Genomic DNA, 72,089 nt, shown 5'->3' on the forward strand with positions numbered 1-72,089 from the left:
AAATCCTACGGATAGCTCAATTAACCCCTTGTGCCTAGAAAAGTGTTTATATCAAACTAATGCACAACAACCTCTCAACCTATGTTCCAAACTTACTCTAGCAAGCAATTCTATGGATGTAAAACAAGTATTGAATTGCTCAAAGTAAATACTCAAAGTAAGAGCTCAAAGTAAGTAGAGAGAGAGGAACGCGGCAATGTTTTGCCGAGGTATCGGAGAGTCGCCACTCCCTACTAGTCCTCGTTGGAGCACCCGCGCAAGGGTGTAGCTCCCCCTTGATCCGTGCAAGGATCAAGTGCTCTCTACGGGTTGATTCTTCGACACTCCGTCGCGGCGAATCACCTAAAGCCGCTCACAACTTGAGTTGGGTCACCCACAAGCTCCGCCGGGTGAACACCAAACTCCCAATCACCACCAAGCCGTCTAGGTGATGGCGATCACCAAGAGTAACAAGCACGAACTCTCACTTGACCATGCGAAGTCTAATGAGAAGATGGATGCACACTTTGCTACTCTTGATTTGCTAGTGAGGCTACTCTCTTGGATTCTCAAATCACAAACACCTCACTAGGATCTTGCTCTTCTTGGCACTCACAAACGTGTTTCTCAGCTGTTGGAATGAGCAAAGGATACTCCACTCACGAGTGGAGCTTCTATTTATAAGCCAGCCTGAAAAACGAACCGTTATGAGCTTCTGCGGGATGACCGGACGCTCCGGTCAGTTCAACCCGCGAACTAGCATTCAAGTGATGACCGGACGCTGTCAGGGTCCGGTCAGTAGCGACCGGACGCGTCCGGTCACTCTTGGATGCTTACTGTAAACGACCGGACGTAGGATACTCAGGGTCCGGTCACACTGACCGGACGCGTCCGGTCACACTTTTCTAAGTCTGGACCCTTACTGGAGTTGACCGGACGCTGGCCCTCAGCGTCCGGTCACATGACCTCCCAGCGTCCGGTCACACCAGACTTGATCTTCTCGGTCAAATGAACTGACCGGACCCTGCGGCCAGCGTCCGGTCAGTATTTGACCCTCCATTCACTTCCAACTTCCGAACATATGTGAATGAAGTTTGCTCCAAAGGATCTTAGGCATTCATAGGAGCTACCTAGAGCTAGTTTTAACAAGTGTGCACCACACCTAACTCACTAGACTCAACTAGGTCAAGCTACCCGTTCATACCCCCCCTTCATAGTACGGCCAAAGGAAAAAACAAAGTCCTAAACTACTCTAAGTGTCTCTCCAACTTCAATCGACACTTAGAACTAGTTATCCTTAACCTTATCGTCCATCCTTTGAAAACCGAAACGATTTCCATCGTAGGGGCATGACAACCTCGATTGCCCAATCGATCTCCATTACCATGACCTAACTTAATTGCCTCTGCAAAACACACGTTAGTCATAGTAATCTTGTATTGACATTAATCACCGAAATCCAACTAGGGGCCTAGATGCTTTCAATAAGTATCATTAAATTTTATAGAATATATAATTATGGTAAACCTAGGGCATGTTTAGTTCCTCCCAATTCCAGAATTTGGCACTATACAAAAAGAAGATTCCCCGTCACATCAAACTTGTGGTACATGCATGGAGTACTAAATGTTGACGAAATCAAAAACTAATTACACAATTTAGTTGTACTTTGCAAGACGAACGTTTTAAGCCTAATTAGACAACAGTCGGACAAGTATTACCAAATAAAAACAAAATGGTACTGTAGCTACAGTCCGCCTGAAAACCGACGCCCAACTAAACGTGGCCCTATTTAAAACGGAAGTACAGTGTAGTACCAGTGGAGGAAGAAGCCAGGAACTTGCCTGCGGTTGTTGTTGGGCTTAGGGGTGTCACGCACGCTGAAGAAAGAGAGAAAGCGGAATACGCCCAGTTCGCTAGGCTGATAAGTCATGGCTGAAAGTGTCGTTAGCTGATTTATTGTAAAAGAAAAATAATGTTTGTTGGCTGAAAAAATACGGCTTATAAGCCCGCGATAATCTGCAGAGCTGGTACAGCGTACGTTATCGGAACTCAGAAGTTAATGAATATGGACGACAATACTGGGCAAGCTAACAGTTCCATTAATGCTAGCATGTTAACCATTCCAGAGATGATAATTAGGAACTACAGTACCAGTAGCAGTCGAGAAAAATGAGGCGCAGAGGTTCAGAGAGAATGTGACGTGGCACCTGCTGCAAGAGCAAGGCGGAAGAGCGAGACGTAGGTTTGAGGTAACTGTCAATCATCACGCCGTGACTCCGTCACTGACATGTACATCACACATTAGTGATGAGATTAGCACAGCTTTAACGTCAAGACGCTACACGCCAGGGCGAGGATACTGAAACTGTCAAACTGGTAGTAGTCTGGTACCGTCGCCGGCCAGGTCACCTTCCGTGTGGACGAGGCGCTCGAAAGAATGACTTTACATGTTCCCGCACTTATTACACTAACTCAGAAGTAATTCTTAGCCTTGATTACCGCGTAATTTTCCAACCATTACCAAAAAAAAAAAGTGCGATGTTTGACACGATCCGCGACAGTGACACGTTTTCACTGCACGTCACCGTAAACCTTCAATGAGTGACATCGACAGATGCTTCGTTATTCATGTCTTTTGGGCTAGCCGCTCGCCTTGCCCTTCGCTCCAAGGAGACAGGAGGAAATTGGCAGACGGTTACTCATCAATCAACGACCTCGATGCATGCCTCGTTTTGCTCCCTTTTTATGCCGTCTCGGAGCGTTTGTTGTTCTAGTCGCTCGCGTCAACATTCGTGGTCGGTTGCCTGATAACGCTGCAAATCAAGATATTGCCCTGTTCGCTTGTGTTATGAGTCACTTTTTCAACGAACGAATAATATTCTTCTCTCACAATAAATCGGCCACTTCTCGGTCAAGCGAACGGAGCCATAGTCTTTGCCGTAGCCATTGAGACGGCGACTCCGTAGAACCCGGTTCTCTTTGAAAGAAGCATGCGTCCGTAGCGTGTGGATTCAGTCTCTGACAACCAGGGTGGAGCTGTGAAACTGTGAAAGCTTAAAATCAAGACTATTGGTATTTCAATCTGAAAAAATCCTAGAACTGAAACAGTACCGTCCAAGGTCTTACTATAAAAAGGTCGTAAAATTAGTCTAATGAGGTAGGAACGCTGATACGACGACCTGATGTTGTCAAATAAAAAATCATCCCGCACCTAATCCAGATTCTAACAGCCTTTTCGTTTGGTCGTATTTGGCTTATAAGTTATGGCAAGTCATGGCTTATTAGCCAACGAACAGTATTTTTCTCTCATAACAAATAAGTCAACATTACTTTCAGTCATAGCTTATAAACCAAACCAGTCCAAACAAACGTGACGGGGCGCAAGATGCCAACGAGGCCATTTGTGGATGAGACCAATAGAGACAGCCAGGCAGGAGGGAGAGGGACCATATGGCAGCCAAATCCAGGATCGGTGCAGCCTCCTGATTCGGAGCACGCGACGACTGATCCGCCATATCGAGCCGAGGCAAAGCGACGAGGAGAATCCAACGGAAACCGCACGGAGCGACGCGCGTGCCCGGACCCGGCCGTCAGGCGTCATATGACGCGCCACGCCACGGCCAGACCCAGACCCTGGTTCGGAGGGGAAGGACCGGAGCTGACTGTGGCTGCACTGAACCGAGACGGCAGTAGCGGCCCACCTGCCTATTGATCCGTGCTCTCCGGTGATCTGCAGTTGCTGCTTCTTTTTATGCGTCCTGTGAGTGTAGACGACGGCCAGGTTTCTCGAGGCCTCTCCGGTCAAACGAGTCAAACAAGCGCTAGCGTGTGTGTGAGAACCGGGGAGCACAGCTTATCATACGGAGCCTAGCAAACATCACCACCTGCCGCCTGATCTATACAGGTGTTCATATCCGCATTTCTTTCGCTACCATGCTGTTATGCTCGGGAATTTCTAGATCCTTTTTATTCGTCCACCAAATTCCTAGAGCTTTTTCTAATCCTCCAATGTCAAAGCACCCTGCCTTCTCAAGCAACCGAATTCGAACCCGTCGCCACTTCACCAGTGGTGTGGACTGATCTATCGTGCGACCTAACTTTTCTCGCGACTCCGGCTCCTCCTCCTTTTCTTTGTCGTGTCCAAGGTTCTTTTCTTTCTCGTGTACACCAGCCTACAGCAACAGCAAGCCGATGGATAAGGTCCGGTGGGAAGGACATCTTCCCCCTCGCTGTCCCGGGCCAAGCTAAGCTCCACTCCACTCTACTCCCCGGGTACTACGCAGAACGAAGCGAAGAAAATGGCGAAAAGAAGCGACGCGACACGGCGACAGCAGGCGCGCATCGAGTCTTCCATTCCATGAAGCAACGCCATGGCAGCGACGCAGCTAGAGCAACAGCACTGGGAAACAAAACTAGGCAAAACAACAACAGGATTCAATGCTGACATATGTCCATCGGCACATGCAAGACATCGGAGTACTGTAGTGGACAAGGAAATCGACGCAAGTTTTTGATAGAAGTTATTCATTTCACACAAGTTTTCATCATCATCATAAGCAGCAGGAGCAGGAGCAGCAGCATGGCCACAGCAAAAGCCAGCAAATTTTTTTGCATCCTAAAACCCCTTCTAGTTCTTCTTCTTCTTCTTCCTGCCCACCCTCTATAGCGCCGGATCTAACGGCTCGACCTTCGACTACGAGAGAGAAGAGAGGACCCTAATTAACCTGATTTTTGAGCAATATGTACAAGAGAGACGAGAGGATCCTAATTAACCATCCCCATGGATCGAACGGCTCGACCTTCGACAACGAGGACGGCGGGGACACGCGGGCGATACGGTAAGAGTCGCTTGACGAGATCGTTGCGGTTAACAAGGACGGCGAAGGAAGGATCTAGCCCAAGGAGCCCTCCTTGGCGGAGAGCCGCTTGAGGAACTCGTAGGTGGTCACCATGGTGGCCGCGGACAGCGACATGGACCCCCACCTGGGCCCGAGCCCGCGGTAGCACGCCGCCCAGCCGCCCTCCTTGAGCAGCCCGCGGACGGTGCTCGCCAGCGTGGGGCGCGCCGCCGCGTCGGCCTCCATCACCTGCAGCCGCGTCTTCACGGTGTCCAGCGGCATGGTCACCAGCGCCGAGGCGGCCCCGGCCACGGCCGCGCTCGCGCCCTGCACGGCCATCAGGGAGGTGCAGCTCTCGGAGCGCTCGTGCCCGACGGCGCGCCACAGGCACCGCTGCGCCACGGCGTAGGTCGACCACCACACCGCGTTGGACGGAGCGTACGTGAGGATGGAGAGGCCGAACCCGCGGTAGAGGCCGCGGACGCCGTCCGCGAGGAGGATCTTCCGGAAGGCGTCCGCGCCGCCGCGGTAGCGGCAGGAGGCCGCGGTCTGGACCATCAGCCGCTGGCTCATGACGTCCACGGGGGTCCACACCACCTGCGCCGCGACGGCCGCGGACACGCCCGCCGCGGCGGAGGCGACGGCCGACGCGGTGGGCTCGGACACGCCCAGCCGGACGGCGGCGGAGCCCACGGAGCTCTTGGTGGCCTCGAGCGCCGCCATGTAGAGCGCGCGCGCGGGCACCGTGCCGGCCAGCGACGCACCGAACCCGCGGTAGAACCCGCGCAGGCCGTCCCGCCGGAGGATGGCGGCGGCCGTCGCCGTGGCCGTGGCCGCCTGCGGCGGCGGCGCCACCTGCAGGTGCGTCTTGACCACCACGGCCGGGTACAGCGCCGCGGACACGCCCGAGAAGAGCGCCGCGCCCAGGACGAAGAACCGCGACTTGTCGAGCATCTCCCAGTTCACCTCGGCCGGCAGCCGCCGGATCTCCTCCGCCGCTGCGGCCGCCGCCGCGGCGCCGCTCTCCTCCTCCATGTCCACAGCACCGAAGCTCATCGTTTCCTCCAGTACTGCTTCCTTCCAATTCAGCTCCTATACTAGCCGCAGGTACCAGCAACTATCCCCTAGCAAAACCCAACCGAACCTCGCGAGGCAGCAACTCAAGCCAGCACCATCAGATGCACCACCATCTCGGCCCTGCAGATTCTACTCCGGCCACCGAAACGACAGAAGTTCCTCCTCCGACTCCGATGAGCAGAATTGCGGAAACCCCAACCGAGGGCAGAAAAGCGGAGCGCTCCGGATCCTCGAAGCGGAAAAAGGTAGTAGTGTGAAGCAGCGCGGAGTGTGCGATTCTTCGGGATCCCGAGGGTGTAAGTGAAATATTTATACGGAAGGTTGGTGGCGTGACCACACGTCCACACCCGCACTGCCTTATCGGGAGCGAGATGCCCAGGCGTGGACCGGCACGTGCCCGCGGAGGTGCGTGTCTGGGCTTATCGGTTACTGTTGCACGAGGGGCCCGGTGCGACCGGAGATCGCCGGTGGGAACGGTGGGCGTCGCCCATTGGCTGGATCTCGCGGGAGGGACGACGATTTTTAGGTAGCGTTTGCCGGTCCTGTGTTGATGGGATGGGACGGGACGGGATGACTTTTTTTTTTTTTATGAGGGACTGCATCGATCCATTTTGTGTTTGATTTAGAGATATAAAATGTGGGATGAGCTATCGATAAGTTAGATTTATTTATAAATTTTTTTTTTTCTTTCTCTTCTCCTTATCTCTTTCTCTTGACGCTCGCCCCGTGCCTCTTCCGTCCTCCGCCCCGAGCTTGGTCGCCCACCGCCATGGGCCTCCTCTGCCCTGAGCTCGACAGTGAGCCACTGAGCGCTTCCTCCATCGGCGAGCTTGTGTGGCGGCAGATTGGAGCAGAGTGGGGGCCGGCGCGAGCGCGTGCGGCGGCGGGCCAGAGCGAAGCTCGTACGACGGCGGGCTGGAGCGGAGCTCGGCCACGCGTGCGGGGCCAGATAGGAGCTGGGGTCGGGGCGAGCTCGTGCGGCGGATCGATCTCGTCCACAGGTAGGTGCTATCCTTCCTCGTTCGCGACGGCAACAGAGCACTCGTCGGCGACCCCGTCCGTGACCGGTGACCAACGCTCCTCCTCCTCTTCTTCGTACTGAGCCGCTCATCCCACCTGGGTCGCCCCCGTCCGTGGAAAATTTGGGGACGGGGTCATCCCGCATCTCACGATATATTCGCACGAGGGACATCCTCACTCCTGCTCGCCCCTCAACCAAACGTTGCTCGTCCCAGGTTCGTCCCATCCCATGCCACCTTGTCCCTCCAACCAAATGCTCGGGTTGGAGTGTTGCGCACACAGAGACAGACGAACCTCGCCCACAATAAAACGAAATCAATGCTAGGGGAGATGGGTCGCCGACACGCCGGCCCAGGCATTTCCGTGCGGCCACCTGTTCGTTTGCTCTCATTTGTCTTATAGTGTGTGAAGAGCATATCTAACAACTCATCACTTCGAGCGTTCCTTTTCTGTTGAATCCGTGACCTCGGCATCAAGCTTGTGCACTTCTGAATTTGCGCACTATACGTACTCTAATCTAGCTGCTTCCAACGATAAGCTATGGCTGAAAGTACCGTTGGCTAATTTGTCGTGAAAGAAAAATATTGTTTGTTGGTTGAAAAATTACGGCTTATAAGCTAAGGGTATGTTCGTTTGAACTTATTAGCCGGCTTATCAGCTAGAATCTACAATATTTTTTATCACAATAAAACAATTTAAATCAGTTTATTAGCCGACTTTAATAACAGCCCACGAGCCCTAACCGAACAGGCGCTTCCTCCACGGCTCCCCACGGTGGGCCCTCCTCACCGGGGCATGTATTGTACGTACCTGTTGGGTCAGCACTCAGCAGCTTTGTTCCGATCTGGGTGCAGGTGCAGGCGTGAGAGGGACGCGCTGCGGTTCGTTGGGCGCCCGTAGAGTTGGAGGATCCATGGGCTACGCGCCGATCTGGTGGGCGGGACGGGGGTGGGCCCAACGTGGCCGGCCGTTGGATTCTCGAGGGGCCACGCGCGCCGCGGCCGGCCTTGTGGGCAGGGACGGCCGCCGAGCCCTTGGGCAGGTGCCAGTTGGGCTCCACGGGACGCGCCTGTCGCAGACCAATGACGTTCTACTACGGTTTCGTCGTCGCTTGGCAGGATCCTTTCCTTCCCCCGACCCCCCTCCAATCTATGGCTCGAAATCTCTCTGTAGTCCTAAAAAAAGAATCTCTATGTAGTGTACTGCCTCCTACCATATTATTTGTCATTTTAATTTTGGATGCGGAATTAAGAGGAATAAAAAAAAAATGTATGGTGCATAGACAACAAGAATGAGAGATGATAAAAATAAAGACTGTATTAGAGCAATGCCAATAATATAGCAAAGTGTTTGAATATAATTAAGTTATAAAAGAGCCCGAATTATATGATAGTTGTCTTCTATTTGCCTACAAAAAGCTGTTATTATTATTATGCTGGTACAATGTCTCGTGTTCTCTTTCGTACCTCCTCAGAAGCACTTGCTATCTGAGTCCACCACTACACAGACTTTCAGTGTCTAGTTTGGCTGCTTGTATGAGAGCCAAAGCTCTCCTCTATTCTCTCCTCCATTACTCCACATTAGCAAAAACATTGAGTAGCTTGGCTATAATCATTAGAGAGCTCTAATAGGTGTACTAAGAAGGTGCAAGTAGAAGAGGTGCAATACGTTGGAGCAAAGGTGCCAGCTTCGAATCTAAGCATTTGTAGCTTATTTAGGCATCCGATCCAAAAGAATGGACAATTGGCCTGGCTATTGGAAGGATGAGAAGTGGGTGGAAGAAAGTTGTTTGTCATAATAATGTTTTATCATTCAATGGGACCATACTAGCAGCATGATATGAAGTTATATATTTGAGCAAATTTTGTTAGTATGTAATTTGATGACATGGCTTTCTTTATATCTTGCTATGAGAATAAACGATAATAAAGCTGTTCTTATTGTACATTCTTATAGATCAGTTTCAATGAGGAGTTTAGTGGCAGTTTCTAGTACCTAGTGCGTGCTACGAGCACATAGATTTTGGCTGAAGAAGGCGGCTGAGTGTCCCAATGCTCAGAACCAAGCCGGAAACGAGAGGAGGTAAACCGTTGTCTCATCTTCAATTATGTAAATATATAGTACATAATTGAGCACTCGAGAGCACCCAAAATTTACTAGTTACATACTGCTGATTCTACAAATCGAGTGGTCAAGGTCTGGAGATTATAACTTAATAAACGACTAAATAACATAGCAACTACATAACTGAAGGCCCTTTTTCAACGTACGAGCAAGTTAGCACTCTCTGTGTCCTTTTTAAATATGCTATGGTATTCGTGTTGGTCAACCTTTTAAAGCTTAACTATTTTTTAGAAAATATTAGCATCATTTGTATCTTTAAATAAGATTATTAAAATAGATTTAATGATCTGTCAAACGATAATAATCTCTATATATGATTCATGCACCAAAAGCGGGCACCCGATAGTGCCTCGTAACCCGCTAACCCGACAGCCGTTCGATCGACCCGTCACGCAACAATGACCGTCCGATGCGGGTCTGATCGGGCCTCTAACCCATCAACCTGCAAACCTGGTCACCCACGAATCGTCGTGAACCCGGGCCGATGCTGACCGCTTCATTTGGCTCCTGCCGATGCCGCCGCCATCCACATCCCCGCGCTGCGCCTCCACCGCCGCCGCCGGTCCCGTCACTGCCGAGCGTCGTCCCAGTCCCAGGCCGCACCGCCTCGGAGAGAGTCCCACCGTCGTCCTCTTCCCGCAGGCCCAGGCAGGTCCGTTCCTCTGCCACGGCCGCCACCCCCCGTCCCAGCCGCCGCCCAGGCCGCGCTGCCGAGCGTCAGCCCCTCCCCCACCGAGGCCACGCCACCGCCGCGCTCGCTACGAGGGGCACCGCACCGGCCCCGGCCCCTCCCAGCCCGGAGCAGTTTCCGGCCGAGCGCCGCCTCTGAGGCATCTTCCATGGTGGGGAGCACGATCAGATGGGAGGAAGGCCTGACAACTACAGATCTGGTGGGATCGGATTGGGGCTATAATTCCTCAATAAGGACTGGCTCCTCAATCATTGCACGCACGTCCCGACCGCCTGCCGCCGAGCTCTGTAGTTCACCTGCCGCCATCGGTCATCGACCCAGCACGCAACCAATCGCACAACTTGAGGCAGCAATGATAGAGGCGAAGCGCGGGATGACGCCCAACCTGAGTCCATGTAGGTGCCGCGCTCCACGCCTTTGTCGCCAAGAATCTCGTCAACTCCTACGTCTACTGCAGCCGACGGAGGTACGTCCTCAGGGTGTATGATGAAATGGCCATTCGAAATGCCATGAGTTCAAAATCCTTACTTGCCTCCATCTCCTCCATTTGCTTGAAAAGGTGGCTAACCAGCTAGCTATCGTGGCAGTGCTACCTGGACGGCGCAAGCCACCGGCAATGGTGCCTGCAACTGGCGTGGCAGACCACTTCCTCGTGTTCTTATCCTTCCACGACCCCCAATGCCGAGGACGGCAGGAAGGTCTAGGCCTTCCTTGCAAAGATGGAGAGCGCCATCAGGGACCATCTGCTCTGGGCCAACGCGGCCAACCAGGAGATCAAACACGCGCTCAAGGTGAAGCCCTGCCCCACTGATCCTTGTTTTTAAGTAAAAATGAGTTGCTATTGTTTGAAGTGCGTAATCAATTTTTTACCTGAAAATGTCCCTGTGCGAGTAGCTATCCGTGATTCTATTTTCTTTCACGCTTTTAATTTAATGGATGGTCGCAGTCTACACTTCTTTTCTTTTGTGTCTTTTGGATGATGTAGGTATTCAACTGGATAAACGTATTAGCTTATGTTTTTTTAAGTGTACATTAATTCACTGTTTGACAATATTTCTAGGGAAGTAGCATTCGGAAGTGTTCAAATAAAGATTTGATTTTTGTTCACTTTGGACTTCAACATTTGTATTTGTGTGCCTAGAATTGGAGAACCGGTGTAGAATCAATTCTCTGCTCGACAATGTTGCTCTAGTTGCAGCTGAATGCTACTAAAGTGGTGCCTGTTGGCCCCGATGAGCAAAGTCAAGCTTGCGGCTAATAAAGAGTAAGTGAACATCTTTCTGTGCTTCAGAACGTTGTGGTATTCTACTGCTGCTTGATTAATCTCTTAATTCAGCACCATACTATCCAAACTATTGTAACATAAAAAAAATTCTCTTACAGTTGTATTATTTGCTGTTAAGTGAAATCATCCAAATATGTTGAATAAACGCCAACCCATGATATGACATGGAATCATGGTAGCGACTGTTTTAATTGTGTCAAATGTTGTATGGTTTACTGCTTGGTACTGCATTTCAACCCTGCTTTCTGTGACTAGACTAGATAAAAAAAACTCTTCCTTAACCTTTCATTGCTAACAGGCAACACAATCAGCTGTGGGTCACAACAACCGCATCAACTGGCTATTAGATTTGTTTAATGCCATTTCTATTCTTTGTCTGGTACTTATCCATATCATGCTCAGGGTGTCTGCCTCAAGCCCTCAACGGAACAACGCCACCTCAAATTGCGTGCGATCCTCAGGAGTGGGGAAAGAAATCATTTCCATTTTTCTCTGAATACTTGTTTCCTAAAAAAACTCTGAAGCTTCCTTGCTTTGATCTTTTTTGCGTGTGTTTTAGAGAGGTTCTTTCTTTCTTTTGTGCCGTGGTCGTTGGCTAATTGATTTCCATTCTACGTAGGTTAGCTAGAACAGGATGCGAGCAAAATGTGTTGGAGATTAATTGTTGTTTTGTGGATTTTAGTGCGCTGATTCTGTTTTAGTTTTTTTTTGCATGTGGATTTCATCCCCATATCCTAATTTAGGTATTTGATATTTCTTCTATTTGATGGATTTTCCATGCCCTACTTGCTTGTAGCAGGCAATTGTTGATGATTGGTTTGATTATGAGAAATTGGTTTTGTGCTCCATGCCATGACTCCTACAGGGGCAGCGGTAGAGTCAGCAAAGCGGCGGCTAATGATGCAGAGCATAGGCAAGAACTCACCTTCAGCTTGCTATGTATGCCAAAGAGAACATAACAAGCGTTAAGTGGTGACCGTGATTTCTAAAGATTGACATCTGATCTCATACTAAAATTGAATTTTGTCCAATCCGTACCAGCATCTCTAGAGGAGTATTGTCAAGTGTCCATTTACCATAAGGTTGTAAAGTATCTCTGCAGCGTTTCCTGCTTTTTTATATTTGTCAAAGAGCATAAACTCACTATGGAGTTCAGAAAAGATACAATATATTTAAGTACTGCCACGTTTAATACGTCGATCCTACTTATTTTTCTTTATGTAGTAATTTTTAAGGATTCATCCTACCATGATTTAATGTGATTCTAATTATCTACAGGAAACCTCTGTCTCTTTACCTCCTTTGAAATACCTCCATTTCTAGAATATCGTTATGGTTGATATATTAATGAGAAACTGATGTAACAACGAAAAATGCATTTTGTTGTATATAAACCTTCATCAATGCCAACCGCAGTCCTTTTCTCTGAGAGTGATATATAAATGGTGTTACCACTTCCTGCTTTCAAAAATAAAAGATATGTGTTAAAAATTTATTAGTCTTGCAATCAACAATGGTTCTTTTATATTTTGCATCACTAAATAAGTAAACAGATACATTAATGTGAATGCAATCATTTCTACTCCACGTTGACATCACGGGGTAGCCTAACAGGGGCAGCTGCGTGGCAACGCCGCGCTTAGTTTCTAGTTATGTATCATAATATTAATATTTTTTGTATATATATTTGGTCAAAGTTGAGTATGTTTAATTTTTTGAAAAGTGAAAACGACAGTTAAAAAATAAACAGAGTAGGGCTCAAGTAAACCATATGTACAGGGAAAACCCGTCTGCGTCTCACCGATTGTGTGAAGCAGAGCTGTAGACTGGCATTACAGTCGGTAGCTGGGTCGTAGCTTGCGATTGCGGCGGACAGAAAGCTTTGGCGGCAGCCATATGATCTGACAACCGAGAGAGTTTTTTATTTTTTTGAGAATTGACGTCTGAGAAAGTTGTATACTTGCATCTCGTTGGAAGCCTGAGGTTGAGGGGTTAATTCCGCTCTATTGCAGTCGAAAGGCTGTCATGCTTCCTTCTCTAACCCTCACACCGTCTCACTTGGCGTGCCCTTCCACGAACCGTGGAGCCACGAGAGCGTACCATTTCATTTCTCGTCGTTACAAAAATGCAGCACAAGTAAAGCTGTCAGCGTGACGAAACAAAGAATCGAGGAAGCAAAATATCTTAACCGTTGCAACTGAAACTTAATTTAAGATCTTAGTCACCCTAATGACTCAATCAAGTCTTTATCCAGTCGAGATCAATCATAAAGAAAGATCGCATGAGTCTTTTCGTTATTTTGCTAAACGATCCGTGTGTCTTTTTTCCCCTACTATAGAGGTTGTAGAAGAAAAGAGATGGGCGCGCTACAGAATTTATCACCTTTTTTTTTGAAAAAAATAAAGAAAAAGAACCATAATCATTTGCTTGTGCCTGTGGGATATGTGTGTGTTTCTGAGATCGTTCTGCATGGCTACTTGGGCTTGGAGGTTTCGATCTTGTGTTAGTGGGCCTTCGGGATTGCCCTTGTTGGGCCGGTAGGGGAAAAGGAACCCAGAAAGCTAGGCCAGCCGACTCTCCTTTCTCCTTTTTGCTAGGCCTTGCGCTCATCTTCTCCGGTGCGGCGAACTGATTCGCTGGGGCCTGGAGCCTGAGGCCGTCCGATCAGGATCTGCCGAGAGGAGTTGCTCTTGCGGGGAGGGAACACGGCGACGGGTGCTATGTGCGGAGCTCTCCGCCTTTGTGAAGACGCCGGAGCGACGTCGCCGAGAAGAAAGGGGAAGCGGAACGGGGAGGTGGCCGTGCCGGCGTGCCCTGCCCACGCCGCCTCGGGGAGCAGCGGTGCGGGATGTTCCTATTGCAAAGGTACATAACCCGCTAATGAAGCCGACTTGCAAGTATAACTCGTACAGAGTTCGAATTTGTCAGTATGGTCAATTTGTTTTTCTTCTTCTCCAAAAGAGAGCCGGATAGCATCACAGTACCCCTAAAACGTAAATCGGAGAATAAACCTACTCTTACTTAGATGGAGAAAATTTATTCCTGTACTTCGCCCTAGCATAGTTGGGTCCATGGCGCCGCAACAGCGTGGACATCGGTGTCATGGCAGCTCGGCGCGTTGGAGTCCAGCGTAGTGGTGATGCAGAGGCGACGGTGAGGTCGGTGGTGGCTTTCCGTCGCTGACAGCACCGTCCCTTGATCGGTTAGCGTTTCACTGTGGGTGGGTTACGGCGACTCAGGTCAAAGCTCGTAGATAGAGCCCTGGTCCCCACCTCCCTTTATAGTGCTGTGTGACGGGGATCCGCCAACCATAGAGTGTTTGGACGCCCCCGATCAGGATGCTGATCCAAGGGCTCAACTGGCCTGGTGGAAATCAAACTAACATTCTCCCCCTTGATATCACCTTATTTCTAAAACTTAACTTACTTATTTTATCTTGTTCCCATTCCATCATAGATCAGTGCATAGAGCGTGCCTCATCATCACGGTCTGTTGCCATTAAATTAAACAGCTACAACGTACCTCTCTGTTTTGAAACAGATACTCAACTAGTCCCTTAGTATCTAGGAATTATAGACTTTCCCATAAAACTCATGTCGACTGTGCGTTCTCTAAACGCACTGAGTAGTTGGCCTTTGGTAAGAGAAACCCGCAAGTACTCACTCGGTACTTATGTGCTCAATGCTTTCAACATGATTATGGATTTTCTCTTTTACAACATATACCTTAGTGTTAATGTGTTTGGCAGCACACTTGACTTGTTGTCTTAGGAGTTAACTTATTTTAAATGGTTATTGCTGTTGTCTACCATTATTAAATCCGGGTATAAATTTTCCTAACCTCCTTTTGCCTATTCCTTAAGCCTCATGACAAGCTATACTATGGTATACATCACTGATAACATCACAACTATTTCTTTAGAGCTTTTTTATAATAATACTTTAACTGCGAGTGTTAGCAACTACTGTAGATTTCACTACACATCTCGTCAAGACTTAACTTTTGTACCCTCAACTATTTGAGAGTTCTTATTCTTTCTTACTCAGTATGAGGTCTATAATACTTTGCAAAACTGTAAGATATTCTTAACTCAATTCTAGTGATCTATATCTAAACTGAACTTCTGTCAAAATATTTCGGATACTTAAACTACGTCAGAGTAAGTTCTTACTTATACTTGTACACTCAGCAAGCTTCCAACAGCTGAAGCATATGGAACTATATTCTTTTGATCGATCTCATATCGGTTCCTAGAACATTTAAAGTTCTCAAATCTATTACCCTTGACTATAGGAGCAGGCGTAGTTTTACTCGTATGCATACTTTATTTTTTAAAATCTTTTCTAAGTATGTCTTTGTGATAGTCCAAATATTCTATTTTCTTCTATTTTGGTGAATTTTGATTTCTAGAACCAATGCGGCTCCACCAAGATCTTTCACATTGAAACTTGAGGACAAAACTTTTTCTCCAATGACACATTAACATCACTTCTAGTGAGTAGAATGTCATCTATTCACATGATGTGGAAAATGAATTTTTTATTCTTGAATTTCGTATAAACGCTATTATCCTTCTTATTTTCTTTAAACCCAAACTTTCTTATCGTTGTTTCATCAACTTCAAATACTACTGTCTGGAGACTTACTTTTGACCCATAAATAGATTTCTACAGGCGGCATCTCATATGTTCTTTTCTACCACAACAAAACCTTTTTGGATTGTGCCATATAATCGTTTTCATATAAATCCCTATTGAGGAATACCGTCTTTACATCCATCTGAAGTAACTCTAAATCGTAATGTGCCATTAACACTATTATGATTCTAAAAGAATCCTTATATAAGACTGTAGAGAAAACTCTCATTGTAATCTATTTATTCTCTCTGCTTGAAGCATATTGGCATAAGTCGTGCTTTATATCTTTCTATATTTTTTTGAGTCACATTTTATCTTGTAGATCTATTAACAGCATACTATTTTGACTTTATTAGAAATTACTTCTAAGTCCCAAACATCGTTGATATTCATCGAATTTATTTCAGCTTCCATAGCTTCTTGCCATTTAAATGAGTAAACGTTTCTTATGGCTTTATCAAATGAGGTGGGATCACCCTCTATAAACTTTATAGTTATTAGAAAACTGGTTTACTAATTCTTTAAGACCTTCTAGAGCCTCAGCTACTGGCACTTTCATATGGAGCTGTTGTTGCTCTTCATTGTCAAGAGACAATTGATTCTACAGGCTCCTGTATAACAAGATCCTTATTGACATAATTCATCTTCTTCGAAGAGCTAACAACAAGTGTTGTATTAGTCATACAACATTAATAGGTATTAAAAACTTGTTGCTCCTAAGTCACTAGAGTGGGCATATAGTCCCTCTTCTCTTAAAGTCTTAGATCTCTACATACCATGCTCCCCCAGATCTTTCCATCTTTTCTAAAGATAGTGTTTCTTCAAATATCTTATCTTAGGTTTAATCTGTTAAAATCTTATATGGCGTTTTAAGCACCACCTTAACATCTTTGAGGCTGACTATGCTATCTTCCTGTTGGAACTTTAAAAGGTCTAGTGAATTTAGCTACTTCTATGCTTAGGGGTATCATCGTTGTAACAGTTGTACTCCTTCAACGACCACATTCATCTTAATTAATCTTTATCTCACTCTTAATGAAGAATACCTTTCTTAATTGATCTTTATATTCTCCCCCTCGAAATATGGCATGAACTTTACTACCATAATTTCAATAACTATTCAGAAAGCCTGTAAACGAGGAGGCACTTATAACTTACTTCATTCACATGATTGTGTCATATAAACAAAGTTATTTCTTGATCCGTTTAGGAGTACACTTTTCTTAATTTTACTTCGAGAACTCAACGAGATCTTTCATTAACAGTACTTTTGTAAGTCACGCTTGCATCTTTTTCTTATCCTTTGGTTAGTATTGACCATGACAATGCATTTCTATTTTGCCATGGTCAATACTAGGATAACATAAGAGCTACCCAAACTTCTCTCGCGATGCGAAATACAAAACATTTGAATCATCAAAAAACTTCTCCTGCCATGTAGGATTGACTAGCATAAGTACTATGCCAAAACTTCTCCTCCATGTGGGATACATCTATACGAAAACTTAGTCATGACGACTAAAATTTCACTTATGCTTCATTTTCTAATTAAATCTTCCTGCTGATTCTAATTTAATCAAAAAATTAGTAAACTAACAAAAAATTGTCCTGAACTGGCTTGACTCAAGCCTTTTTATTTACATACCCCAGCATTGTAGCCCGTTGGCATATAGTCGAGTGATCTTGTCAGTTAAAAATAAAACATACAATATGGTTCTGCATCAATTCTACATCGCCGTTGGACAGAAAATAGATTTGATGCATTAAAACTCATAAATTAACTTGAAATACATATAACTACTCTTTAAAATTAAATTCTTCCGTTGGTTCAAATTTAATTAGAAGATAATCAACTTTATAGCAGCGGAAACTTAATAGTGAAATACATTCTTTTAGTTCAGGAGAATTTCTTGATCCTTATCTATTCTCTGAAAAATTTATCACGTTGGTGTAAAATTTACCAGAGATTTAATCTTCAAACTTAAATTCATTATAATATTGTCATCATCAACGTTGGTTAGAAAATGACAATACCATAATCTTACATACACAAAAAAACAGACTACTCCTCTAATTAAATTTTCCCGTTGGTTCCAATTTAATTAGAGGATCAACATAATCATAATTTTCTAAATATAACTGCTCTTCAAATTAAATTCTACCATTGGTTCGAATTTAATTAGAAGATAATCAATATTAAACTTTGCAGCGGAAACATGAAAAATTCTTTATCTACTTCTCAGAAGCATTTTACTTTACTCATCTACTCTTTGAAAAAATTATCCCGTTGGTTCAAATTTTGACAGAGATTCAAAACTTGACAAAATTCATCGAAATTTGCTTCTGAAATTGTCAAAACTACTTCTAAAAAATAAATAAAATCTTAAAACATTAGCAAGCTGTTCATTTGGCCCAACCTCTGGAAAAACAGTACGCGGCCTAGCTCTACAGCGCAGCAGCGCACGACCCAGTCCAGCAAAATCGGCCCACGCCGAACGTGTGTGTCGCCCTCCCCCGCACCTAGGCTGCAACTTGGGCCTCGGTCGGGAATTCGGCCTCCCGCTCGAGTCCGCCTAGGCCTGAATCCAGCCCGGCTACTCTCCGCCGTCCATCTTGATCCGACGGCCACGCGCGCGTTTCGCTCGAACAAAACCGACTACCTCAGCTGCTCCCGTGAAACCCTAACTCACTCTTTCCCTTCCCCATCTTTCTCACCCCTCAGCGTCGCAGCCAAGCAAGCGAGAGAGAAGAGCAACAACGGCTCGCATGGCGGTTGAAGAAGGTACGACACCGCTGTGGGGCCCCTCGCCGACGCACGCGCTCGCCTGTGTCTGAGCGCATTGCCGTCGAGCAACCTTGTGGCGACGCCCTGAGCCCTAAGCCCGCACGTCGAAGGCCGCACGATGGCGGTGGTGACAGCGGCGAGGTCTAGGTAGGTCCCTCTCTTCACGCCGTCCTCTTGCCGGTTAGACTGACTCCAACAAAGCTACCCAAACCCAAAAATAAGTCGCGCACGGTGATTTGCCTATCATATACCGGCTCCAACGGCTGACCCAACCACGAGACGCATTCTAGGTACCGACCGAAGGAAATGCAAAAAAAGCGTTGCCTCTCTCCTCGCTACGCAAATCTTCGACGGTGGAGCTTGCCCGTAGAAACAAGGAATGGCCGAGCTTCCCTTCCCTCTCGGCACACTCGGCCGCCGCCTGGGAGCACCACCTTGGCCCGCCGCTTATCGAGCAGCACAAGCTGAGCCGGCGTAGCCTTGGGCCGCTACTGCCGTCGGGGAACTCGAGCTCAAGCTCGCGCGCGCACTCGTCGAACCGGGCCGAGCGCCGCCCAACGCTTGGAGATGCACTGCTCTAGCCATAGGCGTTCGCACCGGAGCTCCGTCTTGGCCTGCTAGAGACGAAATTGCAGCCGACCCGTCGCCTGCCGCTGCCAGGCCAACAGCCGAAGCCGAGCGTCGAGGCTGCCGCCATCGCCGTGCTCTGCCCTGCTCCATCCCTTCCCCTCCGGTCTGCCTCTTCCCTTCTACCCTCCTCCTCTACTTCACATTAGTACCCAAGGAGATGAGTTCTTCTAGTACCAAGTAGTACTACTAGTTCTACTTCTACTTTAGCAGTAGGAGGCTGTTGTTTGCTGCGATTTTGATTGATTGAGGATGGGAATCGTCTGCCTCGTTGCTTCCTCCATGCTGCTCTACGAGGAGGACAGGAGCAACGCACTCGGCCTCGTCGGTTGCTGCGATGAGCTGGTGGAGGTGGAGAGCAGCCTTGATGGCTTGGACTCCGCCGCTGGCGCCGTGTTCCCTGTGGACACCGTCATTGATGAGGCCGTGTCGGCGTTGGTGGCGAAGGAGGTCCTGGCTGTTGCGTCGTCGCCATCGTGCAAGGTGCGGAGCGTGGCGTTCAACCTTGCCGTCACCGGGGACGACGCACGGCGTGGGGTGGCGAGGGTGGCAGCCGTCGTGGAGGGCCGCGACGTACCCGTGCGCCGCTTACTTCCACGAGGTGGAGGCGCCCGTGTGGGAAGTAGTGGCGTGGGTGAACGTCGAGGCCGTGGCGGGCGTGGTAGGCAGTTCGGCGATGTCCTCGGCCGTGCGGTCGTCCTCCGCTTCGGGCTCTGCTTTTTGCGTCGCTGTTGGAGAGGACTGAGTTATGGGTGCGTAACTCTTTTATGTGCATAACCCAAAGCTGGGAAATGTGTGTCGTATTTAGGTCTCCGTTGTTGAAGACAGTCTCAGGATTAGGGTTTTAGGGTTCAGGTTTGGCCGGACCCACTGTTGACCTTTCCCGCCTTTCGAGCCCACACGTCGGCGTCTCGACGACGAGCGGCGGCTCGACTACCCGCGTGGCGTCGGAACTTTCTTTCCACGCAACGGCGATGCGATAGCGATGGAGAAGCCCTGGTAGGTCCTCCCCTTTCCGTCCTTGGTTTTCTTAGGTTAGGGTTCGATCTGGGTTGATCCGAATCGGGCTCTCTTTCTTCTGTTGTTCTTCCCCTTCTAGGGTTAGGGTTAGGAACCCCCTGTTTTGATCCGAATTGGATCTCTCTCATCTGTTCTAAACTGCTACTACCCCGATCTAGATCTACTCACTAGAAAAACCTAGCTCTGATACCATTGATAACATCACAGTAGCTCTAAAACGTAGATCGGGGAATAAACCTGCTCTTACTTAGATGGAGAAACTTATTTATGTACTTCGCCCTAGTGTAGTTGGGTCCATGGCGCCGTAGCGGCGTGGACGCCGGTGTCGTGGCAGCTCGGCGTGTTGGAGTCCAGCGTAGTGGTGATGCAGAGGCGACGGTGAGGTCGGTGGCGGCTTCCCGTCGTAGGTAGCACCGTCTCTTGATCTGTTAGCGTTTCACTGTGGGTGGGTTACGGCGGCTCAGGTCAAGCTCGTAGATAGAGCCTCGGCCTCCACCTCCCTTTATAGTGCTGTGCGACGGGGGCCATGAAGTGGTTGAACGCTCCTGATCAGGACGCTGATCCAAGGGCTCAATTGGCCGGTGGAGATTAAACTAACAGAGCCGACTTGCGAGTGGTGTAATTCGAAACAATTTGTCCACATGATTGATTTCACGAGATTTTGCTGAATTGTCGGTGCATTCGCATTATCATCACTGCATGCTTGAACGCCTGCTTGCATAAATCATTTCTTTGCCTAGTTCTTTCGGCCTGGAATGCCAAACCGAGCTATCACATGAGTGTTGGGTGCATTTTAGTACTGTATATATGTATATGTATTCAGATTATCACATAGCCATGCATGTTCACGTCATACGACATTTCATCTGGACTTTCCTTTGTGGAATGATGATCCGTGGCATGTGGCGTGTCACGCAAACTACAGAACGTACGACGAAACTCACTGGATTCACGTACCAGTCTCTGAATTTTCCTGGGATGCATTCGCAAGCTCCTCCGGCATAGCATGCCCCGCTAGTCGCTATAATCCCTTTGAATTGTTCTCCACCCAAATCTTTGAGTTTAAATGCATACTGTGACATGCTAGTATTTTATTCTTCAGTTGTCTCCCAATGGTCACCACACCACACCACACCACAATCGGATTCTTAAATTCACTTTCGTAAAAAATTGCACTGCGTGATGCCTTTGCTGATGCTGATCGCTGACATCACGTGCTTACATGAACACGAAGGGTTTTATTTGAAATTTCTGACATCTCCGATCTCATCCGATCGATGTGCGACCATCCTTTGACTTTGCCGATCGATGCGTTGATAGATCTCTGATCTACTAACATGCCCGGAAACATTTTTGCTCTCTTTTCTTGCATCCTCTTCATCTTGTGCATTCCACTTCTTTGCCGCCATCTTTTTCGCTAAGCTTAATCACGTGGCGCCGGTACAATTTTCGAGTAGATTAGCATTACCAACACACGCCAAATTAAATATACTACTGTTAGGTTGTCAGTTGAGAACATGGATAAGATTAGCCGTTGGAGTTTAGTGTCTAGCGTAAAGGTAGGGGATTGAGGGGATCATTACATTTTGTCGTACCCATAAAATACCTAATCCTAGGCAACATAGCACTACTAGCTATGGTTGATGGTACAATTAGTGCATAAGGGTCTCAAGAGAGCCATGCACCGAGCTAGCCTTTGCAATTATATATAGGAAACACCTTCTAGAATGTTCTAATTGGCCCAAAGCAATAGGCTTTGAAAGTTCAAAAGCCCGTTGCTTTTGTGTAGATAGCTAATGCCGTGGCATCGCGTGTGCTTTGGTTTCCCCAGTCGTGGTTAAACTTATAATGCGTGATTACGACTTAATCATACAATGAATGATGTGCTTATCCGAACCGCATGAAGCACGGCCAGTTGACTTGGTGCATTATTGGTATATTATCTCTTAAGCTAATAATTACAGAAACTCATTCTTTCTCAAACATTTTTTTCCTTGATGCAGCGCCCCTGCTCGCTTGAAGCCGCAGCTGCAACGTAACTACACAGATTAGGGCATGTTCGGCTGGTATTAAAGCCGGCTGATAAGTCGGCTGAAACTGATTTGTTGTGAGAGAAAAATAATGTAGATTTTAGCTGATAAGTTCAAGCGAACAGGCCCAAGTGGTACAGTGTTGTGTATTCATTTTGAGCTATACTGATGCTTATGCTGATTTGTTGTGAGAGAAAAACACTGTTCGTTCGCTGAAAAGTACTGCTGAAGTAGTTCAAGCGAACAGGGCCACATCTTTTGTCTGAAATGAATAACTATTGTTGGCCTACATATTCATATTTTGAGCTATGTCTTTTGTCATTCCATACATCCCAGAGGTACTCATCAGAGTGTTAGCTAGCTATAGTTCAATAAAATATCCACATATTTTAGTGGAAAACATATACTTGTTTCATGCCTCGAGTTTATCACAGAAGCCATGCCCAAACGAATCTCGTTTATGTATATTTTCTATAGCTAGCAAAGTAGTGCGGATATTTTTGGTGCGAAGTTGATGTACAACATGGTACACGTCATGATCCCCACTATGTTTACAACTGAAAACAATTGCAGAATATCTTATCAACGCTCATTTGAAAATACATACTGTGACGAATCTTTAACTACATTAAACAATGACAGATGGGCGATGACGTACATGTCCAAAGCTTGGCTAGCTAGGAATCTTGTGTCACCGATTCTGACTGAACCACTCTAATTGCACTTGCTCTCTTTGGGGGCCCTTGTAGACCTAGTATTACAAAAATTGAAATAGTCACAAATTCCCTGTGAAAAATAGCATGTCGATACGAGGCAGACACACAAAAAAGGTTTTTCTTTGTGCAAAAAACTTTGGAGATGGGCCCATCAATCAGGCCATGCAAGCAAGCAGACAATGCTGAAGAGTGAAAAAAAGGGAGAAAAAGGCAGCGCAGCATCGGATGAGTCACCACGCGTTGCCACAAGTGGCGCCTGCGCCTGCGCGACATGCCGCGATGGCCCCCGGCTACTGATCTGAAAGCTACAGAGGCATAGTATGTTTTTTTAAGGGGCGGATGGCGACAACAACGACTACTTCTTCAGTGCAGAGCAGCCAGCAGGACAGGTCCTCCTACTACGTGATGCGAATGCGACGGCAAGCAAGGGAAAAGAAAAGATCTCTGCAGAGCCAGTAGACAGTAAAATATTACGCGGAGAAATTTCAAAGTCTCTCCGAGTTGGGCTTAATTTACCAGCCCTCATGGAATTACTGTATTTACCCTGTCAATGCAAGTCTTCCAATCAAGATCTACCCTGTATCTTCCGAGATTTAAAAAGAGCTTGTGTCAGTTTAGTTGATCTTTCGTTGATCTTTCGTTGGTGATGTCTGATGGAGTAGGAATCAGGAAAGCAATTTGGAATGAAAAGTCCCGGTTCCTAGATTCACACGGTAAGTTACGTTTCAAGCGTAGCAGCACGCTAACCCGGCTCTGTGTCTTTCCCGTGCCTATGTTAAAAGCGAGTGATGTGCTCGTGAACGTGATTCATCAAGAACCTGCCTGTACGACAACTTACTCAAAGCTATGCAGACATGATTTGACAATTTGCAAATCTTTAGCAAGATGCTAATTGCTCAGCCTCAGAATATGGTCCCGTTCGCTGGTCTGAAAACTTAGTTGAAACTGGCTGAAGAACACTGTTCTGGCTGAATTGTTGTGAGAGAAAAATACTGTTCCTGTCTGAAAAAAGAAGCCGAACAAATCGAATATGAGGTAAGCCGAACAGGGCCATAGGATAGTACAACTTGTTGCCGCTGGTTTATCGCTAATAATAATAAAGATACGAATTTTGCACCCGATTTGTATAAGCTATGCAGACATGTTTCTTTTTCTTGTCACATGTAAGTACTATACTACAGTAGTATGTAGCCCTCTGACCTCTTTTAACAAGTAACAACACCCAACTGCTTTATTCATTATTGTCATTAGACTAAAGTAGTTGGTGAGCAGGCGGGGGGAGGAGAGATAAGGGCCAACAGCACAGCTCAACAGAAAAGCCAAGCAAGGCTGCTGCAGACTGGGAGGCCCTCTGTTTGCGAGTGCAAGAGAGAGAGGGGAGGAGGGGGAGGGAGGAGACCTTGCAGAGGTGCGAAGCAAGCAAGGTGGGAAAGAGGCAGCAAGGGCGGCGGGCTGCCGGAAGGGGAACATGCTCCCTCCTCATCTCACAGGTCTTCCTTCCTCGCTGACTTGCCTCTCTCCAGCCCTCTCTGATCTACTCCCCGCGGTGTGGCCGGAGCTCTGCTCCCAGCCGAGCTGGTTTTTTTGTTTCTTTTCTTTTTGGGATCGTTTCTTGGCTCTTCTGGCCGATTTGCGGTGGATCTGACTAGTTTCTTGGTTGGTCGGCTGGTTTTCGAGTTGATACGGTGGTGGCTCCAGCATGTGCTCTGTGCTAAGGCCTTACAGCACACTATATATATGCCGGATTTGTGTTGGTTAACCTTTTGTTATTTGTGTTCCTGCCTGTGTAATCATTATCAATTCAAGGGTGCCAGTTCTCTTTGGTTTGTTCGTGGTTGGGGGAAAAAAGAAGGTAATATGGGCTAGGAGCTTGCAACTCTGCAATTTTGCTGGATTTAAGTAAAATTCACGTAGCAGAGGTTTGCATGCAGGTTAGTAATGGATCACGACTAATTTCACGAAAACAATTTATCTTAGAATTGTAGCTTTGTAAAGAAACTGGAGGTGGGGAGTGGGAAGAACTAGTGACCTACTGACATTAAGATGCAGCACTGTTCCGCTAGCGGCGGCCTATTGGCAGAACTAACTGTCATGTCTGAGGCCCTCATCACATACTTCGGTTTCATGAAGAACAAAAATTCAGAGGGAGCTACCGAGTTGATGCATGGTACTGATACAGCGCTAGTACTAGCTAGCTTACTTCCTTAGAGCATGTGCATGCCCAAGTTACACATCTCGCATGATCAATTTAAGGGCCTAATAGCTTTCCTTTTTCATGAATATGGTGGTAAGGTCGATTCTGTTGTGTTTTCATGCATCAGCTGCTCCTTAAGGCAGACCGTATTTGTTTCGAATCTCACATGTTTATTTTTGGGAACTGACCTGTGTTTATATTTGGACAGTATGAACTGAAAAACAAGAACAAAGAATTTCCATGCGATGAGACGTAAGGATAATCTCCAAGATATTGCTCAATTTGTTTTTTCACGAGTAGTGTGTCCCTTTTTAGTATTTCTTTAGTAGTTTAGTTTCATGCAGCTACAATTCTGTAACACCTCTTGTATCCTTGTGCAGAGAATGGCACGGTAATGTTTCAATTTGGTCGTCAAATGCCTGATTACGACTCCCCAGCTACCCAATCAACCAGTGAAAGCCATCAACAAGTGTCTGGAATGAACGAAGGAAGCCTCAATGAGCATAATGAGCATTCAGGTTTGCCCCCATATCCATTTTTTACTGTATTCATATTATAGCATTTAGATAATGGATAAAACAAATATCCGGCCTCTACATCCAAGGATGTACACAGCCCATTATTACAAAGTTTTGGATGAAAAAAAATGAGAAAGCCATAGTCTTATAGATCGATCAGGACGCTAGTTCAAACAATATAAATGTTTCCATCCTTTATTGGATATCTCTAAAGCAATAATTTCCAAGGAAAAAAGAAGAGAGGATTTTGTTAGTTTCAAACCTTGTATGCATATGTACAATCATAGTTATGTGACACTATTTTCTCCTTGCACTAATACTAGATAATCTTGATGGTTACTCAAAGAGTGATGAAAACAAGATGATGTCAGCCTTATCCCTGGGCAATCCAGAAACAGCTTATGCACATCCAAAGCCTGATCGTACTCAGTCCTTTGTAAGTTTCAATGCTTGCAGCCTTTAGTCTGTACTGTTTTTTTCGTTCCAATTGTTTACTTGTTCTCCAATGGGCAGTCATGTGAATTACGCATTATGCACCTTTTCAGGCGATATCATACCCATATGCTGATCCATACTATGGTGGTGCAGTGGCAGCTTATGGCTCACCTGCTATTGTAAGCAATCTTTATGCGTCCAGCCTGCTCCTTCATTACTTTTTCCTTTCTGTTGCTGGTGCTAGATGTCCTTTATCCACTATGGACACTTTGCTAGACAATGCTGTTCAGTACTGGTACTTTTTTAGGTCTGTTTTCTGTGCATGCGTGCGTTGAGCATTCTCAATTGGCTCACATGCTTCGGCCTGTTCGCTTGCACGTATACGATCGTGGATTATAAGCTGGAACAGTATTTTCCTCTCACACCAAACCAGCCAGCAGTAAATAATCCACGATCGCCTGTTCGTTTCGTTGTAAACGATCGTGTATTATTTACTGCTGGCCAGTTCGGTGTGAGAGGAAAATACTGTTCCAGCTTATAATCCACGATCAACAGCATTGCGATTGATTTACCCTTGAATTCATCTTGTCAGATTTTACTATGTTACTGAAGCATTCGTGCAGCCATTTTTATTTATCGGTTTCACACGTGCATATGTACCGCCACTGTTATTCTCCTGGTTACAGTGTTTTTGCTAGGTCCAGTACGGATGTGTTGCCATTGATAGTTAGAATTATAGTCTCATATTTTGTCTTATAAACAATCAAGCAGATGCACCGTCAGCTGGTGGGCATGGTTTCGTCCTCTCGAGTGCCATTACCAATTGAGCCGGCTGCCGAAGAGCCCATCTATGTCAACGCGAAGCAATACCACGCGATTCTCCGAAGGAGACAGCTCCGTGCAAAGCTAGAGGCTGAAAACAAGCTTGTCAAAAGTCGCAAGGTACTCTCTCGCCGCACTTGATGGCTTTGTACGAATTTTTATTGTCATTAAGAGTTCCTTTTCAAAAAAAATGGCACTGTTGCCATTGGACTCAGTATCAGATTCATTCATCTCTACTAGTGAGTAGTGACTTCTTTCCCAGCATAAACAGAACTTCAGAAGCACACTCGGAAAAATAACATTCTGTTTGCGCAGCCGTACCTCCACGAGTCTCGGCATCTGCACGCGATGAAGAGAGTTCGGGGAACAGGCGGGCGGTTCCTGAACACGAAGCAGCAGCCGGAGTCACCTGGCAGCAGCAGCGGCGGTGGCTCCTCGGACGCGCAGCACGTGCCCGCGAACGGCGGCCTGTTCACGAAGCACGAGCACAGCTTGCCGCCCGGCGATCGCCACCACTATCACGCAAGAGGGGGCGGCGGCGCGTAGGGAGCCAGCCCCCCAACTGGCAACTCATCCTTGGCTTATCAGCGATTAGACTCTGGCTCTTGTCTAAACTGAACTGAACTCGGGGTGTCTCTGCAACTGTAACTGTAACTAAACTAGGTGTGTCCGAATTGGTGGTCGCTCTGTACCTGGGACGCGTCGTTGGGTCTGGACTAGAGAGTGGAGGTGATGCAGGTGCGGAATGCTGGTTCTTTGGTGACCTAAGCTGGACTTGCGGTTGTGTTGAGTAGAGCGAAACTGGCAAACTGGCACCTGTTTCATGTAGCTTTGCTCCAGGACGATGACTGGTATAATAAGTAGCAGTAATAACCATTTTCTGTGTGATGCTTTCCTTGCTCCAGGACGTATGAAGTACTCTATAGGGAGTCATTTATCTATCCTCTCAAAATAAATTAGTAGTGAATAAAATCATTATTTTTTCATCGGCTTTAGTTTCTACACACACATAGAAAAGAGTTGGAGCCGTGCCAAGTATACAATGCTACCCGTGGGCATGGCCTCTATAGAGTTAAAATCCTGGATCCCCGGCACGGTTTGTTCGTCTCATCCCAATCCAAGTGGGGCTCAATATTGCATCTGTCATCCGTGTGTCACCGAAGGTTTGTGAACCCAATCCAACCTTCCGTCGTTATCTCTTCTGTTTTCATGTGGGGACGAAAATTGATGACTAGTTGGTTCACTCATTTTTGTGGAAGTGCTATCATTATATTTTGTTAAAGGCAAGAACCGGTACGGTTCAGAAATTATTGACCACTAATCCCATTGAGGATTTTGTTAGTTTTATCCTCGATCCGAATGGATTGGAGAGGATCAAAGGGGATTGAGAGAGATTTTTGGCATGTAGGGTCAGACCTTCCTCAATCATTTCAACGTGCCCTGAATCAATTTAACGAGCCAATAGTAAAAATTGATTCATGGAACAATTAGCTCATGACACATGACCGAGAAGGACAAGACTAGTTTCCATTAATTGCCGTGGCACCGTTCGACTTACCCTATATTCGGTTTGTTCGGCTTGTTTTTTCAGCCAGAACAGTATTTTTCTCTCACAACAATTCAGCCAGAACAGTGGTTTTCAGCCAGTTTCAGCCAAATTTCAAACCAGCGAACGAAGCCCATCAGTTACTACAGCTTCCACTGAACACAAACCTTTTTTTTAATGTTGCTAATGGCCCCGTTCGCTGGTCTGAAACTTGACTGAAACGGACTGAAAACACTGTTCCGACTGAATTGTTGTGAGAGAAAAACACTGTTCCGGCTGAAAAAAAAAACCCGAACAAGCCGAATATAGGATAAGCCGAACAAGCTGAATTGTTGTGAGAGAATAACACAACGATGCGTACTACTCCGTTAGTTTTGCTGATGGTAAGGTGATGCATCTGAAGAAGCGGTGAACGTCGATCTCCTGATGTTTTGCTGACGCTAACACAAGAACATTTCCGCTATGGAACTCAAATGCAAACTTAATTATTATGAGTAAAAAATCTGCTTGGTTCCATCTTGCAAGCTTCCGCTCTCCAGTCTCCCCGCCCTGCAGCGCACTGATGCTGAGGCAGGCGTCTGTAGAGCAGAGCTAAGGAAAAGAAAGTTCGACGCGGGAGGTGGAAAAACCGGCAGCATTGGCATGTTCGCTTGATCGTAAATGATTGTAAATTTTTAGTTAGAACAGTATTTTTCTCTCATATCAAATCAGTTAGCAGTAATAATCTACGATCATACGATAGTTTTAACTCCAGCCGAAGAGGCTGACCAGTGCGTCGTCACGGGCAGCTCAACTCAGCTGACGGTCAACCTCGTCGAATCCTGGGCGATGCACGCATCCCGTCCATCCGTGGGTCAACCAGGCCAGCTGCCAGTAGCAGTACTGTGGAGAGGGGGATCAGCAGTGCCCTGTTCCTTCCAGACGTGCACGTGCTCGTGTCCCTGCCCTGTGTGTGGCCGTGTGGGAAGGAACGCAGCAACGTGCGTGCGAATGGACTATGGAGCCGACTAACCCAAAGCGTCTGTGCAGCGTGTTGCATGTATCTTGTATGTATGGCATGGCCGCCGCGGATCGGAGCCCATGATCGCAGGATGCCAGGGCCATGTTTAGTTCACCCAGAATCTAAACTTTGACACTATATAAAAAGAAGATTTTTCGTCACATCAAACTTACGGTATATGTATAGAGTATTAAATGTTGATGAAATAAAAAACTAATTGCACAGTTTGATTGTACTTTACGAGACAAATGTTTTGAGCCTAATTAGTCAACGATTGAACAATATTATCAAATATAAACGAAATGCTAGTGCCTGCAAAATTCAGGCGGCGCCAACTCTGGCCCAGGATGGGATGGGGAACTGAGGAGAGGGGGCTAATGATTTGTTGCCCAATCGTCGTGGCACTCCGGCAAAACGAACGGGGACGACTAGACACTTGTCAACACATCTGTTCCCAAAAACAGAATGAAAAAATAACGAGGGAACGGCTGCTTGGTCCAGACTTTGCTTTACAAACTGAGGCCGTGTTTAGTTGGAGGCCGATTCAGCGCCGCCGGATTCGGCGGCACTGTTTTTGCACTGTAGCGTTTTGTTTTTATTTGGTAATAATTGTCTAATCGTTGACTAATTAGGCTTAAAACGTTCGTCTCGTAGAGTATAACCAAACTGTACAATTAGTTTTTGATTTCGTCAACATTTAGTACTCCATGCATGTACCGCAAGTTTGATGTGACAGGGAATCTTCTTTTTTCATAGTGCCAAATTCTGGAAAATGGGGAACTAAACATGGCCTGAATCACGTGGTTTCATCGCAGAAAGAGAGGGAAGGAAAAACACACGCGCGCGCGCGATTGGGTGGTGACACTGGTGAATGGTGATGTCTGCTCGTCGAATCGAACCTCCATCCATGGCTCACGAGGTTATTCGCCAATTCGCCTGCACTGCATGGTCACGATTCACGAATCGGAAACGCCCCCATATTATTATTCCTCTCCCCAGTCCGTTCCCAGTTCCCACATCGCGTCGGCGTCGCGTGGAGGAGTGGAGAATATATTGCACATCGCCACGCCGATCGCCCGCTGTCCCGCCCAGGTGATCAGCGTGGAATTCCGCCTGTTCACGTACGACGCCCGTACACGCGAGAAGCGACTTTGTCACCTAAGTTTTATATACAAAAATAATATAGATAAATACCCGTGCATTGCATGAGCTATATTCTTTTGGTTGAATATCTTTATTGAACGACGAGCACGACCGAACTGTACAATTACTGAGGACAGTGAACTTGATTGTGCCTTTGAGTCATCGGTGGCGGGAGGGTCTGTTGTCCAAATTACTCTTTTTTCAATATATGTGTGATCTCTTTCGTCAGTGTCAGCAAAGTTTTCTTGTGTTTGAATATATGTGTGATTTGCTTTGTTTTCGTCAGTAAAGCCCTTGTTGAATTTCTCTGTTTGAATACGTGCCTGATCTGTTCCATCGGTCTGTAATCAGTCCTTTAAAGTGTCGTTCGGCTGGTAGAATTTTGGCTAAAACTGGCTGGAAAACACTGTTCTGACTGAATTGCTGTGAGAGAAAAATATTGTTCTGTCTGAAAAAAGAAGCCGAACAAGTCGAATATGGGGTAAGCCGAACGGGGCCTATATCGTTGTGGAAGAGTTTGGTCGGCAACTTTATTTTTTGGCTGAGTTTGTTTTGGAAAAGAGTTTTTCTTGTTGTATATATATTTTTTCAGAAGCGTAAATCGTTTTATTCCGGCCGCGGATGATGTGGAAGATTTTGTTTCGGAAATATTTTGGTTTTGTTTTTTCCTTTTTTTTTCAGAAAAGGGTTTGTTTTTTGCAGTATAGTTTTTTCTAGGAAATGTTTTTTCTTTTTTTGGGAAACGTATTTTTTCCGGCCATGTGAACGACGTGGAAGAGTTTTTTTTTCTGAAACACTTTCTTTTTTTGCCCGTGGAAGTGTTTGTTTTGGAACCGTTTTTTTTTGGCTGTATATTTTTTTCGTCTATGCGACGGCGTCGCACCGTGCTCCCGTGCGACAGCCTGTACGTGGCTGCCGCGTGTCCCCTGTGTATACGTGAATACGTGATCCACGGCTCAAACTCCTCTCCCCGGCAAACGAGCTAGCCACTAACATGCGCCTATACGTGAATACGTGGAAAGACTACGGGGACACGCGGAAGCCGGATTAATTAAGCTGGGCAAAGCGATCAACTTCCTCATCCAACGATAACGTTAGTAATTTTTTAGTGTAGACCGACGACACAAAGCGATGATTGTGGCATAAAAAATGTCTATCGTGGGAGAATTGATTTTTGCTTTGCTGATTTGCTGCTGGTGTTATAGGGATTGAGCTGATCGCATGGAGCGAGTGCGCGTTGCCTTTCTGATTTCATCGCATAAAGTGAGTGCACGTTGCCTTTCTGATTTGATCGCACGGAGCAGCTTTGGTGTCGTACCTTGAACAAAATAGTTATGAATGTTTTAGTTGTAGAGATAGAGATAGACTAGCCGTGCCTTTCACTTACTATTACATGGCTGAACCTATTCTCCCGGGCCGGGCCCGGGCGGCCGCTGAAAATCGCAATTCTTTCGTTTGTTTGGGAGGAAAACCCGGGAGTTCGGCATGCTGAATTCCGCCGCGCAGTGAACGGGTCCAAGTGAAAGTGAAGTGCGGAAGTCAATTTAGTGAGCTCTCGCGCAGACTGCTTTGGCTCTACGCTTGCTCTCCATCTCAAAATAAATAACAGCACATCATTTTTTTTTGAAGAGTCAATTGTTTTTTTTCCAGATTTGAGTAGTTTTTTTTAAATAATGTCAATATTTGTATCTCTTAATATATTTATTAAGAAAATTACTACTGTTTTAGTAATACTTGTTACATATTGTAAATAATACTATTCTTTATATATTCCATCATATGTTTAAAGTTTGTTTCTTACCAAAGGAATGTACGTACGACTAGCCGCCGCTCCAGAAAACGCCAGAGTCGCGTTCCTTGCCGTGCTTACCTTTATCCCGCGCAGGCGGCAGGCTAGGCTATAAAACGGCCAGATGGAATGGAACACGGACGCCCGCACTCGCACAGCCAAAACCGAGAACCGCCGAAAACGAAACCGCGTGCCGCTGCCGAACACCACACCATCCCACCCTGGCGGGCAGAGCAAGCTGCTTTTGCCTCCCCCACCCCACACCAAACCATCTCCAGTTCTCCACCACCAAACCAACCAACCGCCACCAGACGTTCGCTCGCCTTTCCCTCGCCGCGCCGCGCCACGGGTGCCGGTCCCTCCCGCCGTCTCACCACCTCAATAATACCCCCGTGTCCCGTGCCGCCCAAGCCATAAGCTGCCAGCCGACTGGATCTGATCATCTGATTGGATTGGCTCTTGTCGCCGGGGGCGAAGCGAACCAAGGGGGAAGAACCAGCACCAGCAGGCGTTCGTCCAAGAACCATCAACAAGATGCTGCAGCTGCTGATGGCGCTGGCCTTCTCGGCGGCCCCGCTGACGCTGTACGTGCCGCCGGTGCGCAGCCTCAGCCTCTTCGTCGAGGCCATGGAGACCGTCTGCCGCGACTGCGCGCCCTACTCCCACGGCGCCGTCGTCCGCTTCCGCCTCGGACTCTCCCGCATCCTCGCCGGCCTCGCGCGCGCCCTCCGCTAGGCGCGCGGCGGCTGCCCCTCATCGCCACCGCCGGGTTCCTCCGATCCTCCTGCCTCTACATACACACGCACACGCACGTATGGTGCTCTTCTTGCTACCTTCTCTCTCTGTCCTTTCTACTACTAGCGAAGGAGTGGTTTCTAGTCTATATGCAGGACTAGCGGTTAGTTCCCCAAATCTTTCTGCTTTCTTTTTGCCTTTTTGTTCTCTCTCAGTCTTATCTTTTCCGTTTTTTTTTAGGATTGGGTGTAGCATGTAGAGTGAGAAAAGGTTAATAATCTGTCCAACGGGGAGATTTTGCAACAGATGCTGAGGAAATCTAGTATGCGTGTGTGTGTGTGTTTGCTTGTCATGGGAGAGGTAGCTCCCAGGAATTCCATGCGATGTGAATATATTCCTTTGTATGTATCTTGGCAATCCTTCGGTTTCCATTGAGGATTTGCGGGTTTAATTCATCTTCCTTTCCCAATGCTTCGGGCCTGTTTGATCATCCCTCCAAAAAAATTTAGTGACTAAACTTTAGTCACTTTTCATCATAAAATGTCAAACACCCCACTAAAATTTAGGGTAACTGAAGTTTAGTATCTTTTAGTCATCAAAAGATAGTTAAAAGTGATTAAAATGTATATAGGACAGCTGCTCTAGCGGCTGAAACCAAACAGGAGTCATTGAACTTTAGAAAGGTCACTGAATTTTAGAGGCTACTAAACATTAGCAGTGGAACCAAACGGGCCGTCTCCTTCAAGTGACAAGTTGGGATGGATCATCGTTTCAAGAAAACAAGTTGGGATGGAAACGGAACTCCTTTTTCCCTCTTTTGTTTGGTGCAATCCAAGGCAAGCGTGCAACCTCCGTCTCGAGAGTCCTTTTGTGCGTTTTCTGACTGCAAACTGACAAAGCAAATGCCACGGAACGACCGACGCGGATTTGGCTTGCCTGACTTGGTGAAGAAAAAGTTCGACAGCACAAGAACCGAAGCAGCGAGCAAGCCAACCAAACGCCGCTGTGTTTGCCCAGCCAGGCTAGGCAAGGGCAGCAAGGGATCCAAACGTCCCCGTTCTTTCTCCGAAGCTCCTCGCGAAAAAAAAGGCAGGGTCGAGGAAGAAGACGGCCGGGGGACGAACTTTACAAAAACAGCTGTTGCGACTGATTGGTTGGTCACGGCATTAGTACTAGGAGTACTCCTAGGTTTCAAGAATTGGCAGGCAGGCAGCCAGACACGGCTCCAGTTCTCTAAGAGCAAGACTAATAATATAGTCGGCTTGCTGGCTGTAAGGTTTCTTGCAGCCTTCTCTCAGCCCACTCATACAGTAGTTAGCTCTTTACAGTTAATACATGGTCCACTTGTCTCTCTCACAGACTTTCTTGGTTCTTGTGCCCAAGCCGGCTGTAAGCTTACAGCCCGCTTCTCCTCTCTCTCCTCCCCTCTCTCCTCCACCTCAGCATTTAGTCGGCTTACAGCCTGCTATTATACTTGCTCTAATAACGCAATGCAAATGATGGCGACCTTTCGCCGACGGGGGCTACAGTAGCATACTCTAGTATTTTCTGTAACCATCACTTGCATTAGAGAACTGGAGCATGCCTAAGCCGTTCACACGGCTGTTTGCCTTGTTCGTTTGGCTAACAAGTCATAACTAAAAGTATGGTGACTGAGACACGGCGACCGTTTCCTGGTTCCCACGCAATGGCAGACTGGCAGTGTGCCAGCCCAGATCCAGATGGTGTCAGGGAGATCAAGTTTTTGTCTTAGGAATAGACCGTACGATTATACCATCGGTCTGTTTGTTTAGTCGTAAATGATTGTAAATTTCCAGTTAAAATAGTATTTTTCTTCCACACAAAATCAGCCAGCAGTAATAATTTACGATCGTATACGATCGTTCGAGCCTCAGCCGTTCAGGCTGTATGCCGCCCGGATAAACCAAGGCCTTGATCGCTGCAGCTGCAGCCATCATCAGCCCATCACTACCGAAGTAGTGGGCGCTCCCAGTATTTTTTTTACATGTAAAAGTAAAACAAGCGTAGTTGTCATCAGCATCAGCGAAAGCTTCTACTGCTTCCTCTTCTAGAACGCACACGTACGTCACCAAACCATTTCCTTGCTCCATTTGCATGGAGATGGAATGGAAGCAGCCAGCCAGCCAGCCACAGCCCACACGCCGGCGTGTACCGCGCGCGACCTCGAGTTCATTACGGTTCCACGATTTAGGGACCTGATGCCTGTTTAGTTTCCAAAATTTTTTAAGATTCTCTGTCACATCGAATCTTTAGATGCATGCATGAAGCATTAAATATAAATAAAAAATAAAACTAATTACACAGTTTAGACGAAATTCACGAGACGAATCTTTTAAGCCTAATTAGACTATGATTGGACACTAATTGTCAAATAACAATGAAAGTGTTACAGTACCATTTCCCAAAAACTTTCGTTAACTAAACTAAGTCCCTAGATGATCCGATGGACCCGTTGACTTCCAGTGGCGAGCGCACGAAGCAGCTTCGCAGCGTCCGTCCTCTACGGGAGAAGCGAAGCCAGCCAGTGGCGTCGCGCGCTGCTTGTGATTTGCCGGATACGACATTCACATGTTGGGGCTGGCCGAAAAGTTAGTTCAAGATTACTCTGATTGTGCTTGTTTTTCTTTTATTAGAATCAAGATTAATTGATTCCAAATGAATTTTGGCTTTGGCTCCACTGGTTTAACACGGTTTGAAATTTTGGTGACTACAGTAAGTAAGAACATATCGATTTCAAAGAAAACTAAAAAAAGGAAAATCCAGCTGGCTCATTATCCACCACCCCTTTCAGTGCCACTTGCCCTGAAGAATTAATGCTCCTAGTACATCAGAGTTCCAGAAGGCACGAGCAACATGCTACTAGAAAAAGGCCTGCCTCACGAGTCACGAGCTCCTCTGATCAGGCTTTGGAACAGAGTGCGTGATCACGAGTTTTACCAAATCTGTCCCCAGCAACACCTGAATCAGACTCAGATGTAGTACGTAGTATAGTACGGTACATCTGGCGGGTGGTAGTGTGCTGAGATGTACACGTCGCACCGACGCCGAGTAAACAAAACTGAACCTCCGACAAACCGCTCCGTTTCAGTCAAGATGGGGGGGGGGGGGGGGGGGGGGGGGGGGGGGCCCCGGCAAAGATCAATATATGATTGGAAAAAGTCTACTTCACCCCACCTTTCATACTTGGTCTACTTCACCCTCCAACTGTGAAACCGTCCGTTTTACCCCCTGAACTTTCTAAAACCGTCTATTTTACCCCCTGTGCGGTTTTTCAGCGGCGGTTTTGCTACAGCAACGGCGGGTTTGCTACAGTGCCAGCGGGTTTGTTACAGAGTCGGCAGTTTTGAATTTTCTTTTTTTTTATTTATTTCCGGTGAATTTTTGAAAAATCATAGTAAATCATAGAAAAATCATAAAATGAAAAATCTAATTTTATTGGACTCCACATGAGTAGATCTACACAATGAATATATAATACAGTATGCTTTAGTACAAATTTTTTTGTAGCTTTAGATTAATTAGAAAATCCAATTTTGTTTGTAATTAATTAGAATTTATCTATAACTAAGTTATACATAGTCCAATGAGTACGAAATTTTAACTATAGTTCAAGCATACAATAGTTAGCGTAGCATAAAAATTTCACCATAATTGGACCATAGAAGCTGTAGCTATGAATTATTCCAATTAATTACAGACAAAATTGGATTTTCCAATTAATCTAAAGCTACAAAAAAAATTTATACTAAAGCATACTGTATTATATATTCATTGTGTAGATCTACTCATGTGGAGTCCAATAAAATTAGATTTTTCATTTTATGATTTTTCTATGATTTACTATAAATTTTCAAAAATTCACCGAAAATAAATAAAAACAAAGAAAATTCAAAACTGCCGACACTATAGCAAACCCGCTGGTACTGTAGCAAACACGCTGTTTGTAGCAAACCGCCGCTGAAAAACCGCCAATGGGGTAAAATAGACGGTTTTGGAAAGTTCAGGGGGTAAAACAGACGATTTCATAGTTGGGGGTGAAGTAGACCAAATATGAAAGATGAGGGGTGAAGTAGACTTTTTCCATATATGATTTGACTGATGAACAATCCAGTGGCCAGTGCAATCACGCACCGATATTATCATCAAAATTTACAATACAACGTCATACCACAATCATACAACGTAACGATTTCCCTGTATTAGATCATGTTTGGTTGATCCGTGGCTTTTGTAAAAGTTAATGTGAGCTGTGACTTTTGTAAAGAGTTTGTCTACTGTACAACCATGTGTTTTATGTAGTTTCAACATATGATTTTTTTTGCACCATATAATTAAGATCCAACCGTCTTTACCCTTCTTCTACCTTCAGCATCTATAGATCACACATCACAGATCATCACACATCACAGATCACAATTTTTTTTATGAGAGGACAAGAAGACAGAGTCAGTGACACGTGGGGCCCATGGGGTGAGGTGGCGCCTCCCCACTGGTTCGTGCGATGTGGCCTGGGGCAATGACGACGATGCATCGTACGCTGCTGGCCAGACGACGACGCCTCCTCTTCCTCCCTGTTGGGTACTGGGTGGTGGCCTGCTGATCAATTCATCAATCCAGCCGCACCTGCTCGTCCTGGTCCTGATGCACACCTTCGTCAGTAACAGTAACACCAGTACACGGCCTCCACATGTCCATGCACATAGACACTGGGACAGACACAGCCAGGGACAAAATCCAATGTGTTTTTTTGCGCTAAAACACATATGTGTTGTATAGCATTTTTCTGTGTAAAAGCTGCTATGAAAAAATTGTTGTGAAAAGTTAGAAGCTCCTTTGGTTGAACGGTTGTGACTTTTGGAAAAGTTTGTCTCACTTACGAACGGGACCTACATGTCGTGCACACACTGGGGGGCTGCATCGTCTTCAATCTGTCAATCAGAGGGACCGCGTCTCCGCCGTAGGGAGGGGCAAGGCCAGCGCTACCTCTGGAGAGGAGCAGGCGTTGCGCCCGCTACTGGCCATCGGGGCAGGGGCCGGTGTAGCCATCAGCTCGGAGTAGGTGACGCCAACGCTGGGAGAGGATGCACCGCCGCTAGAGTGACGCAGGCACGCCAGGGCAGGGAAGGTCGCGTCACTCACCGGACCGGGCCGTGCCGCTCGCCGGAGCCACGCAGGCGCACCGGGGCAGGGGAAGGCAGCGCCGTAGAGAGGGGGAGGGGCCACAATGGGGTAGGGGAAGTCCGCGCCGCCCACTAGAGAGGGCCGCGCTCCCGCAGGGGAGGCCCGCACGGCGACGGCGCCATCGCGCTTCCTCGCGAGCTTCGACGGGAACAGTCGTGGACGGGAAAGAAGAGAAAGAAACGAATCATTAAGTGGTAGGTGGGTAATTTTTTTTTTGACCAAAAGCAGCTAAAAGCAGGTGGAAGGCTGCTTTCAATTTTTGGTCTAAAGCAGCTGTGGCTTTTGAGGCTTTTAGTTGAGCTTTTATCTTTTTGGGGCAAAAGTCAAAACCAAAAGCTCAACCAAACAAGACCTTAGTTTACTGTAGTGCCGCTGACTACTACTCTGAATGTCTGAATCCAGATCATTTCACTCAGGAGAGGACGTGCCCAAATTATTGTGTGTTTCCCCTGCGAGATTGTAAAATCACTGTCAACAGTTATAATACAGGTCAACCATATCCAGGCACGAAGCTTCATCGTTCCTCTGCAACGCCAGCGCACCAAGCCACCAACACATGCCATGCCACTATGTCATCCTTCCAAGAACCACCTGGAATTTCCAACTGGGGGTGCATATCGGTTGATTCTGGAACACCCCTGGATTCTTTGCTTTCCAGGCCCGCGAGGCTGCTGGTGAATAGATTTGCATGAGCAGCTGGTGAAGTTACGCAACTATTGCTCTAGCTATATTTCAACATAAGCCTCATATACAATTCGAGTGGCTATGATCTCTAGATTGATTTCACACAATCACACACTAGCAACTACACAACTAAGCTAGAAAGCTGACTAGAGAGTTAGTTGCAATTAGTTACAACTACAACTCTACAAGCTAGCTTTATACCAATAGGGGCAAGAGACAATATGAACACCAAGATTTGTTCTCGTGGTTCAATTGTTTGTCGGCAACCTATGTCCACGTTGTGGCAAGTCCAAACTAGGTGGTTCACGCGCTAATTGGCATCACACGCCAAGTCCTCACTAGGACGTCGTAAGTGAAAGCATCTAGGCCCCTAGTTAGGTTTCGGTGATTAATGACAATATAAGATTACTATGACTAACGTGTGTTTTGCAGAGGCAATTAAGTTAGGTCATGGTAATGGGGATCGATTGGGCAATTGAGGTGGTCATGCCCCTATGATGGAAATCGTTTTGGTTTTCAAAGGATGGACGATAAGGTTAAGGATGACTAGTTCTAAGTGTCGATTGAAGTTGGAGTGACACTTAGAGTAATTTAGGACTTTGTTTTTCCTTTGGCCGTACTATTAAGGGGGGTATGGATAGGTAGCTTGACCTAGATGAGTCTAGTGAGTTAGGTGTGGTGCACACTTGTTAGAACTAGCACTAGGTAGCTCCTACATATGCCTAAGATCCAATAGAGCAAACTTCATTCATATATGATCGAGAGTTGGAAGTGAATGGAGGGTCAAATGCTGACCGGACGCTGGCTCCGGTGCGACCGGACGCTGGCCGTAGGGTCTGGTCAGTTCATTTGATCAAGGAGATGGTGTCTGGCGTGACCGGACGCTGGAGTGGTCAAGTGACCGGACGCTGAGGTCCAGCGTCCGGTCGACTCCAGTAAGGTTCCATAAGAGAATATCTACGACCGGACGTGTCCGGTCAGTATTGACCGGACCCTGGGGGTTCAGCGTCCGGTCGAGTACAGTAAGGTTTCAGTGAGGGTTTAATATGACCGGACGCGTCTGGTCAGTGGTGATCGGATCCTACCAGCGTCCGGTCAACACTTAAACACTGGTGTGCGGGTTGAACTGATCGGAGCATCCGGTCAACATGACCGGAGCGTCCGGTCACCCCGTAGTGGCTCATAACGGTTCGTTTTTTAGGCTGCCTTATAAATAAAAGCTCCACTCATGTGTGGAGTCACTTTTGCTCATTCCAATAGCTGAGAAATACGTTTGTGAGTGCCAAGAAGAGCAAGGTCCTAGTGAGGTGATTGAGATTTGAGAATCTAAGAGAGTAGCCTTATTAGTGAATCAAGAGTAGCAAAGTGTGCATCCACCGTTCTCATTAGGCTTCGCGTGGTCAAGTGAGAGTTCGTGCTTGTTACTCTTGATGATCGCCATCACCTAGATGGCATGGTGGTGATTGAGAGCTTAGTGATCACTCGGCGGAGCTTGTGGGTGACCCAACTCAAGTTGTGAACAGTTTTGGGTGATTCACCACGACGGAGTGTCGAAGAATCAACCCGTAGAGAGCACTTGATCCTTGCGCGAATCAAGGGGAAGCTACACCCTTGTGTGGGTGCTCCAACGAGGACTAGTGGGGAGTGGTGACTCTCCGATACCTCAGCAAAACATCGTCGCGTTCCTCTCTCTCTATTTACTTTGAGCATTTACTTTGAGCAATTCAATACTTATTTTTACATTCATAGAATTGCCATGCTAGAGTAAGTTTGAAACATAGGTTGTAAGTCCTTTTGTGCGTTAGATTAATAGAAACACTTTTCTAGGCATAAGGGGTTAATTGGGCTAACCGTATGATTTAATTATTGCAAGAAAATTTAGAATTAGCCCAATTCACCCCCCTCTTGGGCATCTTGATCCTTTCAATTGGTATCAGAGCCTCGTGCTCATGTTTTTAAGCTTAATCGCTTTGAGCAAGATATTTCACGGGGATGGACCTCCTCCTATCTTTGAGGGAGATGACTTTCCATGTTGGAAAATTCGCATGGAGGCATACTTAGAAGCTCTAGACGTTGATATACTTAGAGCCGCCTCATAAGGCTTCCTAAAACCTCTGGATGCTACTAACTTACATGGCGATGAGGTTAATTATGAAAAGTAGAATGCAAAGGCTTGGAACACCATCTTTAGAGGCCTTTGCAAAGATGTGTTCAACCGCGTAAGGAACCACAAAGACGTCCATGCACTATGGTTGGACGTTTGTGCGCTCCATGAGGGAACCAAGAGTAAGCGTGAGGAACGCTATCATCTTGTAATTAAAAAGCTAAATTCTTTTGAGATGCTTTCCAAAGAATGTGCTAATGAGATATATTCACGTTTAAATGTTCTTGTAGAGGAAGTTAGTGGGCTTGGACTTACTCAAATGTCACCATTCAACGTTGTGAGAAAGATCTTGAGTGTCCTCCCCATTGACAAATATGGGCATATTGTGACTGTGCTACATCAAGGTGATCTTTCCGCCGCTACACCGACATAAATCTTGGGAAAGATCAATGCTCATGAGATATACGTGCACATCATGCCACAAGATGGCTCATCCTCTACCAAGAAGAAAGAGAAGGACTTAGCATTCAAAGCTAGCCAAGATAAGGGCAAAGCAAGACTTGAGTATGAGAGCTCAAGTGATGAAGAAGATAAAGATGAAAATCTTGCTCTCATTGTGAAGAAAGTCACCAAGATGCTAAAGAAGCTAAACAAGAGTGGCATCAAGTTTGACGGCAAGGAGAAGAAGTTCTTCACAAGCTCTAGAAGAAAGCCAATCTCCAAAATGGATTGCTTCAATTGTGGTGAACTTGATCATCTAGCACATCAATGCACCAATCCCAAGAAAGACAAGTTTAAGAACAAAAACAAGGGCAAGAAAGATGACTCAAGTAACGAAGATGAAGATGAGAAGAAGAAGAAGCCATACAAGAAGAGAGATGGCAAGAAGAGAGACTTCCACAAGAAGAAGAAGAGTGGAAAGGCCTATATTATCGGTAATTGGCTCACGGACATTGATTTATCTAGTGGATCATCTGATGATAATAGTGACATTGAGAAGGTGGCCGCCATTGCTATTGATCTTTCATCTTCACCGCCATCATCGCCATCATCCTCTACACACCTATGCCTTATGGCCAAGGGTGAACGCAAGGTAACTAATAATGATGATAGTAGTGATGTTGAGCAAGCTAGTGATGATGATAGCGATAGCGATGATGATGATTCACCTTTATATGATGATCTTGTCAAAATACTAAGAAAATACACTAAGATCATTAGAAAGAGTAGACCTAAAAATGAAAAGCTTGTTGCTAAAAATGATTTACTCTTAGCTAAATGCGATACATTGGAAAAGGCAAATGTTGAGCTTAAAGAAACAAATGATGCTATATCATCCAAACTCAAGGAGCTCAAATCTTTTAAGAAAGAGCTTAAAGATAAACATAATAAACTTGAGTGGGTGCACAATGAGCTCACCACTAGCCAGAATAAGCTAAAAGATGAATACACTACTCTTAAGATCAATCATGATACTCTTATTATTGCTCAAGAATTTTTACCAAATGAGCCACATGATGCTACTAACCATGTTGTTAAGATTGATATAGCTACATCATGTGATGACTTAATTGATGAGAGCATTGAGCAAGGATCTAGTGGCAAAGGCAAGCAAGTGGTTGAGTGCAATGACTATGATGAGTATGTCAAGCTCAAGAGTGATAATGAGAAACTCAAGAAAGATCTTGAAAAGATCAAAAGCCACAACGCCATTGTGCTAGAAACTCTTGATCATCATAAAGAGTTGATCCTTGAGAATGAGAAGCTCAAAGAAGAAAACAAGAAGCTCAAGGAAGAGAAGAAAGATGATGCTCTAAAGGAAGAAAATAAGAAGCTCAAGTTGGAGAAAGAGCATCTCAAGATTGGGTTGAGCAAGTTTACTAGAGGCAAGCACCTCCAAAGTGAGCTACTCATGAACACCGTCATGAAGATGGATAGAAGTGGCATTGGATATGTGGCAAGTGTAGAGAAGAAGAAGGCTCAAGTTCAACAACAACAATCAAAGCCAAAGCTAAAGCCAAAGAGATGTTTTGAGTGTGAACAAGAAGGCCACTTTGCTCATGAGTGCCAAACTCCACCACCACAACCCTTGCCCAAGCATGCTAGACCCTTTGTCTTCAATGCTCACTATATGCTTAGAAAGGATTCTAGTGGAAAGATAAAAGTTATGTTCTTAGAACCCCCTAATAAGAATAGGCCTAAGAAGATTTGGGTGGCTAAATCACTTGTTGAGAAGGTGAAGGGCCCTCAACAAGTTTGGGTTCCTAAAGGTTAAATCTCTTATGTGTAGGTGAACTACAAGACCGGTGGAAGTCATTGGGCTATTGATAGTGGTTGCACTCAACATATGACCGGTAATCCTCGTATGTTCACCTCATTAGATGAAGAGGTAGATGGACAAAAGAAAATAACATTTGGAGATAACTCAAAGGGCAAGTGAAACAACCCGATTTCCACGAGGGGAAATCCACAGAGTTGAAGTGTAATAAGACCGTTGTAGATCATATTACCCAAATTCCAGTCAAATATCACATCCATACAATGATAATATCAGAGTACAAATAGTGCAGAAATACATGAATTATTACATCACCGCATTGGCGGAATCCAAAAAGTAGCATTCATTCAGAATAGCTTGAAGATAAGATCGCCAAACTCGAGCGTAGGAACGAACCCCTCAACCATCAAACTCCTTGGAGCTAAACTCCTCAGCAGAACCTATGTGCCAAAATTTATCAGTACGATTTGTACTAGCCACTCCCAACCCTATGAACATTGCTTTGTGGAAATTAGATGCAAGTTGGATATAATCAAAAGAAACTTATAAGGCTGGGGTTTCCTATGTTATAGCATATCAAGTATATAATAATAGTTGGTCAAGTTTTATCACCATTCCCACACACATTCCACCCCATTCCTATCCAGAGCTAGGTTTCGATCCTGGGATCGATATACCACCATCTCCACACCATCACCACATTTCCACCATACCATCCCACATCATCTCCACACCATCGCTCAGTTGACAGGCCAACTCCCTCTCGGCACTATCTCAAGGCCCGTAGCCCCAGGCTACGGCCAACACTCTTTCACGGAGGGAGAAGAGAAGGACTCATCTCCTATCTAGTTTAAGCGAAACCCAGGAAAGATCCATAGCCGACAAGTCGGCATATGTATCGATCGATCAACCATACACTCTACAGAGGTTTTACATGCCCACAAGATTAGCCATCCTAGGAGTCTAGAATCTCCTAAGCAGAATTCCGATCGCTTGCTAGCCTAGAACGATGCCACCCTACCTCTCAGCCCTAGAACATCCCAAGTCTATTCTGGGATGGCTGATACTGTGAGTCATAGATAGAGCCAGGGCCCTCCGGATGTTAGGAGCTGGGTCCACAAGGTCTCCTAAAGTCTTAGAAGGGTGTGGGGGGAAACCGCGCACCCCGTACCTCCTTGCACATGTTCGCCTAGCAGTAGTAGCACCACTCTACCAAGTAGTCCGACCGTCCCGCACCATATAGGGCGAGTAGGATGTAAGGCTTCCCGATGAATCTAAGTACTAGTAAGTCCTTAGGGATGACCAAGCCACAATGTCTTCATTAGGGTTTCCAATTACTGTGCCACCACAGCACCTCTTCCCCGGGCTCCACCTCTCTGAGGTTCACACCCAAGGCCGCCTCCTATTACTATTTACCTACCATAGGTATTCCATATCCAAGTGCCCAGGTAGCACCACATGGCAAGACTCACCCTAGGCTCGTCGTTATTCTAGCTCGGTCGACACAACCCTCACCCTCCACACACCCAAGTCACACACGCAACACTCTCCCCCATAGTCCAGATGACACCAGTTTCCTACCATGCATCAATGTAGTGCAAGCATAGTAGTAGTGATAAGCAATGAAATATAGCAGCAAGCGTGTAACTAGCCTATCAGCAGGGTGAGCAGGGGTAAGGTTGCGTCAAGGTAAAGGTCATCAAGAAAGCATACTACCATGCAATTCCTATCATAGTGTGTATATAACATTAAAGTAAAGCAATAGCAGTTCTACATAAGCCATGCGTAATGGGTGCTATGAGATTGGGTGGGATGTGGTACCTTCAGTGTTGTCGTCTCTGTACTCCTCACGGTACTCTCGGTCCTCATCCGTCTGGTTCTCCTCCGAGTCTGCAAATGATCGCATTATAGTCGCGTTAGCGATGTCTATAGAATATCACCAAGAAGCAATAAGAATTCAAAAGAGCCAGATGCACTCAAACATGGGTTTATTGCATAGGGCTTGATGAATTTTGGTCCTGGTCTAGTGCTTTTCTGAGTTCATATGAATTAGTTATGAATTTCTGAAGTTTCAATCATTTCTGTTCAATGGGAAAAGGTTGAATTAATCTTGGGCTGACACGTGCCACGCTGTGACTAGTTTGCATGACGTGTGGGAACTTGGAGTGGTGAAACAGCTGGTGAGGTGGTCGGAGAGGTCACTAAAGTGGTCGGAGGGATCACCGAAGTGGTCGGAGAGATCACTGAGGTGGTCGGAGGGATCACCGAAGTCCCCGATGCTAGCATGGTCACATCGTCGGTATGACGTCGGCATGGCGTTATTAGGGCTATACCATGGTTGACAAGTGGGTCTTGCTGACGGTGTCACTAACATGTGGGTCCGGTCTAAGTGAACATTAAGTCAACCGGTGGGTCAATGTTCAACGAATCACAGTCACTGACATGTGGCCCCGGTCAACGGTTATCGTCGACCGGTCAATGGTCAATACAGACCGGGTCCAAACTGGGCCAGTTGGGCCTAGATATGGGCTGGACCTTGGTCTGCCACATGGCGTGTGCTGGAGCGGCCACGTAATCTTGCTGGGCCATTAACGGGCCATGGTCCACGGGCGCAGGTGAGGCGCGGTTCATGGTGAACCAGCCTGTGTTGGTCCATAGACCGCAAAGCCGGTCTATGAAGGACTTGGTCCACTTACTCCTTCTCAGGGTTTAGTTCACATGCACGACGTGGTCATGGTCGGAGCTCGGTGAAGCTGCTCGAGGTGTGGTCGATGTGGTCGAAGTGGTCGACGGGGTCGACGGGGTCATGGTCGGAGCTACTCGGCGAAGCTGCTCGGGGTGTGGTCGACGTGGTCGTGGTCGGAGTGGTTGGCGGGGTCAACGGGGTCATGGTCGGAGCTGCTCGGGCAGTACTGGTGCGCGATTAAGGTAGGCAAAAGCGTCGCCAAGCCTCAGTGGGGTCAAGGTGGCAGCTGGGGCTTCCTAGGGTCCCGGCCATGGTGAACGGTGGCATGGGTTCATTAGCGTGCATGAACAGGGCTGTGGTGGTAACGAGAGTCCAGTTGGAGAAGCATGTGAGCTCCTCGGTGCTTCTACAGCCATGGTGGGCGTGTTGAAGGAGCTCCTGGTGCTCCCGGTGGCTCTGGCCACGGTGGTGAGGGCAAAACAGAGGTGGTGGTGCTCCAACAAGGTGCGGTGTGGCAACGCAGGGCTCTGGTGGGCTTCTTCCCTGGCTAGGGTGAGTGCAGCGTGACTCTCGTCATGGCGGGGCGAGTTGGTGTGTCAACGTTGCCTTTACCACGACATAGAAGACGTGGTGGTCTTGCCATGGTTGTGCTCCCGGCCATGGTGAGCATGCTCGTGCTTGTGCGCTCCTGCTCCGATGTACTACATCATGGCTGGGGTCCTCCTTTTGGCTGATGATAGCATGCACGGCGCGTCCTGGGTCTCGGTATGCGTGGCCATGGCAGTCTCCTTAGCTAACCAGTTGGGCTAGGCCAGAGCTTGAAGCTTCAGCAAGGTTTCGATCATGGTGGTGCGTGTTCCATTTGGCTAGGGAGGTGGTCTCAGCAAGATGGCTCACCATAGGGCTCATGGTGGTAGGATGGTGGTGCAATGGCGAGGTGAGGCCGCGATGAGGTGATGCAGTGCCGTGCCAAGCAGCTACATCGCTGTAGCTGATTAGGGCAGCGCTCCTAGATCCGACAAGCTCCTCCCTACAGCGGCCTCCTTCTCCTCTGTGCTTCTCCCTCCTCCCTCTCTCTCGACTTGGCGTGGTGTGGTGCTGTGCCACCAGTGGCGGTGATGAACGGGCTGAGGGTTAGGGTTCACGGACGTTGGCTTTTATAGCTGAGCTCCAAGGGCTTCAATGGCGGACAGCAATGGGTGGTGGTGATGCGCCGAGCGCATCCGACGTCTCGCGTGCGGTAGCATAGGCGCGACGCAAGGGGAAAATAGGGTCATGCAATTTGTGTGACCTCGGGCCCGCGCCTGCCCCGCGGTTGGCTCCTGGTCGCGTGGTGGAGGGAGCGTGGGGAAGACGACGACACTGTAGCTGGGCGGCTGACAAAGGGGGCTCGTTTGTTAGTTTGTCCTGATGCGGCGGCATGCGGTGCGTGACGTCTAACGGGCGGGTCCGGCTCGTCAGTGGATTGTGCGCATGCGGGCGGTAGGGTGTTGCTGGGCTGGCTTCGTGGGTCGCGTGCGCATGTGGGAGGGCAGGCGGGCTGGTTCGCAAGGCCGAGTTGGCCTGGGCTGCTGCTGCTGCTCCCTATTCTTTCCTTTCTCTTTTATTTATTCATTCTTCTATTTTGTTTTCCTTTCTCTTTTATTTATTCTTTCTTCTATTTTGTTTTCCTTTCTCTTTTATTTGCACAACAAAAGATTAATAAAAAGCAACTCACTTGTTTAGAATTAAAATGCATGCAAGAATGTAGGTGTTAGGGATTCTAAACACACACACCTATACATCAAGTGACATGCTATGCTTATGACTAATGCAACACTTAGGGTTAGCTCCTACAAATGTCACTCATCGTCACATGGGGTTAAAAACAGAAAAATTTTGTAGTTGGGATTTTTGGTGTGTAGATTTTTTGGTTGTTACAGCAAGGTTAAAGGATTAGGCAAAGTGGCAATATCAAATGATCATTCTATCTCTAATGTGCTTTATGTTGCTTCATTGAGTTTCAACTTGCTATCCGTTGGACAATTGTGTGATCTTGGCTTCCATTGCTTGTTCACTGAGAAGGAGGTTGTTGTATCCAAGGTAGATGATAATCAAGTAATATTCAATGAATTTAGATACAACAACTTATATCTAGTGGACTTCACCTTCGAAGATGCAAATTTGAAAACTTACCTATTCACCAAAACAACACTTGGGTGGCTATGGCATAGAAGACTTGCTCATGTTGGGATGAGCTCACTCAAGAAGCTTATCAAGAATGACTTGGTGAGAGGGTTGAAGGATGTGAAGTTTGAAAATAACAAGCTTTGTAGTGCATGTCAAGCCGACAAGCAAGTTGCAAATACTCATCCAACCAAAGTTTTCATGTCAACCACAAGAGTGCTAGAACTCATTCATATGGATTTTTTTGGACCAACAACTTATAAGAGTTTGGGAGGAAATCTTTATTGTCTTGTGATTGTTGATGACTATTCAAGGTATACATAGGTATTCTTCCTCCATGACAAATCCGAAGTTGCATCTTGCTTCAAGAAGTTTGCTAAGAGAGTTCAAAATGAATTTGAAGTGAAGCTCAAGAAGATAAGAAGTGACAATGGAAAAGAATTTGACAACACAAACATTAAAGCTTATTGTGATGAAGTTGGGATCAAGCATGAAGTCTCCGCAACTTATACTCCTCAACAAAATGGTGTAGTTGAGAGGAAGAACCGGACTTTGATCACTCTTACAAGGACAATGCTAGATGAATACAACACCCTCGAAACTCTATGGGCGGAAGCAATCAACACCATATGCTATGCATCAAACCGCCTATTCCTTCAAAAGTTCCTTGGCAAGACACCTTATGAGTTACTCAATGGGAAGAAGCTGGACGTCTCCTTCTTTAGGGTGTTTGGTTGCAAATACTACATCTACAAGAAGCGGCAATACCTAGGGAAGTTCCAAAGATGTTGTGATATCGGTTTTCTTATTGGTTACTCATCAAAGTCCAAAGCATATAGAGTATTTAATCATACCACCGGCTTGGTTGAAGAAACATATGATGTGGAATTTGATGAATCTAATGGCTCCCAAGGAGCACATGAGAATCTTGATGATGTAGATGATGAACCATTGAGGGAGGCTATGAAGAATATTTTGGTGGGAGACATTAAGCCAAAAGATGATGAAGATGATGTACAAGTCATTGATCAACCTTCTTCATCAAGTGTGCTACAAGATGGTGAAAAAGATGAGAGAGTAGAAAATGAAGACACTTATATCTCCCATGAGCAAATGGTGGTACAAGCACAAGATGTTGATGCTCCACAACCACCTCCTCAAGTGGTCAATAGAAGAAATACACCTCTCCTACAAGATCATCCATAAGATCTCATCATAGAGAGTCCATCAAAGGGTGTAATAACTCGATCTCAAAAATTTGCTTTATTTATTGCTCATCACTCTTTTGTCTCTTGCTATGAGCCTACCAAGGTAGAAGAAGCTCTTAAAGATCCGAATTGGATCAATGCCATGCATGAAGAGTTGAACAACTTCACTCGCAATGAAGTTTGGACTCTTGAAGAGCGACCAAAAGGTGCAAGAGTCATTGGAACAAAGTGGGTGTTTCATAGCAAGCAAGATGATCAAGGTGTTGTTGTGAGGAACAAGACAAGACTAGTTGCAAAGGGGTTCTCCCAAGTTGAAGGTTTAGATTTTGGAGAGACCTTTGCACTGGTTGCAAGATTAGAAGCCATCCGTATCCTACTTGCATATGCATCACATCATAAAATGAAACTATATCAAATGGATGTGAAAAGTACATTTTTAAATGGCTTTATTAATGAACTAGTCTATATTGATCAGCCTCCTAGGTTTGAAGACTCTAGATATCCTAATCATGTTTATAGGTTGGCCAAGGCACTATATAGGCTTAAGCAAGCCCCAAGAGCTTGGTATGAGCGCCTTCAGAACTTCCTCATTGAGAAGGGCTTCACCATTAGGAATGTCGACACCACACTATTCACCAAGAAGCTTGATTGGCATATCTTTATTTGTCAAGTATATGTTAATGATATCATCTTTGGATCATCAAATGAAGACTCATGCAAAGAATTTGGTGAATTGATGTTAAAGAAGTTCGAGACGTCAACGATTGGTGAGCTTACATTCTTTCTTGGTTTTTAAGTCAAGCAAATGAAAGAAGACATCATCTCTCAAGAGAAATACACAAAAGATCTTTTCAAGAGATTCAAGGTGGATGAATATAAGCCAATTAAGACACCAATACCTACCAATGAACATCTTGACCTAGATGAGGGAGGTAACCCGGTTGATCAAACTCTCTACCGTTCCATGATTAGTAGCTTGTTATATTTAACCACATCTAGGCCCGACATCATGTTTAGTGTGTGTATATGTGCTAGAGTTCAAGCTAATCCTAAGGAAACACATTTAATTACTATAAAAAGAATCCTTAGGTATCTTAAGCACACACCAAGCATTGGCCTTTGGTATCCCAAAGGAGCTATATTTGAATTAGTTGGCTACTCCGATTTGGATTATGCCGGTTGCAAAGTTGATAGAAAAAGCACATCCGGAGGGTGCCATTTGCTTGGTAGATCACTTGTGTCTTGGTCCTCTAAAAAACAAAATAGTGTGGCTTTGTCCATCGCCGAAGCGAAATACATTGCCGCGGGTGCTTGTTGTGCATAAATATTATACATGAAACAAACTTTGCTAGACTATGGTGTAGTTCTAGAAAAGGTACCTCTTTTGTGCAACAATGAAAGTGCGGTAAAACTTGTAAATAATCTGGTTCAACACTCTCGCACCAAGCACATAGATATCCGTCATCACTTTCTAAGAGATCATGTTGCTAAAAATAATATATCACTAGAAGATGTGAGAACCAAAGATCAATTAGCGGATATCTTCACTAAACCGCTAGATGAGGCTACATTTTGTAGATTACGGAATGAGCTCAATGTGCTTGATTTTAGCAACTTCACTAAAAATTGAGCTTGTGTTGTCCCTTGCATTGCATTGTAATATACAACATGTTTAACGCTTTATAATGCATATAGGGCTTGTCTAACATGGTTAAGATAACCGCCGAAAAACGTGTGAAGAAGCTTAACCTTGGATCAAACTTGACAAGCAACTAGATTTACTTACAAGTATTGCATATGCATGAATGTTGTTTTGTCGTTTTGTTCTATTTGCCCTCTTATTGCCTATTTTCTCAAAAGAATTATAGTCTAAGGCAAAATACTTTGAAAAACTTGAGGGTTTGAGAGAGGTCACTCACATCAGTCCCAATTAGTGTTTTTTTGGATCTTATTCATGTTGGGACTTGATTGGGAATAGGCAGCGCGAAGGAACATTGAAGATTTGCTGGAAAAGAGTGATCGGACGCTGCACCGGACTCTGTAGTCCAGCGTCCGATCAGTTCATAGGAGGTGAACTCACTGCGAAGGAGTGACCGGACTCTGTCTTTCAGCGTCCGGTCAGAAGACGTCTCAGCGTCCGGTCGTGTGAAGAAGACAAAGGCTAAGTTGATCGGACTCTGGCTGCGTCCGGTCGGTGTCCACCGGACGCGTTCGGTCGTGATTCTAGAGGAATTGGACCTCTCTGGAATCGATCGGATGCTGGGTGGTAGTGTCTGGTCGCTACCATCGGAGCGTCCGGTCAGTAGATCTTGTGCGGCATTAGGACTCTTATCTTCGTTTTCTTTTCTGACTTGGAGAGCCACCCTATTTAACCACGTGCCGTCTATCTAGCCCTACATTCGTCGTGCCCTAGCTGTCATGAGTCGCCATAGCCACCGTCTCCAGCCGCCAGCCAGCGCGCCCGCCACCGCCAGCCCACGCGCATGCCACCGCCAGTCTACGAGCACGCCGTCGCCTCCACCTGTGGGCCTCTATTCCTACTCCGCCTTGGTCCAAAGCCGACCCTCTGTCGTCCAATGCTGGTAAGGTCTTGCTCATGCCTGTGCATCCGCATTGCAACTCGCCTATGACCTAGCTATTCATCATTGTGCCAATTTCATAGGGCCGTCGATTCACTACTCATCGCCAACCCTAACCCTAGATTCGGTGGTTCCCCGTGTGTCACTTCTCTTTTCACCGGATCGCCGTTTTGTCAGGTAGCAAGCCAGTCATCTCAATTTCGTACCTCAATTGCTTGCTCTCATAGGATTTCGCATCTATTAGATATATCGTATTTATTTATATATCCATCTATTCTATCGTGCAGCGAGTCAGTGTCGTTGAGGTGTCAGTGGCAGTTGACAGTCAACTTAGAGCCAAGCTCACGAGTACGGATTGAGGCCAAGCCTCAAAAGTGTCAGTGGATAGTTGATCTTGTCAGCGGTAGTTTCTCTAGTCAGATAAGATGGCTCGCACCAAGAACGTTGGTGGTGGTCCAGGAGATGATGATCAGAGGCCCCTGCCTCGCTAGCCGGTAGGACCTAAAGGCAAGGCAACGAAGCAGGTTGTATCAAAGAAGTGCAAGTACCCTGATGCAGAGACAGCGAGAGCAGTAGCAGTTGCTGAGGCCGCAGAGCGTGCCGAGAGAGGAGGTGCCCATAGTGGAGTTGTCATTGTAGATCATCTGGCACCAGACATGTAGGGCAGACTTAAGGAGATTGAGCATCTTCATGGTAGTCCATCTGGGACTATCATGATGGTAGGACGACATCTTCCTATTGTGGATCCTTAGTCTCAGGGGAAGTCACATCAGGAGTCACAGCAGCAGCCCCTACCAGTAGAGCCTCAGCCAGCTCAGGAGACATAGGAGGGACAGCAGTCATAGCAGCCTTAGGAGGGTGAGGAGGGCCAGCAGGCTGAGGAGGCCGAGGAGACCGAGTAGGCACCCCAACCACTGCTACGCCGCTCTGGTCGTACCCGGGTTCTAGTGTCACCGAGGCCGCCGACATAGCGGAGGGGATCACGTCCACCACCCAGACCACAGGGTTCACCTCCAGTGACCCACCTTGACTTAAGGGCCGCCACGGCCAAGTAGGTTCAACAGCTAAGATTTGTAGAGTTTGATGTATGGGTTCCTCCAAGGAGAGATGAGAGAGCATCTGAGGGATTCTACACACCGCTCTAGAAAGACTTCTATAATGCATATCTGAACAGTGGGGTAGTTTTCAGATCTCAGCGGGTTTGCAGCATTAAGGCTATAGTCGTAGCAGCCGAAGAGCATATTCACCTCTACCTTGCATATCTGCCGGGGCTGACAGATCTGCTTGGCCAGACATGATTGTATATACCATCTTGGGTTCGACAGTTCTATGCATCGCTCTACATTGACCCACATCATAACTTTATACACTTTGCATTCAGAGGCAGAGACTACAGGATGATGAGTCATAGGGCCAGGGAGATACTGAGGTTATAGGAGCAGCCTGCCAGGTTACATGAGGTATGTTATGGATAGCAAGAGCCTCCCAGGCGTCCTCATGGTGGTTTGGTGCCCCCTACAGATCTTGTGCACCATTACTTCAAGGAGCCCTTTGGTGAGAGATCCAGGAGGAACCCCAGTGACCTTACTCCTATAGCTAGAGTTCTAGAGGCTATCATCAGGAGAACACTACTTCCTAGGATGGGATACAGAGAGGGCTTGACTCGCCTCTAGCTTTGGCTTCTCAATGCCCTGATGCAGCAGACAGTGTTCGATATTTGGGATCTTCTTCTGTCTGAGATGGAGGACACGATAGCTAAGGGCTTCAAGGGTCGCAAGCAGCTTCCATATGCACATTGGATCACATTCCTTATGCTCAAGGCTGTGCATGTTAGGACACCTGAGATGGTTGTAGAGTACAGAGGTGTCACCATAGAGTTTCTAGCTTATAACATGGCATAGAGGATCAGGCATAGCACACCACAGGCACCCACTTAGCCTCGCCATCATCCAGATGTACCAGAGTCCACAGCTCAGTAGGACGAGATTATTAGAGGCATAGCCGCTACTGAGGAGGAGCAGCTTGAGGCTCAGGGGGAGAGGAGCGAGTCTAGTGACAGTTCGGATGACGACTACCTGTCTATTCCTCATATGCCTCCACGTAGACACGATGTAGAGGCTATCAGTTCTAGCTCAGCTCCACCTGCTTTGATTGCTATTCTTGAGCGGATGTAGCAGGATCAGGCACGACAGACTCAGGAGACCGCTGCCAACTTTGCACAGTTTTAGGCTCATCAGGACGAGTTCCAGCAATAGCAGTAGGTCCTCTAGCAGTAGCAGCAACAGATGCATCAGCAGTAGTTACTCATGCAATAGCAGCTTATGGGATTTATGCAGCATATAGTAACAGCACTTGGGGCTCCATAGTCATAACCTTCACCCCAGCTTGCTCAGCCTGCCACCACTATGATGACTCCAGCAGTACAGCCCAGTGGGCTTTAGAGTCAGGGACAACCTCTAGCTCTGTTTGCTTCTCCCATAGTACAGGTGTTCCAGTGGTTATCCTCGCCAGTAGTAGCCCCGCAGTTCACACCATATCATATGGGCTTCTCACCGGATCTGTCACCCTCGCTATTTGTACCTAACACGTCAGTCTCCAGGAGTCTTAGAGCATCTTTTAGTGAGTTGACAGGGATGCCTACACCGCCACATATGCATGCTGCTGGTCCTTCTACATCAGCTCCCATCGTCATGACTACTTAGAGGCTCCCTTCGTCTGTCGCATCTTTAGATTCTACGACAGATATACTAGCAGCATCACAGGCAGCACCTGCCCCAGCTCAGACCTAGACCACTTCAGTGACGCTTCCAACCATAGAGGGTCAATCAGTACAGAGCTCAGGGTCAGATGATGATGGTGCCCAGTTCTAGCTTGCCCCTCGTACCTTAGCGCCCCGACTCGTCCGCTATAGCCCCGCCGACCGACCCTTAGGTTTTGGTGTTTGACGCCAAAGGGGGAGAGGGTTCGAATATGTAGACTTAGGGGGAGCATTTTTTAGGGAGAGCCTAGTTAGCTATTAGTCTATTATATACATTTGGAGCTTTATTTGTGTGATACACTATTACTATTATGCATTCGTGTGTTTACTTTCATGCATATTATTATATCTATGTGATAGTGATATCTACGTGATTGTGATATATGACATATGTGCTCTCTACTTTGTATTCATTGATATGTCATATCACTTGTGTTATGCTCATTTGCTTTTGCTTCCGCGTTTATACTCTGATGCAAATGAGCTTTATTATTTGTACTCATGCTTATTTCATATCCTTTGAGTACATCGTGTTGGCTTGGGTCATATAAGCTTGCTTAACTCTTTAGTTCTTATTAACAAAAGCTTATATGAACCAAGCATATCAAAAACCTCACTCTTTCACATACTCGAGGTGGTATTATCATCAATCACCAAAAAGGGGGAGATTGAAAGCATCTAGGCCCCTAGTTGGGTTTTAGTGATTAATGACAATATAAGATTGCTATGACTAACGTGTGTTTTGTAGAGACAATTAAGTTAGGTCATGGTAATGGAGATCGATTGGGCAATCGAGGTGGTCATGCCCCTACGATGGAAATCGTTTTGGTTTTCAAAGGATGGACGACAAGGTTAAGGATGACTAGTTCTAAGTGTCGATTGAAATTGGAGTGACACTTAGAGTAGTTTAGGACTTTGTTTTTCCTTTGGTCAAACAATTAAGGGGGGTATGGACGGGTAGCTTGACCTAGATGAGTCTAGTGAGTTAGGTGTGGTGCACACTTGTTAGAACTAGCACTAGGTAGCTCCTACATATGCCTAAGATCCAATGGAGCAAACTTTATTCACATATAATTGAGAGTTGGAAGTGAATGGAGGGTCAAATGCTAACCGGACGCTGGCTCCGGTGCGACCGGACGCTGGCCGCAGGGTCCGGTCAGTTCATTTGACCAAGGAGATGGCGTCTGGAGCGACCAAATGCTAGAGTGGTCAAGTGACCGGACGCTGAGGTCCAGCGTCCGGTCGACTCTAGTAAGGTTCTAGAAGAGAATATCTGTGACCGGACGCGTCCGGTCAGTACTGACCGGACCCTAGGGGTTCAGCGTCTGATCGAGTACAGTAAGGTTCTAGTGAGGGTTTAATGCGCCTGGACACGTCCGGTCAGTGGTGATTGGACCCTGCTAGCGTTTGGTCAACACTTAAACACTAGTGTGCGGGTTGAACTGACCGGAGCGTCCGGTCAACATGACAGGAGTGTCCGATCACCCCATAGTGGCTCATAACGGTTCATTTTTTAGGCTGCCTTATAAATAAAAGCTCCACTTGTGTGTGGAGTCACTTTTGCTCATTCCAACAGCTGAGAAACACGTTTGTGAGTGCCAAGAAGAGCAATGTCCTAGTGAGGTGATTGAGATTTGAGAATCCAAGAGAATAGCCTCATTAGTGAATCAAGAGTAGCAAAGTGTGCATCCACCGTTCTCATTAGGCTTCGCGTGGTCAAGTGAGAGTTCGTGCTTGTTACTCTTGGTGATCGCCATCACCTAGATGGCTTGGTGGTGATTGGGAGCTTGGTGATCACCCAGCGAAGCTTGTGGGTGACCCAACTCAAGTTATGAGCGGTTTTGGGTGATTCGCCGCGACGGAGTGTCGAAGAATCAACCCGTAGAGAGCACTTGATTCTTGCACAGATCAAGGGGGAGCTACACCCTTTCGCGGGTGCTCCAACGAGAACTAGTGGGGAGTGGTGACTCTCCGATACCTCGGTAAAACATCGTCGCGTTCCTCTCTCCCTATTTACTTTGAGCATTTACTTTGAGCAATTCAATACTTGTTTTTACATTCATAGAATTGCCATGCTAGAGTAAGTTTGGAACATAGGTTGCAAGTCCTTTTGTGCGTTAGATTAATAGAAACACCTTTCTAGGCACAAGGGGTTAATTGGGCTAACCGTAGGATTTAATTATTGCAAGAAAATTTAGAATTAGTCCAATTCACCCTCTTGGGCATCTTGATCCTTTCAGTAAGAACCACACTAGAGAGCACCTTTCGTACCACTATTTCTCTAGAGTTGCTTTCGTGAATCTCCCATGGAAAATAAGCACAAGAACCCCTCACAATCGATCGATAAGAACAATCGCCAAAGCCACTCAACGATCCCACAAACTCTAGGCCGGCTAGGTGACGACAATCACCAAGAGTAACAAAGAGCACCACCAGCCCAACTCACCCAACTAATGCCACAAAATGCAAGATCATTAAGCAAAAGCACTAGAGGCTCTTAGTCTCACTCCAAAGTGATGCAAGTGAGTGAATTGTGTTCTCCATCTCTCAAGGGGTTTGCACAACTAAATGGAGGTCCAAGAGGGTGGAGCGAAGACCGGCCATACCCTCTATTTATAGCCCCACTTGAGAAGCCAACCGTTATGCACTTTTTGGGCTGATTGCAGGGGCACTGGTCATGTGAACCATAGCACCGGTTGTCAAACCGGACACGACCAGTGCCCTTCCAATGGCTAGTTTCAACGTTCAAAAAATTCGACCGCTAGCGCTATCAGACGACCGGTGCGACCACCGGTGATGGCACCAGAGACGACCGGTGCTCGATCAAGTTCAGCGCGCGATTTACATCCTCTCTGGACACCCTCACCGATGTGGTTACCGGTGTCACACCAGACTCGACCGGTGTGTAGAAGCCTCCGCGTAGTTGATTTACATGCTCTCTAGACGCCCACACCGGTGTGAGCCCCCGTGCTAGCACCGGAGACGACCAATACTTAGAATGCCCGCGCGACCAACGGTGCTCGGCAGAGACTTGCGTGCAGTGAAAACGTCGCTGCCGTAACCAGTGCCACCAAACCGGTGTGCAACCGGTGCACGCTGAACAGCTGCACCGATAGCACTCAAGCGCCTCCTTTCTAAGCGAGCTAACTCTCAAATGTTTTCACAAACCTGTTAGAGTCAAGTTAGCTTTTTAAAAGTATTTCTCGTACTAAACGTTTGTGCTGGCTCTCCGAGTGTCACTGTGCCTAAATGCATATGCAAAGTATTCTAACACCTAGTGGCACTAGATGCCGAATTGTCTAATTAGAGCTCCCCTCTTAATGGTACATCCATCTATCTCTGATCGAGCACTCTATTGTGTCTTGACCGGCAAAACAAAATTCTTATTTGTACCTTTGCCTTAAGCCTATAAGATTTTGTTTTTCTCTTTCTTCTTGTTCAAAGTTGGAGCACTTAATCATCAACATGTGTTCATCTCCATTACCTTGAGTGCCATCTTGCTCCACCTTATATATGAACTAACCTTTTTTGAGGAAATGAGATGTGAACTAACATTTCTCAATCACAGCACTAGAGTAGAAGGTTAACATAGGGCTTTCAGCATCGAGCTCCCAGTGATGCGATGCTACGCGGTGCCCATCAGGGCCAATGGCTAGGTTGCTGACAGATGAGGACGCCGCGCCATCCCAGGCTTGGTGAGGATGCCCACCGATGAGGGGGCTCCCGCAACGAGAACCACTTGATGCATCGTCTTGCGCAGAGCGCCGATCTCCAGAAGAAGGTCGTCCATGGTGGCGTCGACCCTTGGACGCCAATCGTCGACCACCTTGTGGGCTTGCTCCAACTCGGCGAAACGACCGCCAAGCGCGACCTCGCCTTCAACTCGTTGAGGACCAACTTAATGTTCGGATCCATGGTGCCTCGTTGCTGCTGGAAGCGTGTAAAATGGTCGTGGTCGATCTCGTGTATGTTAGCAGTGGATTCGTGGAGGAGAAGCAGAGAGAAAGGAGATGCAAGAGAAGGGAGTAGGGCGGACGGCTTCTTCAGTTTTCGAAAGGATTATTAGTTCATACAACTTGATTCACGATACACGGCGCCTAGGCCTTAAGTAGCCGCACGCAAGCGGATCTTAGCTACGCAATGAATCCATTCCGGCCCAAATACAGTGACGTTAGGCTTCTTGGACCTAGGCCTACGATTGCTTGCGAGCCCATCCTGATAACGCAACTTCATCGTTCCCGCGCTTCTCCACGTCTGCAGATTGAGTCGCCCTGACACGTTCCTTCCTATGATTCATAAGAAATAGTATAATATCGCACAATTCTGTGCAAAGATTACATAAATGCGCACGTTTATATCACCATATGCGCACTTGTTCAGGCACACTGTGCCTCATATCTGTACCGCCTACTTTCCACATTTCTATCTCTTCTATTTTTCTAGCCCTTGCCTTGCCATCCATCCTAACATCATCTGTTAACTTGAAAAATGCATAGGCTTCTTAGGGTCACAAGTAAAAATATGAAAAAGGGGACCGATTTTTTTCACTATCAGTAATGTGAAAACTGACTGGTCCCATCGAATTCTTGTGCATACTTTTCTCCGCCACGTGTACCCTTGACTTCAACCCCATGATAAAGTATGTTGTTACTTCAGCAGTGCTGATTCCTTATTACGCACAGAATCTTCGTCTCTACATGATGGACAAGATTGTGAGACCAACAGTGAAACTACATTGCAATCCAGGTTTGAAGACAGAAAAGAGCCTAGTAGTTGATCTTACACGTAGGTTCGATCTAATGACTTCCTCTAGCGACTCAGCGATTTCCAATTGCTTCATCACCGTGGCTTGCAGCACCTGACAAAAAGAAGGGGGGTTCTCTTATTTTCATTTGACATTGGCAGCAAGTTTAGATAGCGATTTCTCTGAACAGTCTTCAACCACCTGTTCTCACGGATGCATGAGAATGCTATATTCCTCCACTTGTTTTTACCATTTATTAAAAACAAGAAGAGTTTTAGTTGCCTTGTGTCAAAAAATGTTTCAACACTTGCATTTCAACATTTAAAATGCCTTCATTTCCGCTTGTACCATGTTTAACAATCTAAAATTGATGCTACCACCGTGTAGATTTATAATTAGGAAATGCAAATATTCCCTAATTATTGTATGGGTTCTAATTACTAATGCCTTCAGCAGTTAGAAATGGAGATACACTGACATATGTAATGGCGACTTACCTTCTTTGTTCGCTCCAGGTCAGATTCAATACATTTTATCCTATTCCATGAATCCAAGAGGGATCGTTCTTTCTCCATAGGAATCGCTGGGGGCTTGCTGCCAAGCTCATCGACCTTCCCTTCAAGTCTCTGAAGGTGCTCTATTACAGGACTGATGTGGTCTACATTGAAAGTCTCTACTGCCGGATGATCGTCAGAAATCAGGTTCTGGTTCGGCTAGAGGTAGTGGGTTGTTGGCCCTCGTCTCCTGCTGACTATATACTATGTGAAAGAAGGCGAAGACTTTGACAATAAAAGCCAGAAGTAGCCTGACAAAGCGATGGAATGCTCCTTCATCTGAAACCTCTTTAGGTACTACTGTACCTCGTCTGTTACTTGAGGGACCTAGAGAGAGTAAAGATATGGTCAGTAGATAAACTCAACAGAACAAATGCAACAGTTTGTTCTATAGTGATAAATATATTACTCAATGTTTTCAAATCATTGAGCCAATCCTAGTCACCATGCCACTGATCGGCCAGACTAATCGCAACTAATTTAGACTAATAGTGGTGCATAACCGATCCTGGTGCAAGCGGTAGAGTCTTACCGCCTGTGACCGGAAGGTCCCGGGTTCGAGTCGCGGTCTCCTCGCATTGCACAGGCGAGGGTAAGGCTTGCCACTAACACCCTTCCCCAGACCCCGCACAGAGCGGGAGCTCTCTGCACTGGGTACGCCCTTTTTTTTAGTAGTGCATAACCGATCGCCATGCCACTGATAAGCCTGACTAATCATGATTAGTTGGACGACTTGATACCTTGCATAAAACACTTGAACAGCGTGCTATCCTAGGTTACTGAACCTTAGTCACTTGAACTATTACTGTTGAGCTGGTCGCTGAGGTTTCTTAATAGTTCGACATATACCATAGCGTGCATGAAATGTAAAGCTAACATTTTACATGTACTTAGGAGCTCACTATTCCTTCTTTAAAAAATAGTTAAATGCCTTGGAAAAGAATAAACTGCACATTCATAATATTACAGAAATTTACATTTCAGAAAAATCAATGAGCATACCAGCCATGTGTGCTGCTGTGCTAGCATCCAGTGGCCGAACTTGAGTTTTTACTTCTGAAGCACTGGTTTTATCTGACATTGATCCTCCTCGACCATAGTCAACCGTTTTGTCCACCACAACAAAGTGATCGTCACAGCTGTAATAAGCTGCAGAGTCTCGAGCTCTCATCTGAATCTATGTAAAACATAAGGTTCAGTACACACAAGAAAGACTTAAAAGTAGGACAATCCGACAAGGTTAAGCTACTTGGCTACATTGTCAGAGCTTAAAATATCACCTCTTCACGAACTGGGGCCAATCGACTACACACCACTGTGCTTCTCATCATCGGAGAACCAAGATCATCAATTTCAGACCCTGACTCCACAGTTGACGTGTCACTGTTTCTACTCTGTCATTCGAGAAAAAAACACACAACAGTAATTAGTTGCTAGAATAACTGTAACTGATGGAGCAGAAGGTTTCATCCATATTAAAGAATTTAGCATGATTAAATGAGTAGGGCAGTGCAGAGTTTACCTTCAAAAGATGTAACCTAGCAAATGAACTCATCCTTTGCTCAATCTCCGATAAACGTCTGGTATGTCTTGTAAATTTTGCTTCCTTGTTATGTGCAAGCTACAATCAAACACACAAAGTACTATAGGTGTCAGATGGTGCATGGAAAAGACAAGGTATGACAACATGTACCAAATACAGTAGTAGAATTCTCCCTGAAGTGATATGAAAAGGCTACGGATAGATGGATTAGCAGAGAGACCCCGGATAGCCGCCCTTTCTCGGGGACTATCTTAGGATTTCTTCTTGCTGGCCTCTAACTGATACATGACGGTCCCTTTTACAGAGACAACTTACTTGACCCCTAAGTAATATCCTAACTGAATCAATCTATCTTATTCCTTTCCTAACAAACCAAATCAATCTAATCTAAACAGATCTGGTACTGTTCACACAGCACTATTCACACGCTGCAGCGCCGTGTGGGCTCCCTGGGCCGGCTCCGCCTGCCATAACACTACTACACCCCTCCAAGACACCTCGTCCTCGAACTTGTGGCGATTGCTGGAGCGGAAGACCTTGCTAGTCCATAGAAGATTTTTGCAGTTGTAGTCGAGGCAGAAGACATATGGCTCCCCAAAATCAACTCCGTCCCATGGAATCTGCTTCTGCATGGTGCACGATCCATACCTTCCTCCTCAAGATGCCAAACCTGGCTGCTCCATCTGATCTGCCCGGAATCTAATCCGCCTGGCTCGAATCCATGGAGCGCCTGCACGTGGAGTCGATGGTGCCCTCCACGAGCAGCCACCCCTGCTATGGGTGTAGCAGAGCAGGGCGGCGTACTCGAAGCGGCTGATGGAGCTTTGAAGGCCTGTTGCTGAGCCGGCGGGGAATCCGTGCATGCAAATAGCCACGGCCCTGCTCGAGGGATCGGTGCTGCGGCTCGTAGAGGCAGCGACAAAGGCATCATGTCCGCGAATGTTGGTGCAGGGTTGATCCCCTGCATTGGTGAAGCTGGTGAAGAGACTGCCGGAGTCGTGACAACTGGGGTCTTCACTGGTGGTGCCACAATTGTTGGGGTAGGGGTCGTCAGGGCCGGAGATGGCAACGACATCCTGGCCTTGGCCCTCCGGTGTAGCGGCACGTAGCATTGGACAGCATCGCCCGCCAAAGCGGCTACCTGGTTTCATGGGTTTCCATGCTCCATAGGGAGTGATCGGGACCCGTCTTCGCTAGTAGCTTCTGGGAGGAGCTGTTCTATCTAGGCAGGCATCAAGTTGCTCTGCAGCTCCGCTTTCCATCCACAGACGGACGAACAGTCTGAGGTCACTAACCGCATCATCGTCATGTATTTGCGGTGTCTTGCAGGTGATCGTCCACGTTCTTGGCTGCAGTGGTTACCATGGGCGGGAATACTGCTTCAACACCTCTTTCCAGTCCGCCCTCCGTGCTACTCCTTTTGAGGTTGTCTATGGTCGTGCCCCGCCAACCTTGCTGTCCTATACAGCCGGCACGGCCAGAGTAGCTGCTGTGGACCATCAGCTCCGTGACCGCGACACGTTCCTGGAAGATATTCGTGATCGACTGCTGCTAGCCCAGGATGTCATGACCGAGCATCAGGACCAGAAGCGGCGTTCTGTGGAATACTCGGTTGGTGACTGGGTTTGGCTGCGTCTCCACCAGTGTACAGCTGTCGGCATCACTGCGGCTTCCTCCTCCAAGCTTGGGCCCCGTTACTTTGGGCCTTACCAGATCACCGAGCTCCTGGGTGCTGTGGCTTATCATCTGCGCCTCCCTCCTAAGGCCCGGATCCATGATGTCTTCCATGTGGCGCTTTTGAAGAAGTTCCAGGGCGACCCTCCAGCCGAGCTAGTGCCACTGCCACCCATCCTGGCCGAGTGGTACCTACTCCAGCGCAGGTTGTCCGTGCTCGTTTGAACCGCGGACAGTGGGAACTTCTTGTTCAGTGGGAGGGCTGTGTAGCTGCTGAAGCCACCTGGGAGCCTGTCAAGGACTTTAAGGAGCGCTATCCGCAGTTTCAGCTCGCAGACGAGCTGTTTGTTGGGGAGGAGGGAAGTGTTGTGGACTCCTTCGTTGGTCCCCAGTATAGGCGCCGGCCTAGGCGTCCACATGGGCCTAACCGTGGCTAAGGCCAGGTTTGTTAGGAAAGGCAACTTTGGGGCAAGTGCACCTGATATATAAAGGGCACCTTAGATTGATTTGTAATCATCGAAGAAGGAAATAAACCTCCCCTAGGCGGGTTGGGGTTTACCTTCGACGGTGGCTTCGAGCGCTTCAGCCGTAGCCGCCGGCTGACAATCCCCCACCGCCCTTGCCTCGATATCCTCTGCGTTCTAATTCTCAATCACAGCTGCTCCTCCGATCTCCTCTACGCTCTTCCCGCTGTCCACGCCGTATCACGAAGTTAGATGGAGGATATTCAATCTAATTCTTATGTTCAGTTGGGAATCACATGTATTGCACAAAATTTATGTTCTAATTTAATCTGAAGAAAGATTTGTTTGCTTGACGAGCATATAATAAAGGATAAAGATCATTTTTGGCCATCAAACTATAGCCAGAGTTCAATTTTGGCACCCCAACTCAAAAACCATCGCACAATGGAAACCCGACAAATTTAGCCATCTGGCTGGTTTCAAAGTGGCTTTGTATTTTCTGAGAATATATAATATACATACTAAATGTTTCCCATTTCAAAATTACCTTAAATCATAACTCATTGTAAACCAGAAACTCATCGAGCAACCCCAATAATAAACACAGATGTGGCTATATGGGTATATGGTTATGAAATAAATCAATGAAGTTACCTTCATAATATGTGGATCATTCCATGGACCTTTGTTAGACCTCAGGCATCCTCCCACAGCAGCACAAGTGCATGTCCCCCCCAAAAAATTCAGGAAGTTGGCTATAGACATCAAAAGAAAACACACACAATCTAAGCTAATGGGACATAATCATTATGATTGAGAAATTATGCTTAATATGGTTATGATAGAAAACATACCTTGCATCTATTACTTCCAGAAGTTTGTTCTGAAACTTTGTTCCCAAAATCTATAATTGAGGCTCCATGAAAATTTATACTTATTTGGACAAAAGAAGGAAATAATGTAGTTCCAGAGATCATTTATGCTCACATGTATCTTCGAAGCAGTTTTAGGGTCAAGAAAGCCTTTCACAGAATTCCATAGTAGCTTGAAACCGCTACCAGCATTCACAACAAACATCTGATGCAGCGTCTGAGCATACGAATAAATTGTTACCCAGTCTGGCGGTCAAGTATTGATCAGGAAAAGCAACAAGAGTACACATACCTCTGGATAATAGTCACTGTCAATCTTCTGCATTCTACTTAACATATCTCTTGCTGTTTTGCTGAAGTTCTTGAGACCCTGCAGCATGATTCATAATCAGCAGCAGTAATATTGCAGGAATCCAAAATTTACTTAATGTGTTTGGATGCAAAATAAGAGGTTAGTAAGCTAATCATCCACAGAGATAAAACCCATCAAATATGAGAAGAATCATCATACCACACCATCGACATCTAGTATAGTAGTTGTAGAATCGATATGTCTTTTTGCTGCAATAGAGCATGCAGGAAACCTGTCCCTGAAGGCTCTCTCAAACTCTTGCACATGATACTTCATGTAGCGATCAACCGTAGTAATGTGCATCAATTTATTTGGTTCCACTTTCCCTAATCTCTCAATGTATACTGGTCTTCCGTGCCTGTCAACTCCATGGTAGCCCTGAGGATAATAGCATAGCACATCATCTAGCTCTTCAAAACTGAAGTCCTGCAGGATTTAGTTGCAATTGATAAGCATCAGTTATAGCTTTTCACGATTCATGAAACATAAAGGGCGCATTTGAGATTTTTTTTTGACCGCATGCGCATTTGAGATTAGAGATGCAGGTCTGCAAATAAAGACATATTAGCACCATTTATCACTTGCATGTCAAAAACAGCTAGTCGAAGATGGTGACAGGCATTTCCTACACTAACACTATGCAACCTATGAACCAATAAAAAATCGGAGCCAGAATTGTATGGTTATAATGTTATTGTACCAACTAACCCAAAAGCATTAGCCTCATCTCTAGTATTTTTGTTTTCTTATCAAACGAACAGGGCAGGAGAGCTGCCGATTATATTAAAAAGAAGATAAACAAAAAAGCAATGAGACCTCAGAGCATCGAGCAATGACAACCATCAAAACAAATACAAAGCTAACAACAAAAAGCTACTAGAAGCTCACCTCTAGTATTGTATCTGCTCCAAACTCTTTCCTCCACTGGAGCATCTCAGCCCACATATGGATCGCTTTCTCAGTGTCAAATTTTCTAGCCTTCAAAAACCTGCAGGGATTCAAAGAATGTGGAATTCCAATTGTCATATTCTGATGCTGCAAATTGATAGGAGCTATATCTGCTTTTGTAGCTTTTGGTGTGTACAGTATTCATAGTGCACAAACCTCAGCAACAAGTGATAATCATTATGCTTGTCAGGCAGCAAGTTCCTGTTCAGAAGTTCTTGCTGGAAGGTAAAGACGGCTCGCTCCTCTTGCTCATCCCTGACATCTTCGATTGTGAAGGATGATGCCCGATGCTCCACCTTTCTTTTTCCCCTCTTCTTGAGTGAATGTGTGAGCTTGTTTGATGCATTCAGTGCCTTTTTCTTCAGTGACCCGATAGATAGCCGCCTTCGCTCGTCCTCTGAGTTGTCCACATCTGATCTCCGTTCTTTCCTGTCATCAAGCATGAGCAGCCCTTCCATGCTTGCTGACCGACGGCGCACTTCAGAAAGAACGAGAGAATGAAAGTTAGTCATTTGGATGAACACTAGCTGCTATATTGTCACAAAGATAAATGAGATAGTGTGAATATGTACCTGACATTTTGTAGGTAGCAGAGGACTGGAAGTCTACAGGTACAGCTGGAATGAAGTAGAGATTGGGCAAAGAATCATGAGAATATGCCAGCTAATGCGATGTTCTCGGTCTCTCTAGTGAAATTGGGAAGGAGAATTTGAAGGCACTGCATTTGGTTTGCAGTTACCAGAGCGTGCAGACAAGATGAATTTCCCCCATTAAAGAATTAAGGGAAAAACGCTCCGGATTGTATGCCGTGGTTTGGTAACCCATCAGCTGAGTAACTACAGCTTATAATAAAGAATAAAGAGCCCATAAAAATACGTGCTCAGCAAAAGGGCAGACAACTCCCCCATTAAAGAGCCCCCGGATGCAGAAAAAGGAGGGTAAAAAAAAGTAAAAGCTGTCAGTGGGTGACAATGCAAATAGACAAACTAAAGTAGGGAGCAAAGCGGGAATTTAGTCCCAAGAGACAATGAAAAGGGGGGATTCTAATTAACAATTATCCTTCGCTGATCAATCAGGCTTTTATATTAGTGTTAATTTCGAAGACAGAGCAATCAGCATGCGTGGAAACACACTAGGCCATGTTTAGATTGCAAAAAATTTCAAACCGATGAATAGTAGCATTTTCGTCTTATTTGATAAATATTGTTCAATCGTAGACCAACTAAGCTCAAAAGATTTATCTCGTGATTTCGAACTAAACTGTGCAATTAGTTATTTTTTTACCTACATTTAATGCTTCATGTAAGTGGTTAAAAATTGATGTGATGAAGAGAAAATGAAAAAACTTAGAATTTGGAGGTAATCTAAATAAGGCCTTGTTCGTGTACTACGAGAAGGAAACTGTGTGTAAGCTGCGGTGCCCGGCCTACCAGGTTGCAGTTGCAGAAAAAGGAGCGTGGTCAACAGGCAGGCTTTGACCAGGCCATAGTTGATCAGAGCCAGCCATTATTCAGACAAGACTAAATAATAACCCACGTTATGCTGGTAATAACTGACGAGCAGCGCATGTTTGCGTGACCTTGACGGTCGGACTCGATTTGGTAGCCGATCGCTGAAGCTAAAAGAGAGCTAGAAATACGGACTGGATTTCAACGAAGATTACTTGCACTGCTGCTGGTAGCGAGTGCAGGTCAACCACTCGTTTTCAGGGCATGTTGGTATCACCACCGGAATCAATTCGTTGCTGCTTTACCGAAAGTTCTATTCTTTTTTTTAGGCGCGCCAAAAGGACGAAATGGTGTGATTAAATTAGACTAAATGGTGTGAATGCGCTGTAAAATACTCCTACCTACGATTGCAGGAGGCCAAGTAGTTGTTAAAAAAAAAGAAAAAGAAGATTGTTTTAAAAAAAGGAAATGAAGTTGCTTTAAATAATTCCCGTGCTTAAATTGGGTTATGTAATTCCTGACACTTAAAACCAAACAGATGAAAAACAGGCTGCAGGATTGACCATGAACAAACCAGAATTAGGCCATGGCTTGAGACGGGACATGAGGCCAGGCGAAGAAGGGACAATCCAAGATCACCGTTGCGTCAAATTTGGTATGGCAAAAGAAGTTAGAATTGAACGCGCTTTATTTCAGCTGTCGACTGGACGGGCCAGCATCAAATCGCAAAACCGAGCACCCACCAGGCCACTGGCCACCACCACCGCAGTTGAGCTGGGTTGTATCACCGACGCACCAGCAGAGCAGCCGCCGGTAAGAAAGGACGGAAACGCAGATACACCGCTGGCTCGAGGCCAAATTCAGCACCTACCACAAAGGGATTACCTATCCAGTTCTTGACTGATAAAAGAAAGAAGAAGAAATTGAAGAACCATGCATGCACACACGGGCACAAATAGAAATTAGAGGGGGAAAAAAAAACAAAGGCCAGCGGCACAAAGACAACTTGCAGGGGAGGCAACAGGACAGGTGGAAGCTCACCTCCTCCAGGATCGAGTTCCACGCGGCGGCGGGAGCGGGGCGACCCCCGATTCCTTGACGCAGCTCCCAGCAACGGCGACCCAGCTCGGAAGGAATCAGATCCTCCCAGCCTCCGGCCAAAAACCCAGAAACCGAGCGAGCACCAACGCGACGAGGGGAGGGGGGAAGAGGACGACAGCGTGTCCTCTTGTCTATTCCTCGGCGTTGGCTGTTGCCCCGTCACCGTCACGCTGCGCCTGCTAATTATACACTTGACGTTGCGACGACGGCGGGCAACCGGGTCCAGGCAGGAGAAGCTTCTCTGCCCCTTGGCGTTTCCGCCGAGCCTGGCTCTAAGATTACGCAGCTGTCCGGAGCGGGTTTGTGCAAAAGCTCCGTCTGCCGCCATTTGGTTGTTGTTGGCCAGTTCTGGCCAGAGGGGGGAGAGGGTCTACGATTCCGAAAAAAAAAAGCTCATGTTTGGTCCGTTGGATTGGGATACAACGAGGGTTTAGGTTTGAGATAGGATAGGCTCTCGTCCCACCAAATCTATCCCAGCGAGGAGGGTGGGTTATGAAAGGGATAGCACTATAGCGACGATATTGGAGCAGCCAGGGGAGCCAAGAACCACAGGCGAGCAGCTCGATTGCTGCGGGGTGGAGATTGATCGATCCGGGCTCAAGTTGGCCATCTTCATCGAAATCGACGGCCGCAAGTAGGCGAGCTCCCGCCTCCCTGGTTCGCCTCCGTCTTCTCATGGTCATCCATGGAACCTGTCCGTGCATGCATCTGAAGGTGGTCCCCACCGGTTACCAGGGAGGCTTGCCCGTCCAGCCTGCATCTCGTCGTCAGGCTCCCGATGCTCATCCCCCTGCTGCTACTCGCTGGCCGTGAGGGGGTTGGAGCTCGCCCGTCGGGCATGCTTTGTTCGGCTGGCGGGTGGCGGTGTCGTGTTTGCTTGGTGCGGTGGTGCCTGTGTGCTGTGGGCAGGAGATGACCGGTGCTCCTTTTATTTTTCTTTAGAAAAAAGCATGTGGGCCCTAGTATAACCCAAACCCAAACCCAAACCTTGTTGCATCCGAACGTTGGATTAGCATTTCCAAATCCATAACCCACTCCCCATATCCTAGGCCCGTTTAGTTCGCCGAAGTTTGCGCCGCCTGATTCACTGTAGCTGTAGTGCAATGTAGTATTTTATTTGTATTTGGTAATAATTGTCCAATCGTTGACTCTAATTAGGCTCAAAACGTTCGTCTCGTAAAGTACAATCAAATTGTGCAATTAGTTTTTTATTTTGTCAATATTTAATACTCCATACATATACCACAAGTTTAATGTAATGAGAAATCTTCTTTTTATATAGTGCCAAAATTTGCATTTTAATGGAATTAAACATGACCCTATTTTCCTATCCCTGTCCAAGCAGCCAGTAGCAGCTCACATCGTGGGCCCGCCCCCCTCCGTCAGGAATAAAGGCCGCCGCACATGCTGGCCAGCCTGGCCTGGCCTGGCCTCTGCTCTGCTTTGGTTTGGTTTGATTACCCGTTGGTTCCTTGATTTGGAGGCTTGTTTCCTTTACCTGCTTAAACTTATCGACAGTTGTTTTATTTAACAACCGGTGGTTTTCATTTGACAGCTCATTCGGTGGTTTTCATTTGACAGGTCATTCGCAGTTTCGTTTGGATTGTAGGAATTTTTCCTCTTTTATGCGGGTTTTTTTTTTAAATGAACTAATTCCTATGAAAATTGTGTAATAATTTGCATAAAATTATTACGTTCCAAAGGGAGCCAGGTTGAATGCCTGGATCTGTTCGTACTCGTTATTAAGCAATGACATATACCCTCTGTTCCAAAATATATGTAGTTTAGACTTACATATATAGTTTTTTGTTATACATCCAAATATACACTATTCTTCTATGTACGCAATAAAAGTTGTACATCTAGAAAAAAGCAAAAATAGCTTATAATTTGAAAACGGAGGGAGTAGTATTGATGATAAACTCTCAAATGCCCGTCCCAATACAAACTATAGCTAGAATATAGAATATATGGTACTTGGTACATGGCACAGTCCTTTGCATGTTATGCGCCTTTAGGTCTCATTTGGAAAGAGGACAAAGTGAATTCAAGCCAAAACCATGTCATTCCTCTTTTCTACTTCCTAACAATAGATGTACGAAGTGCAAACCATCTAGAAAATATTCTCTCTCCACGAAGATTGCTTGGAGTAATCTGTCAACCTAAAATAAGTGTCATCCTCCTGACCAACTCGGTTTAAGCCGATTAACTTCAGGAACCCCTGGAGTCGCCATCCACAAGCATCATAAGCACAACTCAACAGGATGAATCACAAGGAATATAGATCGTGGTAACCACACATCGATACCAACTTACAAAAAGAATCACATCTAGAAAAGAAAAGCAAAATAATTTGTAGATCTATAAATTATAAATTCTAACACTACTCAAAAGCTACTCATCTATAACCAGTAGATTTCTTGTAAGGAAATCGAGTGAATTGCCCACCTTGTCCATGAAAGGACAGTGACACCTAAGAGGGGCGGGGTTGAATTATATGGCAACAATTTGTCAGGCAACTTTGATTTCCTCCTGTTTTTCTGGGTTCACGACATGTTCCAAGTTCAGGATTCTTACTGGCTTCCCTAAGCTCGATTTGACCTCCAATTTAGCGATTTCGAGTGCCCTTGAGCAGACAGGGAAGCTCATCTTGTCCCATGAATCCAAAATGATGCCTGATCCCAGGCATGAATTTTCACTATAGAACGCTGCAAACTGACCACCTGCTAAGCCCTGGTCATCTTCGGACAGATGCACCACCAAAGCATCCTCATTTTCTTCAGTATGCTCTTTTATCGAAGTGCAATCGTGAAATTCAGGGCTATGCCGCACCTGATGTTGAGAAATTTCATATTAGCACAGGAAGAGAAGGCATAATTTTACACAGGAAAAAACTACAAATCTCAACATATAAAGTTGATGTCTTGAATGAAACACAACGTGCTTAGTTTTTTTATAAGGACTTAAAATTATATTAGGAGCATCTTACATGGATTAGGTATAAGGGGACCCAGGATACATCAGAGAGCCTGCTGAACTGGACATCCAGTAATGTGCAGGGAATTGATACACGAGAAAATAGTGGAGGAATGCCATGTGCTCCTTGCCTGATGCACTAGAATGTGTGCAGAACTGTTCTGGCTTCTATGGACCTTGAAGACTTTGCATGTTGCTTCTGAAGTATGGTGTTTGAATTCCCCGATACATGGAAAGAGCCTCCAGTGAGGGAAACCATCGTCTGGTTGTCTGAGAGGAAATTGATCTCTGATAGTTGTAGTGTGTGCGCCAACTTCGCCACAAGAGAGGGCTTCAGCTTCTGCCTCAAGGAGACAAGGACTGAGCTGGTCCTCACTCTGGCAGAGATATAATTGTGTGGCCTTTTGTTTGGAAACATAGCAGTTCCGTTCAATCCATATATGTATTGGAAGGGATTGAGGTGGAAAAGTAGTTCACTTTCCACTCCAACCCATATGGATCGGGAGGGATTTTTATCCAAACAATGGCATAAGCTGGAGATGGAGAGCCAAGGACCACTGTGTTGATGTGTTGTTAGCACCCTTCCCCTAGTGCACACACACAAACAAGGCGGGGGGGGGAGGGATCGTATAGGACAGCTATGGGAGGTTGCTGGCCGTTCGGCTGCTGGCTTCCTTCCGTGTGACTGGCTATGAAGAACAATCAGGAGGGATGAGGCAATAGAGATGGACATG

The 72,089-nt window shown here is 46.3% G+C and overlaps 2 protein-coding genes and 2 pseudogenes across 3 annotated transcripts; 1 reads left to right on the top strand and 3 right to left on the bottom strand.

Annotated features, from left to right (window-relative positions):
* Nucleotides 1–4,469: 4,469 nt before the first annotated feature.
* On the bottom strand, nt 4,470–6,223 carry LOC136540560 (uncharacterized). The gene has a single exon (XM_066532560.1). The coding sequence runs from the start codon at nt 5,874–5,876 to the stop codon at nt 4,875–4,877; it is 1,002 nt and encodes a 333-aa protein (XP_066388657.1). The 5' UTR covers nt 5,877–6,223; the 3' UTR covers nt 4,470–4,874.
* Nucleotides 6,224–24,111: 17,888 nt separating this feature from the next.
* Nucleotides 24,112–27,677, top strand: LOC136540561 (nuclear transcription factor Y subunit A-7-like). 2 transcript variants are annotated; one of them, XM_066532561.1, is made up of 6 exons: nt 24,112–24,322; nt 25,407–25,544; nt 25,868–25,980; nt 26,090–26,158; nt 26,748–26,921; nt 27,117–27,677. In XM_066532561.1, the coding sequence occupies exons 1-6, from the start codon at nt 24,301–24,303 to the stop codon at nt 27,345–27,347; spliced, it is 747 nt and encodes a 248-aa protein (XP_066388658.1). In that variant the 5' UTR covers nt 24,112–24,300; the 3' UTR covers nt 27,348–27,677. The 2 variants fall into 2 exon arrangements, with proteins under 2 accessions (XP_066388658.1, XP_066388659.1); XM_066532562.1 differs by having other exon boundaries at nt 24,115–24,322; nt 26,751–26,921.
* A 31,028-nt stretch (nt 27,678–58,705) lies between these two features.
* On the bottom strand, nt 58,706–68,722 carry LOC136535635 (phosphatidylinositol/phosphatidylcholine transfer protein SFH13-like; annotated as a pseudogene).
* A 1,994-nt stretch (nt 68,723–70,716) lies between these two features.
* The window catches only part of LOC136537403 (uncharacterized), a 4,723-nt pseudogene continuing 3,350 nt past the window's right edge, over nt 70,717–72,089 (bottom strand).

The sequence above is a fragment of the Miscanthus floridulus genome, chromosome 2 (assembly GCF_019320115.1).
Source record: "Miscanthus floridulus cultivar M001 chromosome 2, ASM1932011v1, whole genome shotgun sequence".
Taxonomy (NCBI): domain Eukaryota; kingdom Viridiplantae; phylum Streptophyta; class Magnoliopsida; order Poales; family Poaceae; genus Miscanthus; species Miscanthus floridulus.

Bases quoted from the DNA above. Each gene is read 5' to 3' on its own strand.
- LOC136540561 (XM_066532561.1), top strand. From the start codon at position 24,301: ATGCTCCCTCCTCATCTCACAG. The intron at 25,545-25,867 runs GTTTGCCCCCAT...CACTAATACTAG, and splicing joins TGAGCATAATGAGCATTCAG to ATAATCTTGATGGTTACTCA. The intron at 26,159-26,747 runs GTAAGCAATCTT...TAAACAATCAAG, and splicing joins CTTATGGCTCACCTGCTATT to CAGATGCACCGTCAGCTGGT.
- LOC136540560 (XM_066532560.1), bottom strand. From the start codon at position 5,876: ATGAGCTTCGGTGCTGTGGACATGGAGGAGGAGAGCGGCGCCGCGGCG.